This window comes from Sciurus vulgaris (assembly GCF_902686455.1).
Source record: "Sciurus vulgaris genome assembly, chromosome: 7".
In the NCBI taxonomy this organism is placed as follows: domain Eukaryota; kingdom Metazoa; phylum Chordata; class Mammalia; order Rodentia; family Sciuridae; genus Sciurus; species Sciurus vulgaris.
In genome coordinates, this window is record NC_136467.1 from 148,494,213 (window position 1) to 148,556,269 (window position 62,057).

Below are 62,057 nucleotides of genomic sequence, written 5' to 3' on the forward strand. Positions count from 1 at the left end.
CTCTCTGTCTCCATCTCTCAGGCCTCCAGTTCATTCAGTTTATTTCTTCTGTCTATACCCCAGTAGTAAATAGAATGGCAATTCTGAAACCCAAGCTCCCAGGGTTCAGAAAATGAGGTTGGAAGTGGACACTTAGAGGGAACAGCAAGACCCAGGATCACTGTGAGCTGTGTAAAGTGACATAGCTCTTTGCATCTTTTCCAGATGGCTTCTTATGAGAAAATCAACATAGATTTGGGGTCAAAAGGAATTTATTAGAAAGTATTTGGAACGTCACAGTGATTATACGCACAAAGAAGATACTTCTCTTTAGAAATATTGATAAGTCATATTCATCTGGTATCCAGATACATCTGGAAGCAGATTGCACAGAAGCATTTATATTTACACAATAATGTTTATAGAAATGATTTCTACTCTATTCTTCACTCTGCAGAGAAATAAAAGTCTGAAATAGGAGAGAAATTAAACCCAAGGACAACAGAAAGAATTTAAGTAATCTAAAATATTGATCCACTATTCAATGCTGAGAAACACAGAGTAAGAATTGAAAAGTTACAGCCTTTGCCACTAAGAAATCATAATCTAAACTTGGTCATTGATAAAGGAGTATCAAATACGGGGAAAATATACTGGCAGGGATATTCATGTTACCCCTGATGGAGGAAGAGACTGGGAAAGAGTCTCAAAATAATAATACATTTCTAACAAAAAATTTAGGACAAAGGATCAAATGTGTACCAGTGTTCCTGTAGCCCTTAGCTGTGGTTATGAATGTCATAATTAAGAGAATGCAAATGTTTTCAGTCAGTCTCTGCTTGCATAGTCCAGCTCCTCACCTCCTGCTCACTGGTGCTGTACACGTGTTGGTGGAGAGCCCCTCTTAAGCTGTCCCACCCCTGGTCTGCATCGTCTCCTCGGGTGGCATGCCATTCCTGCCACTACACAAAGAGCTCTTTGTGTGGGGATGGTGACTTCATGATCGGGACCTTTATGTCTGATTCTCCCAAAGCTTTTAACTATGAAACCCAAAATACTCAGTGTTCTCGAGCCCTGCCAGGTTATTCCCAGAAAAGGGAAACTGGCCATTGTGTGCTGCCCTGGCTTCTGGGCACCCAAGCACTTCTCCACATTGAGCGTCTGGTGAAACCTGCTCCCGTCAGCCGCTGCCTCCAGCCCCTCCCGCCTTAGGGTCAGACCTGGTTTACAGGGTCACCCTCTATCTTTGAGAAGCAAATCAGAGTGCATTTAGATGTCGTCTCAGGGGACTTTTCATCCTCTCCTCCCCCTCTTCCAGACCTCTCCGTGAGTCTTTGGAAACATACCGGATTCACAGAGCAGTAATCTCATCTCCCCGCACTGTCTCACTTCCTGAGGAGTGGCACCCCGGACATCCCCACGTAACCCTGGCAACTGTACCACCAGCATCCTGATGGCCACCGAGCACCAAGAGACACGTCAGTGCTACTGAAAAATAAAGGGAAAAGAATGCCTAAACTTGTCACGTGGGTGCTGTGCCAGATTTTGGAGGTTGTGCAGCCAACACCCTCTATTCATAAAAGTGTTTTTACTGGCAATACCTGACCAGCCCTTCGGTTGTGTTCATGGTGCCTAATCTTGTACTTCCTGACCATGCTGATTAGAGGGGGGAACATGAGCTCGAGGAACTCAATCAAGAAGCTCACCAGACCAGTCATGGTCCTAGCAAGAAAGCGGTGGCATTTTCACCCTGGGACGCTGAGGAGAGTTCAAAGATGGGCATTCAGGCATTAAGGAAACCAGCAAGTCTGGTGCGCTACCCTCAGACCAGCTAGGGCTGGGAGCTATTGCCACTCCTTGACCTGAAGTGTAAAAGGAGACAGAGTTACTGGAACTCAGAGGAGTTGCATCAAAAGAGTCACCTGACAAGCAGCGTCACCTTTGGTGGAGGGAAGTGGGCAATCCCTGACAGGCCAGCAGGGACCACGTGGAGGTATGATGTGATCCTCCCTGGCCTCAGACCTCTCAACAGCCAAGGCCAACCAAAAGACAGGACCAGGGAGCCTTCACCACAGTCCATATAGGTCAGCTTCACAATGACAGAGGAGGACAGAGTGACACGGGGACAGATCCATGGATCTAGAGGGGTAAACTGCAACGTCCACCAGAGTCTACCTCTTCTGCCTTTCAGACTTCACTCTGGACCTTTTTCAGGTGAGAACTTACCTCCCGCAGAATAGATACACGCAATTCCATCAACAATTCTGGCAATGTAAGATATATAAAATTATCACCAGTGAGCCCCCCTCCAAAAGTACTATGGTCTCTGTTTCAGTAACAGGTCATGAGACCCAAGCTGACATTTCTAGCTTTACGCTGAGCACATCCCACTTTTTCCTTACTCTCTTCCAACAAGGCACCTGGTTAGAGTTCTCCAGGGAGTAGAGTGGCTTAAACCTGTAGGATCTGAGTCCTTAGTGGTCCTGTCTATACTGGGTTGCTCCAGTTTCCCATTGGCAGGACTAATAAAATTTAGCATTAAAAGGCACTCGAATAAACCTGCCAGGTTCTGGACATAGGGCTTCTTTCCCCACATTGTGTAGTAGCAACACAGTTTCCCATTAGGAATCCATACTGGTGATTCTGGAAAGTACATGGATCCCCTTCTCTGTTAACATAATGGAATGTGGAACCCCAAATGATCAGGAGTGGTTCCAGCATCTAATTTCAGGGAAACATTACTCGTTCCCTAGTGGAAGCATTCCTCCCTGGGGTGTTAGGATTGCAGCCCAAGTTTGTAGAGATGGAAAGCCAAAAGTATATATCACCAGCTGTCCCACACTGCACAAATTATTAGAGGAAGGACCTCGAGCAGAAGGAAAATAATATCATGGAAATATGAATCTATACAAGGGAATGTGGAACACCAGAAATGGCAAGCATATGAATAAACATGACTTTTTCTTATGTTTAATCTCTTAAAAAATAAGTCTGTAAAGTAAAATACAACGAGAGGAGAAATGGAAATAATTGCTGTAAGGTTCGTTTGCTATATGTAGAGAGGTGTCATAATGCTCAAATATAGACTAAGAATTTAAATATGTAAATATAACCCTTAAAACAACCACTAAAACAAACACAAATACAAACACAAAAATTTATACCTGCTACACCAATAAAAGAGAAAAATAGAATTATAAAGACAGTAACTCCAAAAGAAGGCAGAATATCAGGAATTTAAACATACAGTCAAAAAGAAACAAAAATATGACAGATTTAAATACACCTATATCAAAATCATATTAAATATTAGCCATATTAAATATAAATAAGTTTTAGACATCCCACTTAAAGGCAGAAATACTCAGTTTGGATTAAAAATCAAGAGAACTGATCAAAAGAAAGTGGCTGTCTTAACTTCATACAAATGTAGAATTCACGGTAAAGGAAAGATTGCTGAATCAATAAAGAAAGAGGCCAATAATTAAAAAGATATTACAATTTCAAACATGTATGCACATAACAACCAAAATACATGTGGCAAATACTGAAAACACTTCAAAGAGAAACAGGCAAATCCACAATTACAGACAGAGATTTCAAGCACTTTCTCATTAATTGATAGAACAAATAGACAGCCAATAGAGACAGAGAAGACTTGAACAACACCATCAACTCATTTGTCCTAACATTCACAGAACACTTCACTCGATATCAACAGAATATACATTCTTTAAAAGTGTACCTGAACTATTTACCACGAATAAATATGTTGAATCCCAAAATAAAACAATTCATCAGAAATTTAAAATGAGATACCACTAAACACCCATCAGAATGGGTGAAAGTAAAAACGACATATAATACCCAGTGCTGGTGGGAATATGGAGGAACTGGAACTCTTGTATATCAACAACAGGTTTGTGCAATGGTAAAATCACTTTAAAAAACTGGCCATTCCTAATGACATCAAATAATACGTATGCTTTAAAGGTAAATGAGTGGGCACCACTCAAAGGTCTTGTACAGAATGCTTATGGTCATTTAACCATATAGCTGTTATCACATATCCCTAAACTGAAGTGAACCCAAATGTCCACATACAGGAGAATGCATAAAGGAACCATGACCTGTTCACACCTGGAGTACTACTTAGCAAAAAGAGGGGCATGATGAGCCACTGGTGCATGCAGCAAAGTTTTCCTTTGAATGTGAGGTGTCCCCCAAAAGCTCAGTGTGAGACAGCTCAAGAAAGTTCAGAGGAGAAATGAGAGCCTCAACCCAGTCAGTGAATGAATCACCTGATGGGATTAATTGAGTGGAAACTCAAGGCAGGAAGGGTGTGGCTGGAGGAGGCGGGGCATTGGGGGTGTGGCTTTGGGGTATATGTTGTATCTGGCAAATGGAGATCTCTCTCCCTGCTTCCTGATCATTATGTGAGCTGCTTCCCTCTGCCACAGACCTCCACCAGTGAGGTTCTGCCTCACCTTAATCCTCCAGGAATGGAGGTTGCTGTCTACGAATTGAGAGCTCTAAAACAGTGAGTCCCCAAATAAACTTTTCCTCCTCTACAGTTGTTCTGGTGGGATCTTTTAGTCATAATAGTGAAAAGGGTGAGGGAAACAAGCAACGTCCTTCAATCTCAGAAATATTTTGTGGAGTAAATGAAGACAAATCCAAAGGAGTCAAACTCTATGATGCCATTTACCTGGAATCCAAAACAGCAAAAATCCATTCAAGTTGACGAAAGTCAGAAGAATTGCTGATTTGGGATTGCTAGCTGGGAGGGGGAATGCTTGCAGAAACTTATCGGAGTCATGAAAACATTTTATGTCTTGATCTGGGCAGGGGTACATTGATGCACATACATCCAAAAATCCACCAAACTGTACATTTAAGATTAATGTGTGGTATTGTATATAAATTATACATTAATAAAATATATTAGTAGGTCACTCTGACTCTCCCAGCATGTTGACAGAGACTTGAGCAAGACGATTGGTTCCAAAACCAAGTCCATAGTAAAGTGGTCAATTTAAAACAAGACTATTTTTAATAGTTCTAATATAATAAAGCTACTTTTTAAAAAACTTAGACATAATTCCTGGAATATTTATGTATAAAACAATATGCCTCCAGGAATTTTTCACAAAATAATCTGGAGGCAGTGGGCAAAGGGGTGGTGTATTCATCAAATAAAGTTGGATATGAATTAAAAATTGTTTTTGACTCTAGGTGATAGATACAAAATGGGCACACTATTTTCTCAATTTTTTATATACTTGAAATTTCCTGCAATAAAAAGTTCAAAATATACCCTTATGAAGTTCCAAGGTATACATAAAAGCTTGTACCTATGTCTATAGCAGCATTCTTTGTGACTTTCAAAAGGTGGAAACAACCCAAATGTCCATCAACTTATGTATAAACAAATAAAATGTGGTATATCTGTATAATGAAGTATTATTCAGCCATAACAAGCAATGAGGTTCTAAGAAATTCTATTATAGGTGTGAACTTTGAAAATACTATGATAAGTGAAAAAAGAAAAAAAAGCCAAATATAAAGGCCACATATGGTACAAATTCATTTATATGAAATGTCCAGAAGAGGCCAGAGACTGGTGGTGGCCAGGAGCTGAGGCACTGGGTGGGGAATAATCGACAGTGGATATGAGGTTTCTTTGGGGTGGTAAAAATGTTCAGGAATTAGATAGCAGTAGTGATAAATGTGCAACTCTGTGCATATGCTAAAAAGCATGGACCCGTGTCTTTTAAAAAGATAAACTTTATGGTGTGTGGATTATCCTCAATAAAGCCATTATCAACAAAAGAAAATGAGTGAAGAAAAGTCTCTGGAGCTCCCTAGGATAAGAGGCTTGATTGAATCCTGAACCCAAGGTTTAGATCAAGTGATTGGAAAAAAAAAATCCCATAATGAAGGACATGGCGAAGTGGTCTGTAGCCACACAAGGAGACATGGTCCCAATTCTGGAGCCTGTGGAGTAGGGCCTTCTTTGGCTCCAGGTTGACCAGGCACTATAATGGTAAACTCGACTCCATTCTCAAGACATTAACATCTCTACTCCCACTCCTGAATTGCCACTGGATTTGCAAGTTTTAATATGGTTGCCATTCATTCATTAAATATCTGAAGATTAAGGCACTGAGTTCCTGAACTGCGTTGTCTGATGAATCCTGGTCGGCTTCCTGGAATAGGTGAGGGATAAATAGCGGGCTCTCTGTTGCAGCAATGAGGCTGAAATTCCTGAAAGAGGCTGACGCAGGGTGCAGATGATCAAAGAAGCCCTGGAAGCCTCCCAGAGGTCTAACATCCTGGGGAGTGAAGTCTAGAATTGCTGGATATGACAGGAGCCATCAATCGGTGACCAAGGAAAGTTAATGCCAAGTCAAAGCCAGGAATTGACTAGCAGTATAAACAGTCAAGTTCAGAGCATCTTGAAGAAGTAGACACAGCATGAGGAGACAATTACAATTCCTCTTTTGGATGCTGTTGTGGACATATGTCCACAGTGTCAGTGACCAGTATCATACCAATGTCATTTATGACACTAACATTGCAGAGGATCAGTCCATGAGTCCTGGATTCCCAGTTCATTTGTCCCAGTACGGCTACTTCAATGAGATGCCCTTAGGCTGCCTTGGGAGGGAGAAGATGAATTCCTAGATACAGACAATAGAGCTGCCAATGAGCGGAGGAGGGTGAGCAACCATGACTGACATTATGAATGCTTGGCCTATCACAGGCATGGCGCTGAGGACTGGAGATGTTTTAATTCTTTTGCTCCGCACTGTGCCTCTATGGGAGAAATATGATTACTGTTTTTGTTTGGTTTTGGTTTTTTGATACTAGAGATTGAACCCAGTGGTGCTTAACCACTGAGCCACATCTCCAGCCCTTTTTGTGTTTCATTTAGAGGCAGGGTCTTGCTGAGTTCCTTGGGGCCTCAATAAGTTGTTGAGGCTGGCTTTGAACTTGTGTTCCTCCTGCCTCAGCCTCCCACGTGCTGGGATTACAAACTATTATTACTGTTTTAAAGATGAGGCAAGTGAAGCTTGAGAATAAGTGACTTGAACAACAGCAGGGTGAGGCCATGTCTGGAAGCATCATCCTTAACCCCTGCATTACATGGGCTCAGGCAATGTGAAGACCAGAGGAGGTTAAATGGAGAGATCATCCCTCACACTGTAACATTCATGCGGGAAAGAAAAAGTGAAGCAAGTGTCAAAATGAGTCATAAAAATGGGAAGTAGAACAGGAATGTACAATGGCCTTAAGTTCATTGCGACCATGTGGAAAGGAAATGGAGAAGTGAATCTGAACTCTACGTTGCAAAACAAGCACAGGCTTTGGATGAAGCAAAGGCAAATTGGAGTCTATCAGGAGTCACCATAACTGGGTCAAATGGTGGGTCCATTCCAAGTTTTCTGAGGAATCTCCACACTGCTTTTCCAAAGTGGTTGCACCAATCTGCAACTCCACCAGCAATGTATGAGTGTGCAGGGTGATAGATGTTTAATTTCATTTTATTACATATGGATTTCCAATTTTCCCAGCACCATTTGTTGAACAGGCTATCTTTTCTCCATTGTGTGTTTTTGGCTCCTTTGTCTAGTATGAGGTAACTGTACTTATGTGGGTTTGTCTCTGTGTTTTCTATTCTGTACCATTGGTCTGCCTGTCTATTTTGAACCCACATTTTGATCCAGTTATCCCACTCCTCAGTCCTCCCCCAAAGGACTTAAAATTAGCATAGTGCAGTAACACAGTCATGTCAATGTTTATAGCAGCTCAATTCACAATAGCTAGATTGTGGAACCAACCTAGATACCCTTCAACAGATGAATGGATAAAGAAACTGTGGTATACATACATGATGAAATATTATTCAGCCATGAAGAAGAATACTATTATGGCATTTGCAGATAAATGGATGGAGTTGAAGAATATCATGCTAAGTGGAATAAGCCAAGCCCAATAAACCAAAGGCTGAATGTTTTCCCTGATAAGGGGAGGATGATATATAATAGTGATGGGGGGATGGGAAGTAAGAGAAGAATGGAGGAACTTTAGATTATGTAGAGGGAAATGAGAGGGAGGAGAGATGAGGGGTATGAAAGATGGTGGAATGAGACAGACATGATTACATATGTACATGTATTATTACACAAATGGTATGAATCTATATTGTGCACAACCATAGAAATGAAAAGATGTACCCCATTTGTGTACAATTTATCAAAATGCAATGTGTAAATAAATAAATAACCAAAAATTTTAAAAGTCACCATAATCAAAGAGGTAGCAAACATTCCGTGAGAACAAGACATTTATGAATCACTGGTGGGCATGGGTAGGTGGTGGTGCGTGCTGTTGGCCCAATCAGAAATTAGCAATAAAACACAATCCTCCTTGCTCATTTTCATGTCCCATTCCAGTGTCACTGAGTGGTCATCACGTTGACATCATCGTCTTGGAATGTAAGAATGCAAACTTTCCTGAAGTTCTAGCTTAACTTCTACTGAGTCAGGATGAACTCGAACAATGAAGCATTGGTTAGCCTGGAACACAGAGAGGAAAGTGCAAGTTTTTATTTGTCATAGATCAGTAATAACTATCAGGACCAGGACTCATCCAAGGTCAGACCCGGTGTGTCTATCCTGCTTGGCAAGGGACAGAACTCTGCATTTCTTGGTAGAATCACTATTAACTCCCTCCCCAAAATTGCCAGGGGCCAGAACCATCGAAGTTGCATGAGTTTAGTGGAGAAATCATGATAGGCAAAGCCCCCTAATGGCCAGCATGAGAGCTTGCCCCTCATCCTGGACACAGAATCTTCTTCCAACCATTACCTTCCTTAGGATCTGTTTCTCTGAGTTCAGCATCTGGTGTTTAGTGAGAGATGGAAATAAATGTGCAATAAATGTGTGCTAGTAAGCTTTCAGTATCCTTGCTGAAACACAACTAATAGCCATGAAATGGAACAACAAATGTGTCATACACTGATGGATGTGTTATAGGCCCTAGAAAGAGGAGAAATTAATGTGGAGTGCCGTCATTAATGAAGATTCAACAGGAAAGTCCACCCCTAAAAGGATTTAAAAAAAAAAAGTATATATATATATATATATGTGTATATGTATGTATATATATTTGTGGGGTTTTTAGTGCTCCAAATCTTCCCATTTGAAAAAAGGAGGTCACGCTTGCCCTGACTCAGCTTACCATTAACCAGCTAGGATAATGACCAAGATCCTTGAGACGAGGGTGCTGGGATACAGAATTATCTGAAGAAAGAGCCTCATTTTATCCATCAAATAGAAAGGGCAGGAAAAGTGGGGTGTGGGGCCCTCAGGCTGAAGGAACTGCCTCCTCTAGTGTGCACCAGACTTGTTCAGGGCAGAAGGTTGCATGTCTTCCGTGTGAGGTTTCCGCTAGCCTGAACATACAGTAGCTTCCCATTCTTCAGCAAGCTCCGGAAGCTCCAAGAAACAAGGAGTGAGTGACACAGCGCTCACCTGACCAGGGACTATCTCGAGAGCTCTGGAGACATTCTCATACCCTCCCTCCTCTGAAGATGATTCTGTGCACACTAAGCACCTTCCCTGTCGCCCACTCACTAACAAGGAAGTCATTGGGGCACAAGGTGAAGGCCCTCATGAATGAGATTTGTGTCTTCATAAGAAGAGACATGAAAGTCTCTCTCTCTCTCGCTCCCCCTTCTCTCTCTCTCTCTCTCTCTCTCTCTCTCTCTCTCTCTCTCTCTCTCTCTCTCTCTCTCTCTCGTCCCCATACAAGGATACAGCTATCCTACAAGACAGAAAGAGGGACCTTGACAAATACTGAATCAACTGGCACTTGGATCTTGAACTCACATCTCCAGAACTGTGAGGACATAGATGTCTCTTTTTTTTTTTTTTTTTAATTTATTTTTTTTATTGTAAACAGATGGGATACATGTTGTTTCTCTGTTTGTACATGGCGTAAAGGCATACCATTTGTGTAATCATAAATTTACATAGAGTAATGTTGTTTGATTCATTCTGTTATTTTTTCCCTTCCCCCCACCCCTCCCACCCCTCTTTACCCTCTATACAGTACTTCCTTCCTCCATACTAGTCCCCCTCCCTAACCCTAACTCTAACCCTAACACTAACCCTTCCCTCCCCCCCATTATGTGTCATCCTCCACTTATTAGCGATATCATTCGTCCTTTGGCTTTTTGAGATTGGCTTATCTCACTTAGCATGATATTCTCCAATTTCATCCATTTGCCTGCAAATGCCATAATTTTATCATTCTTTATGGCTGAGTAATATTCCATTGTATATATAGACCACAGTTTCTTTATCCACTCATCAATTGAAGGGCATCTAGGTTGGTTCCACAGTCTGGCTATTGTGAATTGAGCAGCTATGAACATTGATGTGGCTGTATCTCTGTAGTATGCTGATTTTAAGTCCTTTGGGTATAGGCCAAGGAGTGGGATAGCTGGGTCAAATGGAGGGTCCATTCCAAGTTTTCTAAGGAATCTCCACACTGCTTTCCAGAGTGGCTGCACTAATTTGCAGCCCCACCAGCAATGTATGAGGGTACCTTTCTCCCCACATCCTCGCCAACACCTGTTGTTGCTCGTATTCTTGATAATCGCCATTCTAATTGGGGTGAGATGGAATCTTAGGGTGGTTTTGATTTGCATTTCTCTTATTACTAGAAATGTTGAGCATTTTTCCATATGTTTGTTGATTGCTTGTAGATCTTCTTCTGTGAAGTGTCTATTCATTTCCTTAGCCCATTTGTCAACTGGATTATTTGAATTCTTGGAGTAGAGTTTTTTTGAGTTCTTTATAGATTCTGGAGATTAGTGCTTTATCTGAAGTATGATTGGCAAAGATATTCTCCCACTCTGTAGGCTCTTTCTTCGCATTGCTGATAGTTTCCTTTGCTGAGAGAAAGCTTTTTAGTTTGAATCTATCCCAGTGGTTGATTCTAGCTTTTATTTCTTGTGCTATGGGAGTCCTGTTAAGGAAGTCTGATCCTAGACCAACAAGGTGAAGATTTGGACCTACTTTTTCTTCTATAATCTGCAGGGTCTCTGGTCTGATTCCCAGGTCCTTAATCCATTTTGAGTTTAGTTTCGTGCATGGTGAGAGATATGGGTTTAGTTTCATTCTGTTGCATATGGATTTCCAATTCTCCCAGCACCATTTGTTGAAGAGGCTATCTTTTCTCCATTGCATATTTTTGGCCCCTTTGTCTAGTATGAGAAAATTGTATTTATTTGGATTTGTGTCCGTGTCCTCTATTCTGTACCATTGATCTACCTTTCTATTTTGATACCAATACCATGCCGTTTTTGTTACTATTGCTTTGTAGTAGAGTTGAAGATCTGGTATTGCAATACCCCCTGTTTCACTCTTCCTGCTAAGGATTGCTTTAGCTATTCTGGGTTTCTTATTCTTCCAGATGTATTTCATAATTGCTTGCTCTATTTCTGTAAGGTACGTCATTGGGATTTTAATTGGAATTGCATTGAATTTGTATAGCACTTTAGGTAGTATGGCCATTTTGACAATATTAATTCTTCCTATCCAAGAACATGGAAGATCTTTCCATCTTCTAAGGTGTTCTTTAATTTCCTTCTTTAGTGTTGTATAGTTCTCATTGTAGAGGTCTTTCACCTCTTTTGTGAGATTGATTCCCAAGTATTTTATTTTTTTCGAGGCTATTGTGAATGGGGTAGTTTTCCTAATTTCTCTTTCTGAAGATTCATCACTTATGTATAAAAATGCGTTGGATTTATGGGCATTGATCTTGTAACCTGCTACTTTACTGAATTCACTTATGAGTTCTAAGAGTTTTCTGGTGGAATTTCCAGGTTCCTCTAAATATATAATCATGTCATCAGCGAACAGGGATAGTTTGAGTTCTTCTTTTCCAATTCGTATCCCTTTAATTTCTTTGGTTTGTCTAATTGCTCTGGCCAGAGTCTCAAGAACGATGTTGAATAGAAGTGGTGAAAGAGGGCATCCCTGCCTTGTTCCAGTTTTTAGGGGGAATGTTTTCAGTTTTTCACCATTTAGAATGATATTAGCCATGGGCTTAGCATAAATGGCCTTTACAATGTTAAGGAATGTTCCCACTATCCCTATTTTTTCCTGTGTTTTGAGCATGAAGGGGTGCTGTATTTTATCAAATGCTTTTTCTGCATCTATTGAAATAATCATGTGATTCTTGACTTTAAATCTATTAATATGGTGAATTACGTTTATTGATTTCCTGATGTTGAACCAACCTTGCATCCCTGGGATAAAACCCACTTGATCATGGTGCACTATCTTTTTAATATGTTTTTGTATGCGATTTGCTAAAATTTTGTTGAGAATTTTTGCGTCGATGTTGATTAAGGATATTGGTCTGAAATTTTCTTTCCTTGATGAGTCTCTGTCTGGTTTAGGTATCAGTGTGATATTGGCTTCATAGAATGAGTTTGGGAGGGTTCCCTCCTCTTCTATTTTATGGAATACTTTGAGAAGTATTGGAATGAGCTCTTCTTTAAAGGTTTTGTAGAACTCGGCTGAGAACCCATCTGGTCCAGGACTTTTCTTTGTTGGTAGGCTTTTGATGACTTCTTCTATTTCAGTACTTGAAATTGGTCTATTTAAATTATTTATGTCCTCCTCGTTTAGTTTAGGCAATTCATATGTCTCTAGAAACCTGTTGATGTCTCAAAATTTTCTTCTTTGTTGGAGTATAGATTTTCAAAATAGCTTCTAATTATGTTTTGTATTTCAATCCTGTCTGTTGTGATATTTCCTTGTTCATTCCGAATTTTAGTGATTTGGGTTTTCTCTCGTCTTCTCTTTGTTAGTGTGGCTAAAGGTTTATCAATTTTGTTTATTTTTTCGAAGAACCAACTATTTATTTTGTCAATTTTTTGTATTGTTTCTTTTGTTTCAATTTCATTGATTTCAGCTCTGAGTTTAACTATTTTCTGTCTTCTACTACTTTTGGTGCTGTTCTATTCTTCTTTCTCTAGGGCTTTGAGCTGTAGTGTTAGGTCGTTTATTTGTTGAGTTTTACTTCTTTTATTAAATGCGCTCCATGAAATAAATTTCCCTCTAAGTACTGCTTTCATAGTGTCCCAGAGATTTTGATATGATGTTTCTTTGTTCTCATTTACCTCTAAGAATTTTTTAATTTCCTTCCTAATATCTTCTGTTATCCATTCATCATATAATAGCATATTGTTTAATCTCCAGATGTTGGAATAGTTTCTGTGTTTTACTCTTTCATTTATTTCTAACTTCAATCCATTATGATCTGATAGAATACATGCTAGTGTCTCTATCTTCTTGTATTTGCTAACATTAGCTTTGTGGCATAATATATGGTCTATTTTAGAGAAGGATCCATGTGCTGCTGAGAAGAAAGTGTATTCGCTCTTGGTTGGATGGTATATTCTATAAATGTCCGTTAAGTCTAAATTATTGATTGTGTTATTGAGATCTATGGTTTCTTTGTTCAATTTTTGTCTGGAAGATCTGTCCAGTGGTGAGAGAGGCGTGTTAAAATCACCTAGTATTATTGTGTTATGGTCTATTTGGTTTCTGAAATTGAGAAGGATTTGTTTGACATACATGGATGAGCCACTGTTTGGGGCATAGATGTTTATGATTGTTATATCTTGCTGATTTATGCTTCCCTTAAGCAGTATGAAATGTCCTTCTTTATCCCTTCTGACTAACTTTGGCTTGAAGTCCACATTATCGGAAATGAGGATGGATACTCCAGCTTTTTTGCTGAGTCCATGTGCATGGTATGTTTTTCCCCATCCTTTCACCTTTAGTCTATGGGTATCTTTTTCTATGAGGTGAGTCTCTTGCAGGCAACATATTGTTGGATCTTTCTTTTTAATCCAGTCTGCCAGTCTATGTCTTTTGATTAATGAATTCAGGCCATTAACATTCAGGGTTATTATAGAGAAATGATTTGGTTTCCCGGTCATTTGGTTCATTTTTAAAATTTTGTTTATTTATTTGTTTGACACAACTTGTTTCCTCCTTTATTTGACAATTCCTTTAGGATAATTCCTCCCTTTGCTGATTTGCTTCTTTGTTTTTCATCTCTTCCTCATGGAATATTTTGCTGAGAATGTTCTGTAGTGCTGGCTTTCTTTTTGTAAATTCTTTTAGCTTTTGTTTATCATGGAAGGATTTTATTTCATCATCAAATTTGAAGGTAAGTTTTGCTGGGTATAAGATTCTTGGTTGGCATCCATTTTCTTTCAGGGCTTGAAAAATGTTGTTCCAGGACCTTCTAGCTTTTAGATTCTGGATTGAAAAATCTGCTGATATCCGTATTGGTTTCCCCCTGAATGTAATTTGGTTCTTTTCTCTCACATCCTTTAAAATTCTGTCTTTATTTTGTATGTTAGGTATTTTCATTATAATGTGCCTTGGTGTGGGTCTGTTGTAATTTTGTGTATTTGGAGTCCTATAAGCCTCTTGAACTTGATTTTCCATTTCATTCTTCAGATTTGGGAAATTTTCTGATATTATTTCATTGAATAAATTGTTCATTCCTTTGGCTTGTTTCTCTAGGCCTTCCTCAATCCCAATAATTCTTAAATTTGGCCTTTTCATGATATCCCATAGTTCTTGTAGATTCTGTTCATGATTTCTTACCATCTTCTCTGTATGTTCAACTTTGTTTTCAAGGTTAAATATTTTGTCTTCAATGTCTGAGGTTCTGTCTTCCAGGTGTTCTATCCTATTGGATATGCTTTCTATGGAGTTCTTAATTTGGTTTATTGTTTCCTTCATGTCAAGGATTTCCGTTTGGTTTTTTTTCAATATCTCTAACTCTTTATTGAAATGATCTTTTGCTTCCTGTATTTGCTCTTTTAACTGCCGATTGGTGCGATCATTCAGTGCTTGCATTTGCTCTTTCATCTCATCGTTTGCTTCTCTGATCATTTTAATTATGTACATTCTGAACTCCTTTTCTGTCATTTCTTCTGCCATGCTGTCATTGGGTTTTATTGATGTAACATCTAGATTTGTTTGCAGCATTTTCTTTCCTTGTTTTCTCATATTGTTCAGGTATCAGTGGACCGCTGAGATATTGCAGATTTCCTCTATTGACTTACAATGTCCCTGAAGATTTCTATATATATCCCCTCTTAGCCTTCAGTAGGCTGAAGTCTTGGAGGAAGTTGATAATGCGGTGCTCCACAAGGAAGCTGCCTCTCTAGGAGTGGTGGCTTTCAGGTGGGGTATAATCCCTGCAAGTGGGCAGAGGTGCCTCCACTTGTTGACCAATGGCCATCCAAAGGGGACCTAGGCTGTGGCCTGAGGCAAGGCCTGTTTGGGCCTGAGTCTCTGGTTTTACCGTCCTTGTGGGGAAACCTCACCCGGCAGGGAAGACTCACCCGGTGGGGAGGTCTCGCTGGTCAGTTCCCTCCTAGAGGTTCCCCTCAATTTACAGCTACCGCCTGGGCTGGGCTGCCTTCCTCTGCAAAGTTCCCAGGGGCCCGGCCCTACCTCCTGGGCCTGGGAGCCTCACCCTTCGCAGATGAATCTCCTTAGGCTGCCCCTCCTCAGAGAATTTGCCCACAGGCCTGGAACCTTCGCTCCGCCCTAAGCCTGTCTCTGTGCGGCTCTTCCACCCAGAAGCCTCCTAGATCCTGGGACCCTGCTCTGCACCTAATCGCCTGGCTGCGTGGCCCCTCCTCTGAGCAGCCACCTGTGGCCCCGAACAATCGCTCTGAGTCCCAGAGACCCGCCACACGCCTCTTCCTCCAGACAGCCGCCCAGTATTCTGGTGCGGTCACTAGGAGTCCAAGAAACTCACTTCGTGCCTCCTCCTCCCACCAACCACCCGTAGCCCTGGGCAATCAATCACTCCGAGTCGAAGTGACCCTCCCCGTTCCTCCTCCTTCTCCAGATAACCCCCCGGGTGTTCCGGAGCAGTCGCTCTGAGTGGCTCTGAATCCACGTGACCCGCTGCACGCGTCCTCTGGGCACCGCCCGGAGCTCAGGTGCGGCCACTCAAGACCAAGCGACCCACCACGCTCCTCCTCCAGGCAGCCCCCCTGTGTTCAGGAGCTGTCACTTTAAGTCCAAACAACTCACCACTCGCCTTCTCCTCTGAGCAGCCGCCTGGAGCGCTAATGCAGTCACTGTGACTCCAAACGACCCGCCGCGCTCCTCCTCCTCCTCCTCCTCCTCCTCCTCCTCCGGGCTGGCCCCGGGGTTCAGAAGTGGTCTGAGTCCAAACAGCTCGCCACGCAGCCCCTCCTCTGGCAACCGCCTGTAGCTCTGGTGTGGTTACCCCGAATCCAAGCGGCCACGCTCCTCTTCCTCCTCCTCGTCCTCAGGGCAGGCCCTGGTGTTCAGAAGCAGTCGCCCTGAGTCCAAACAGCTCGCCGCGGAGCTTCTCCTCTGGCAACCACCTGTAGCTCTGGTGCAGTCACTCCAAATCCAAGTGGCCACGCTCCTCCTCCTCCTCCTCAGGGCAGGCCCCGGTGTCCTGAGTCCACACAGCTCTCCTTGCCACTCCTCCCCTGGGCAGCCGCCGGAGCCCCAGTGGTTGCTCCGAGTCCCAGCGCTGTGCCGAGCGGCCTCCTTTACGGGGCTCCCAGTTGTCCGAGTTCACTGCTCCAGCGGGGGGAGGGGCATCTCGCCGGCAGCTCTACTTCACAAGTTCCCTGCGTTCCGGGACCACCGTCCCATCCGGGACGCCTCCCCAACGGGTGAGAGTCATCCGGCTGCTTTGAGTTGGTCCCAAGTGTCTCAGTATCTCCTCTTTTGAATCCTGCGTCCTGGAGCAACATGAAATGCAGCCTCCCTCTAGGCCGCCATCTTGAAACCTCTCCATAGATGTCTCTTGTTTAAGTCTCCTCGTCTGTGACACTCTGCCCTAGCAGCCCAATCTACGGCAATCAGCTTGCCCAAGGAGTCACAGCTAGTGAATGGATTTGAACCAAGCGTCTTAAGTGGAGTCCACGTACTTAACCTCCAAGCTATAAGACACCCCCAGTGCACCTGGTGACGCTGTGCAGCTGCTTGGTGCTGCCAAGCCACGCAGAGCCAGCACACAGCTCCCCCAGACACCAGTGCTACAAGAGATGCTGTGCAGGTGTCCACAGGTTATGGCTTCCCCATGGCGCCAGGGAGGGTAAAGAAGACACCGTGGCCATCTAGGTCCCCGCCAATGATTCTAGAGCCAGGTGGAGGCCGTGGCTGAAGATGGTGGAATGACAGAAGAACTAGACAGTTCTGGAAGGGGAGATGTGGAGGTGGGGCCGCAGGAATGGACGCAAAGCAGCTATCAGTCTGGAAAGGTCGGAATGCAGGGCACTGTTTGAAGCATCCCAACCCATTCCGTTTCAGGGAAATAACATTTCCTGGCCACAAATGACCCCAGTATCTCAGGTCTCGTGTCTGTGCTAAACACTGATGCAGCAGACCACCGTGGGAGCGGTTTCCAGATTGGTGAGCTACTGCACGAACTGGGAGAGCTTTTCCTTATTTAGGTTTCCATGATGAGATGTGACAGAGAGTGGTTTGTGAGCCCCTGGCACCTTCGCACAGGCAAGAACTGAGCTGTTTTCTCCCAGGTGCTGTTGATTCGAGTGGCAGATATGAACGCCGGACACACTCTCGGCGAGATGCAGGGGTGGATGCTGGAGAAAGGGATGACGAGTCGCAGCCCCTGCCACCAGGACCTTGCAGACCAGGCAACGATCCAATGTCCATGAACTCAAAGGCAACACAGCGACCGTGACAACAGGGTATGAGGCGCCCAGGATGGCACAGAAGGGAAATGCCTAACTTCACGAAAGTTTCAGAGAGAGAGAGCCACAGCTGACTAGTTCAAGGAACCCCAGAGCCTGCAGGTGGAGGGGCAGGAAGGAAGACTCTGCCGGCAGAAGGGACGCCAATCTGAAGGTCCTTGTCATGCTATGGCTGGGGACAGATAGTGACAGGTCAGTAGCAGGGGACGGGGTGTGGCAGGGACTGGAAACTTCCCCCTCTCTCCTGCCCTGTACATTGCTTCCCTCCAGTTAAAAAGCAGAACAAAAATTCTGGCTCTATCCCTAACAGTCTCCCAGACTGCATTTTTTCCTCTGTTTTCTGAGTCACTACAAGAAATGTGTACATCTCCCTTGTACCCGTGAAACCAAACAGGCTCCCAATCTCCCATTTCCTGTCAATGGCAGATTTCCCCCTAATCTGATTACCACTATATTATCAGACTCAATTTCACATTACCCTTTTTTGCATATAGATGGAATTTTCAGGGTGTTTCTTTTTCCTAACGGCTTAAAATAATTTTTACCCTGTTAAACACCCTTTAAATGCTTTTTCAATGAATGTGACTCATTACGGGTGAGATTTATTCCCTTCTGGCTCTTTGCAAAGGGCGGAGCATTAAGGAGATAACAGGTTTTGACAAGGTATTAAAGAAGGGTTAAGTCCACAGAGTTCGTGGTATTTTCCGGCACAGAGTTTGGGGCAGCATTTCACATTTATTTTGTTCCATGGGGCTTTACAGTACAACCCCCACAGCTGCGGCCACCGAGGAACCTACTGTGTGAGAGTTCACATAAGGATTCCTGGCTCCCAAGTTGCCTGAAAGAGATCAGAGTGTCTTAGAAACAAAGAAGATTTCTTTCTCTCTCTCTCTCTCTATCTCTCTCTCTCTCTGATCATGATAACCACAAATGGAAAAGAACACTGAACCAAAAATAGTAGCACCATTTACTCTGACAGAATAGGAAACAGGCGGCTTCTGCTTGTGAGTTTAAGGATCTCGGGAAAGCAACACCTCTGTGACTCCTTTTACTCATCTGTCAAACGGAGAGGATGATATGGATGCACATGCAGTTCTCTCAGCAGAGGCCAGAATTAGCACAACGTTGAATCCAATTTGTACGAGCTCTGAATTTTACCCAAGGAACGGCCTAATATAGTGGAGTCATCCGCCAGCCAAATGGCAGGCAGCGATTGCCGCGGGTTTTAATAAAGTCCTATTTATAGCCAGAATTCTGGAGCTGCATTTGCAATTGTCTGTTAGATAAAATAAATACATCATTATTATATGCACCATGTAGAGTACAGTCGAACATTCTAACACAGAAATGAACAGTCTTAAAAACTTCAATGCCATGTGGGAAGGTAGAAAATCTGCACACTTTGGAGTCCAAAAATATGGTTCCTATTCTCTGCTTGGCTCTGTGTGACTCTCACACTCACTGCAGCCTAAATCATTAGTTCCCAAACTGTTCACACAGGTACTCCTCCCTGCAAAGAGGAGCAAAAAGTCCTACGTCCAGGAATTCAGGGGGAACCCTGAAGCCACCTCTGGTAAAGATAACATCCCATTTAAAATACTCTGATCGAAGCCAGATACAGTGGCCTTGCCTGTAATCCCAGCGGCTCAGGAGGCTGAGGCAGGAGGATCGCAAGTTCGAAACCAGCCTCAGCAATGGCGAGGTGGTAAGCAACTGGCAAGACCAGTCTCTAAATAAAATACAAACTAGGGCTGGGGCTGGGGCTCAGTGGTCAAGTGCCCCTGAGTTCAATCCTGAGTACCCCCCAAAATAAAATAAAATGCTCTGATGGATTGCAAAAATTAATTTGAACTTTGTGTTTTGAATCTATTTTATGTGTTCATTATTTTTAAGTAAAAGTGTTTTAAATTTGTTATTAGCTTATAAAATTTTCCCTCCAGAAGTTGTATCGTGTCTACCCTGCGGATTGAAGTTTCTTTCTTTCTCCTTTTTTTTAAATTATTTTTTAAATTTTTACAGACTGCATTTTGATTCATTGTACACAAATGGGGTACAGCTTTTCATTTCTATGGTTGTGCACGATGTAGATTCATACCACTCATGTGATCATACATGTACATAGGGTAATGATACCTGTCTCATTCCACCATCTTTCATACCCCCACCCCCTCCTCCCTCTCATTTCCCTCTGTGTAATCTAAAGTTCCTCCATTCTTCTCTCACCCCCCATCCCCCATTCCCATTACGTATCACCATCCACTTATCAGGAAAAACATTCCCTTTGGTTTTTTGGGATTGGTTAATTTCACTTAGCATGATATTCTTCAATACCATCCATTTATCTGTAAATGCCATAATATTATTCTTTTTTATGACTGAATAATATTCCATTGTGTATATATAACACAGTTTCTTTGGTAACTGGGGGTTGAACCCCGGGGCTCTTAACAACTGAGCCACATCCCCAGTCCTTTTTGTTTTTTATATTGAGACAGGGTCTCATTAAGTTGCTTAGGGCCTCGCTAAGTTGCTGAGGCTGACTTTGAACTGGTGACCCTCCTGCCTCAGCCTCCCAAGCCTCTGGAATTACAGGCTGCACAACTGCACCCAGCAACTTGAAGTTTCTGTTGGTGCATCATCACTATGTATCTCAGTGCGATGACTCCGCTTATGATCGTCTGACTTTGCAATGGTGTGAAAGTGCTCCACAGTCAATGGACGCTGCACTTTGCATTCTGAATGTGGGTCTTTTCCTGGGCCCCCTGGTAAGGTGCTCTCTTGCTAGGCTGGGCATGGGCAGTCAGCCAGAGCTCCCCAGCAGTCACCCAATCATGAGGGTGAACAGGCAACTCTCTGCAGGGAGCTGGGTTGCTGAGCGGGAATGTTCACGAGGCAGGTGACTGACTGCTTATGGGGACGCAGTGCCGCCAGAGGCTGAGCTGCGTGCCTCTCACAGCCCCGCTCCCTCTGGCTGATCATTCCCTGCAGCAAATGAAGTTGCCTTACCCATAAAAGAGAAGAGGAAGCCATGCGATGGGAGCTTCCTGGCATTCCCTCTGCACGATTCCCGCCCCCACCTGTGCTGTGTCTTCTGTCCCTGGCTTGATTGTCAACTTGGCTGGAACGAGAGTCACCTGGGACGTTGGTCAAGCACACTGCCGGGTGTGTCCGTGAGGCTGTTTCCTGACAACTGGCATGTGGATGGACAGACGAAGAGGGGAGGCCTGTCCTGACCTGGGGCAGCGGTGTCCGGAGAGCCGGGCCGCGGGGGACTAAGACACAGGAAGCGGGGAGCTCTCCGCTGCCAGGCTCCGTTCTTCTCGAGCCGAGGTGGCCTGTTCTGGTTTGGCTGGTTCTGCTCCCCACGCGCAGGCAATTCCCCAGAGTGGCCTTTAACTGGGCCCAGTCGTCGGCCCCTCTTCTTCTGAGGCTCCCGCTTCCTGGACTGAGCAGCTACTGGATTCCGTCTCTCCAGCCTGCAGACGGCCATTGTGGACCTCCGGACTCCGATCATGTGAAAGCCAAGCTCGCCCTCTCAGAATTGGAGACATGCTACTGGTCTGGCTCCTCTAGAGCACCCCGCTAACTCAGTCTCCTTGGTCCTTCCCGTTTTCACGTGCAAAGTGTCTGCTCTCGGGACAGGTCGCGGTGCTGCCCCCCTCCTGCCTTTCCAGGGACATTTTCTGGGTCTTCTGCACCTTGCCTTCTCCTCCTCCAACAGAGTCTTCCCATTGATATCCAATTTTTTAAGAATCTTCCACTGAAAATGAAGCAGTTAACCTGGTACAGAGGTGCATGCCTATAGGCCCAGCACCCTGGAGGCCAAGGGAGGAGGATCACTTGAGCCCAGGGACTCAAGTTCAGCTTGGGCAACACACTGAGACCCTGGCTGAAAATAAAACAAACAAAAAACAGTAATTGAAAACCACACAGTCCTGTGGACCCCATATCTCTTATCAGCTAACGACCCTCTCTGTATTTCCATTCAGAAGCAAAGTTGCTCAGAGCTGGTCCTTATTGAGCCTCCATCTAAATTTATTTCCATATTTAAAAAAAGAGGTATGTGCACAGTTTTTAAAATTCAGATTATTTAATGGTGCTTATAAGAAGCATAATTCTCCTCCCTACCCTTTGAGTCCAAGTCTGCTGACCAAGGCAAACACCTTCCATTTTTTTGAGTTTTTTCACTATTTATTTATACTTATATTTCTAAATAATATTATTGAACAATACATCACCAGACATGCAGTGTGTAATCTTCTGCACACTGAATTTTTTTGTTCAGTGTTACGGTGTAACACTAGTTCACACAAGTTCACTTTCATTACATGCTGTGTAACATTCAGTTCAATAAATTTACCACAGTGCTATTTATCTGTTCTCTTGAGATGGGTCCTCGGAGCTGTTTCCAGGTCATTTTTTAATCGTAAACAAAGTCACCCTGAACATTCCTACACATGCCTTTGGGCAGATTTGCAAGATTTCCTCTACCATTCCTAGGTGTGAATTAAGGGGATTATTAGTATGCACATCCTAGATTTGTTTTAACTTATTTTATGAAATAGAAGTTCTTAATAGTAAATTAACATTGAAAGGGTCAAATGTATCAGTCTTCTCTTTTACAGTTTGTCCTTTTTGCATATTAAGAAGGTCTTTACCACTCTAAAATCAGGAAAATATTCATGACTAAGTTACTAAGTTTCGCTTTCCTTGTCTAAGTCCTTCCTCCATCTAGGGATTGCTCTGAGTGCCATGTGTGCATTTCCTCTTCGACCCCTCCATCCTGGCTCCTGTTTACACTACACAACTGACAGCGCTCTCGGGAAGTTAACCAACGGCCGACAGAACCTAATTCTCCTTTCCAAAGGTCCTGTCCTCTACAATCCCATCTATGCTCCAGACTTTATGCTGATGTGCATAAGATGGAATCTCTAGCCTGCCTCTGCCCCTGAGCTTCACCCTTATGTCCCCATCAAATATGTCCTGGCCAAATCATCCTGTCTGAAACTGAACCCTGGCTCTTCTGTCCACCTTTCTGTCTTCCTGAGTTGGGTGCGCATCACCTCCCTCCACACTGTCACAGGTGATACATCTGAAGGGTCATCCCTGGCACCCTCTCCCTTGACCTCCAGCATCCAACACAAGTCTTAGCTGTTCTCACCCAAACACACTGGAATCTGTTACTTCTCTACATCTTCTCTACTAAGTGGCCACAGTTTATCCCTCAAGACCGGAACAATCTCTGAATCATATTCCCACTAAATAGTTCCCCAAATGGCAGCCAGACTGGGTTTACCAAAACACGATTGAATCCTAATCAATCTTCTGCATATACTATTCAAAATTTGGTGTTGTGCTTAGGATCAAAATCTCAAACGCTTTACACGACCTAGAAGGCACCTCACATCCAACAATACCACCTCTCTCCAAATGGTCCAGAATCTCTTAGGGGCAACCTGGAGCGCTTTGTTTGTCTCTTCCCCCAGCCTCAGGTTAAGTGTTAGTTTCTGAACACCCTCCCATGCTACAAGAGCTCACGGCAATTTGCACTTCCCTTTCTATGATCAAATATTATTTGTGACTAGATGGTTATCTGATAATTAGTTAACTGTCTGTATCCTTACCAGATCTTGGCTTGCTGGGGGCCATGCACGTATGTGTTGTTGTCACTATTATTATTGTTGTTGTTATTATTATCACCATCATCATCCCCGAAGACACTGGGTCTAGCACAGTGCTCAGACCACAGTTGGAACTTAATGAGCCCATGTTAAATATTGAGGGCCCATGGGGAAACCATGCCCCTCTGCTCAGTGAGAGGCCACTCAGTCCTGCAGAGCTCTTAGCAGGTGGGATTCAGGGTCTCCAGATTCCAATGTTGTTTCTAGGGGAATGATTTGGAGGACTCATTGATGTCTCTGGGACGCCTTTGCCTTCTCTGAAATCCTCCCCTCCTCCTGGTCCTGTGCATTCCCACCCCCCACCTTGTGATCCCCACCATACTCCCTTTTAAGACTCAGACTTCACTGTAAGCGGGAAGACAGGAGAGGGTGTAAACATTTTCCCCACAGATTCTGCCCCACCCATCAGGCTGCATACGCTGTTCCCATTGTTACTTACAGTGGAAATGTAATTAGTGTATTAGTACTTAATTGTATAGTAGACTATTAGTAACACAAAATCCATTCACCTCAGATAATTCTTGTAGGTGATTTGGACTTAATAATTAAGGCAAGCTTTTTAGTACTCCAGCATTGCTGTGGTATTGTCGCCCCCTAGTGGCTGTGCTAATTATTAGTCCTGAACGGTTTGGAAATGCTGTTTAAAACAGCAGGGAAACAGCAGTTTCCCAGGAAACTGTGGTGTTTGTCTTTTCCAGTGACACTGCAGACGAAAAGGCATGGGGGCATTTCCCATGTCAGCCTCTTCGGCACCTTTTCCTTATGAGGACCCATCTGACCACCATACTCTGGTTCCCTGGAAGACAGTCAGGGGTCCCCGCAGGACTGTCCAGTCAGGCACCTGCTGGAGCCATGAAACCTTCTGTCCTCTAAGGACAAGTGGCTGGGGACCTGCATTTTAGAGAACACCCATGCAAATTCAGGATAGGAGCCAGCATTTCTATGGTTTACAATTTCAGACAGTGAAAATGTTGAATCTATAAAATCACAGGAGCGTTGCCAGTAATTAGACATGGGAAGCCACGGGTAATAATTACTGGGCACTCTTAGGGAGGGTCGCCTGTACGCACTTCCATATCCACAGTGCATATGCACTTTCTGAATAGGAAACCTGTACACGAGACACAATCCAACTCGCAATAAGGCTCAAGTTTGATTCCAGCCTTTAAGACAAAATAAGGGAAAGGTAGATCTGGGGAACTGTGATTCCAACTGCTACAAAATGGTTTGGCCAAGTTTTTGCTGCACGTTCTTTCCAACAGAGAGTTAGCTTTTATCCCTCATGGAAACAATTCAGTTAAAAGACTACCTGCTCACAAAGAAAGCCCAGCTAGCAGAGGAAACGGGTTCCCTGTACCTGCATTTCCTTTGCCCCCACCCCCTCTATAGCACTCGATTAAGAATGAATCAGCACTGGGTCTGAATCTGAACTCCTTCCTTCTTACTGTGTAAGGTACATTGCTTATGATTTCTGAGCCAAGATGTTCATCTACAAAATGGGTTTAATAATGCCTAGTGTGTGTACTTGTTATAAAGATCGAATGTGATAATACAATATAGGTACAGGACCCTGCAAAGTGTCATAGACTTATCAAACATTCAAGAAACAGTAGCTGTTAATTTTTCTATAATTACTCTATGGCTATCCAAGACCTTATAAATGGTCTCAAGGGTGAAATAACAAAAGTCAATCAAAGCTCATTGTTTGCAAGCAAGAACAACTAAGTGTTGTTCTTGCTTAGAAGAGATCATGAATAACAAAACGCTCACAAATAATTTCCTTTCCTACTCTCATTCCTTTCTGTCTATGGCAGGCAGAATTCCGACAAGGGTCCTAAAATCCTGGGCCCTTGGTGTACACCCCTGAAAAATCCTGTCCCTTCATGGATGGACCTAACAGAATGTCACAGTCCTGAGCAGGTTATATTACATGGAAAAAGGGAAGGTATTCAGATAGAGAAGTCCACATTGGCTGAGTTTAATCAAAAGGGAGATTATCCCAGGTGGGCTGACCTAATCGGGTAAGACCTTTAAAGGGGGCTCTAGGAGTCAAAGATTGATGAAGCTGCAGACTCTCTCCTGCTGGCTTGAAGAAATAAGATGCCATGGAAATTAATTCTACCCATAGCCTCATAAGCTTGGAAGAGGACCACGCGACCCCAGCCAATGCCTCGATTGCCCCTGTATAAGACCCAGAGCAGAAACCCCCTCGAAGGCACGCCTGGTCCCCGTCCCAAGAGAACCATGAGATCATAAACATGTCAGTCTAAGCCACCACATTTGTGGAAATTTGTTACATTGGTTTAGAAAACTAATACATTCTCCAATAAATCCAAAAATAAAGGCACAATGTTCCTGGTGTTTCAATTTCCCAAGTAACTGGGCAAAGAACCCAGCCGTAGAGACTCTTGTTCCAGTATCTGATTGCGCCTTAGATGTATGGGTTATTTAGAAGAGAGATTCTTGATTTCCAAATATTTGGGAACTTAGCAAGAGATTGTGTCATCAGTATTTTTTGGGGGGAGAAGGGGGATTACTTCTAGTACATTCCCATCGCCACTCCCGCCCTGTGCTATGATTTGTTGTCATAGGTTATACATTCACGTATCATGAACCTCACATGGGATTGTCATTATGTTTGTTTCAACAATTAATTAGCTTTCGAGGTATTTAAGTAGTAAGAAAAACCCACACTTCTGCAGGTGGTTATGTAACAGGGTCCACTCTTTGCTTTGAACATAACCCTGGCTGCTCGGCCACTGCAGCTTATTTTTAAAATGGACATGTGTCTCTCTTCCTCTCTCCCTGCTCCTCCTAGTCTCTCCCCTCCCTAATCTCAGGGGAAACAGAGTTACCTTCCTTCCCCATCCTAGGCAGAGTTATCTGTCCCTGACACACACCCACCACAGGAATGAAGGAATCCAGACTTTGGGGATGGCACCCGAAGATCTCAGAAATGACTGTCTCCCAAATGAACACGCAAATTACAACTCCAACAGAGAACACGTGGAATGGAGCCTTTGAGTCACCTCTTTAAAAGCCCCTGTTCCTGCTGAGGGGCAGAATCACAGCCTCTGGGACAGGAGTCCCCTGTGTTTCTCCTTTGCCAGCAAAGCAATAAACCTTTTTCTTTTTTCTCAAAACTGTGTCCTCATTATCGGGTTGGCACTGGGGACAAGGACAGAGCTTCCAGCAACAGTTAGTGCTCCAGCCCTGCCTAAGTCCACGTTTCTATCTCTGTCATTTCTCTTCTACCTCCGGGACCTCCGTTAGCACTTCTTGTGTGGGGGTCTACAGGCCATGAATTCTTGCAGCTTCCTTAGGCCTGGAAGGCTTCCCTTGGTTTTGAGAGGCGTTTCCACAGTGTTTCTTTCAGTCTATTGGCATGGCTTTTTTCTCCGTCTTCTTTTAAGCTCTCTCTTTATCATTAGCCTTGAGAAAATTTGATGAAGATGTTCCTTGGTGTAGTTGTTTCTTATGTTTCTCGTACGGGGGGGGGGGGGGGTCCCTTGAATATCGTGAATCTGTAAATTTAGATTATTCATCAAATGTGGAATATTTTCAGCTATTATTTAAAAAAAAAAAAATTGTCCTGTCCCCATCTCCTTCTCTCATCTCCTTTGGAGACTCCACTGGCATGTACGTTAGGTTGTGTGAAGTTGTCCCTCAGTTCCATGATACTATGTCTATTTTTGGCTTCTTTTTTCTCTGTGTTTCATTTGAGATGGTTTCTATTACTGTGTCCTCTAGTTCACTATTCGTGTGTGTGCGTGTGTGATGTCTAATTCATCATAAATCCCATTTGATGCATTTTTTTAAAATCTCACACATTGCAATTTTCATCTCTAAAAGTTCAATTTGGGTCTTTTTAGTACCTTTTATGTCTCTAGTTAACATGTTCATTTTTTTCCTCTAGTTCTCTGACCACCAGGATAACAAGTTTAAATGCCCTTGTCTGCTAATCTTAACATCTGTGTCTAACATCTGGTTTGGTTTTGATTTGTCTTCTTTTCTCCTAATCATGGGTTATAGTTTCCTGCTTCTTTGCATGCCTAGTAAGTTTCTTATTAGCTGTCAGACATTATCAATTTTACCTTGTTGGATGCCAGATAGTTTTGTGTTCCTATAAATATTCCTGAGTGCTATTTTCAGATGCAACTCTATTACCTGGACAGTTTCAGGTCTTGCTTTTATAGTGCTTTAGGTGGGACCATGGAGACACCTTGCAAGGGGCCAAATCCCTTACCACTGAGTACTCGAACCCATTGGGGCTTTGTGGTCCAGTTGGTGAGAACAGTCACTGAGAGCTTAGTCCTTTCCTCTGATCCTTGTTGGTGGCTCCTTCTCTGGCCTTGGGTAACTTTCTCTCATGAAGTGTTGACCAGTCCTCTGCTGAATGCTCAAAGGGACATTGAAGCTCTCCAGAATCCTCTCTCTGTCCCCTCTGAGTTACTTTACCCTGCAAATTCTAGCGACCTTTTTCCTCCCTGAACTCTCAGCATCTCCTTCTCAGTTCAGGCTACCCATAGGGCTCTGCAGGACATCCTAATCACACAGCCACCAATTTGCTTTCCATCTCTCAGGGATCACTGTCCTCCCCTGCCACAGGTCCAATATCTTGACAGCCATTATATCATATATTTTGTTTCTTAATTGTTTTCAGTGGAAGGGTGAATCTGATGCCTGTAATTCCACCTAGACTAGAAGCAGAAGTCTAGCTGAACCGCTTTTCATTAGGAGAAAGGACCCAGTGGGAAGCATTATTTTGCTGAATTTCTGGCGGCTGTCTAGATATTTGATAATAATGCAATTGAGATAGTTTTTCCGTGTCTCCCTCAGATTCTTCTTATAAAACAGATTGAGGAAAGGGGACAGGTGAATGCCTTTTTTTCTTCTTCTGGCAACTAGAAGCATTTCTTAACCATTTCCTTGAATAGAGTGGAAAGTGAAAAGAATTTTGAAATTGTTGCTGAATTTAAAAATTCAGCCCAAGCTAAAAGTATAAGGAAGTAACAAGCTGAAAGTCTCCCTCTTGCAGTTTGAGGTGATCTCTAGCTCATCTCCTCGGAACAATTGAAAGTACAGTCTCACAGCATTGGGCGGCATCTATTAAGATTCCTCCTGCTAGGCAAATATCTTTGTTAATATCACTGTGACTATCTGTCACTTTAGCCCTTTCAGCACTTATCTGGTAAATATTCAGTCTAATTACTAGTCTGCTGGGATTAACTCTAGAGGAGAACAAGAATCAACTCAGCAGGAAAGTTTCAGGCCTGCCTACTATGGATATTTCTTCAATTGCTCCTTTTAAGTCTTCAGAGACTCTGCGCCGAGTACCAAAGGTGCTGTTAGCTATAAAACCTGCCAGGGGAGAGGATGTTCCCACTGCAGCACTCGCTGGAGTGCATAGATGTCGGAGCAGCATCCCCTCACTACCAGCGCCACCTGTTTGTAAAGTAAAATGCATTTGGGGGGAAAAATGAGGGGGTTTTGTTATGCAATGCAGAGTTATCAAATGCTGAGTGCCAGGAAGTTCTATTACTGATCCACGCAGGCGAGGGGAACTTAAGGACATTGGGAACGACCATATCCTCAGTCGGTAGTGCAGTTCTTTTGATCCACACAGTTATTCAATATAAGCACCTGAAAAGTGTGGACACAAGGTTCCTAACCACAAGGAAACACTAACCATGGCCAGCCACTCAGGGCCACTTACAAAACTGAGCCGGAGTGTGCATTAGCACGTTCCACTTCCAAGTTAGCACCAACATTTTTTTTTTTTAAATAAAGAATGAATGACATCTCCTCATTCTTGGTCCCTGAGTGTCTGTCTGCCACCCCCCACTCCCTTAGTGATTGTCATTAAGCTGCATTCCACCTGCTGACACACAGTCAAAAGGTGGGCCTAAAGTTACCATGGGCCATAAATGGGTCCCCCAGAGTAATTAGTAGGTGCCCAATAAATGTTTGAGCAATTAAAATGTAGCAGAGCCATTTCTGCAAGCAGGGACACCGGAGACACCTGGGGTGTGGATAAAGCCCATGGAGGCACAGGGAGGCTGAGGAACTGAATTCCTCTTTCCCAGTCACACTCATGCACCCTTACCTGTTCCGGAAAGATGGCCCAAGGCTTTCCCTCATAAATGATCCACCCCTATCTTTCCTTCTTTTTTTCCTATCTATCTCTCTCACTCTCTCTCCCTCCCCACCTCCATCCATGTCCCTCTCTGCGTCTCTGTCTCTCTCTTCCTCCCTCCCTCCCCCAAACCCCTCCCACACCCACAGTTCTCACAGAAAGAGACACCGCAGCAGCCTCCCTGTGAGATTCTCCTTGGAGAATTTCCTTCCAAGGGACTTTGACTCTCAGGTCTTACTGCAGCTGATTCTGAAGGAGAACAGAGAACAGGCAGCTCACTCTGTCTGCCATGATTGCAATCAACGAAAGAGAAGACGGAGGGAAGGAGGGCATGAGCAGGAGAGCAGGCTGCTCCAGAGGAGAGGAGGGCTAGCTCCAGTCGAGTGGGGTGGGGTATGACACAAGGGACTGGCATCCGTTTTTGATCTTCTTAAAGCCTTTGGCCTATACATTCAGATTGGGGGACATTTGCCCTATGTTGGTACAAAATTGAGATGTAATCAACCTCATGAATTAAAAAAAAGCTAACCCCCCCAAAAAAAAACAGTTTATTTGACTTGCAAGGAGTCTAATTTGTTAGATCTGTAAGCACTCTGCCAATGCTGCAATTTGACCTACTTCACAATAAAAAATGTCAACCCTAAAGTCTAAATTACCTCAACTGCCATATATTGCATATTTCCTATGGGAGGAAGAAACTTCCAGGTCTTTTTATTTTTCCAAATGTAATTTCTCCCATAACTGTAGGAGGTAAGTGATATTGCCAAGTCTTATCTTAAAGAAGAATGCATAGAGACCAAAAAAAGTTAAGTAACTTCCCAAGGTCAGTCTCTCTCTGAAGCCCCAGTTCTTCTCTGCTGTCTGTGATGAATGTGCCAAGCACCCTTTGCACTAGAATAACCTGAGAGGCGTTAAAAATACAGATTCCAGGGTGGGGAGGGGTGCGTAGGCTCAGTAGTAGAGCGCTTGCCTAGCACGCAGCATCCTTCGACTGCAAACAAAGGGGAAAAAATGCAGATTCTGGAGTGCACATGCTGAAGATTCTGATTCTACACTCTATGGAACATGCATTTATGACAGCGGTGGAGTTTATTCCTAACAGATGTGGTAGGGACTCACTTTGAGAACCGGAGCTCCAGACACTGTGAAATGTCCAGCCGCTCCCTGTCTAGCCCCCTCATCTGAAGAGGTAGGGACCAGCCCACAGAGATTAAATGACTTCCTTGTGGCTGGTCTACAAGCCCAGAGCAGGGCTGGGATCAGAATCATGCCAGCTGGCCCAGCATCCTCTCCACCACATTCCAGCAGAGAAAAAATTGAAGTCTGTTAGAGGACTTTGTTCTTCCCCTCGTTTTTTCATTTCTTCAAGCAGCCAAACTCCCCTGGAGCGTCAAACAATATGTTCAAGGCCAGCACGGAAAAATCACACCACTAATTCAAAAAGTCTCGGTGCTTTGTGCCCACGTACTGCCAAAATTGGAAGCAGTGAAAATCGTTTAAATATTACTTTTCTTTAATTGTGAGAATATCAGCGTGTGAAAATTGCCATGTGTAACCTTAAGAGTTGTTACAGTTTTCTAAAAAGCAAGCTCCCCTTTCCAACTGCCATTCAGCAAGGATCGTTTCTCTCTTTACGTATCTCCATTAAAGCTCCCGGCACACTATTAGACCTATATAATATCTAAATGCAGTTGAGAACTGATTCTTAAGGGTGGGTGTCAGTGCAAGTCTTATAATTCCACTGGATTTTATTACAGCTAAATTTACTGCTAAGCTGCCTTTCTCTGAGTGATTACCCTAGAGACTGGTGTTTTCTCTCTGTATTTACCCAGTTTGCATTGAATGAGCAAACATCAAGATTGTTGGCCTAATGCCAAGGCTCAGCAAACAATTGTTCCCCTGTTTGTGGGCCTACTTATTTATTTCTGGTTGTTCCCTGCAAGAATCTGTCATATCAAGTCCCTTAAAGGGATACCCAAATACACCTGCACTCTGCATTTGGGGGCAGCTCATTAAGTCATTGCCAGTTTTGTTGAGCGTGTTGGCACACACTTTGCAAAAATCCTGATTATGCAAATGTGTTGTTGTTGTTGTTGTTGTTGTGTATCCTAATGACAACATTCTGGTACAGCTTTTCTTTAGCAATAGTAATTTCTTTTGCCAAACTCTCCATAGATATATTAGTGAACTTTCTCAATACGCTTAGTAAAATAGATTGCTGAGATAGAAACCTCGGATCTAAGCAAAACAATGTATGTATGATGGGGAGGGATGCTGTTTTCCAGAAATCCAAGCATTGGATGGAAATATCTGACAAAGGGCCATGAAGAACTGAAACAACGTGGGACTTTAAAATTAGGTCTTTTGAATTAAAGATGATACTCGAAATGCCACCCACTTGTTACAATCTGGTGCTTTCTTTTCATTTTGCAGAAACTACAATGCCCTGGGTATGACATCTCTGATACAGAACAGAAGAGCACACAGTGAGGCTTTTTGTTCACGCTCCAGAGCATCCTGTTGAACAGGGTGTTCCAGTGTGTCCTGGGAGGGTTGATCAGCTGAATGAAGTCACTTAAAATGTCTTACAAGCCTGAGAGTCCTGCTAATGAGATACCCCCACCCCACTCCCTGGTGTGGCTGCTATTCCCTGGGACATGTTCCCCTCCTACCCCATCTGGAAGTACCACAGCTCTTTCAGGTCGTTTGGGTCCTATGTAGTTATTTAATATCCTTATGGGAATTGATTTATCATTTAAAACCAAGGAGCAGTAAATATTTTTCAGAAAAGGCCAGACTATAAATATTTCAAGTTTTGCAGGCCATGTCACAACTACTCTGACCATGGTAACCCAAAAGCAACCATAGGTGATGTGCAAATCAGAGGGTCAGTGTTCTAATAAAACTTTATTTACAAACACTGAAATTCGAATTTCATGTACTTTTTACAGATCACTAAATAATATTCTTCATTTGATTTTTTTTTTTCAATCATTTAAAAACATCAAATTCATTCTTAGCCCTTGTATCATACAAAAACAGACGGTGGGCCCAATTGGGCCACGGATCATTGTTTTCTAACCCTTGCTTTAAACCAGAAATGGACTGATAAAACAGAAATGCCAGCATAGGAGCATTCGCTTCCCTCACTGACTCCTTCTTAGCAAGCACTCAAGATGTCAGCTCTCACTGAAATCATTGGTCGGTCAGGACTGTTTGGGAATGAGAGTCAGCACATAATTTCTCTATTCATTAGAAGAAAGCTGATGAAAGCCAGTGAACTGAGATTGGAATCGGAACCAAGTTCTCTGCATGATTTCCACTTCTTAAAAAGTTGAGTCTGAATGGAAGTTGGAAAGTCTTCCATGTGGAATTTGAAATCCCTGGTCCGAGTCTGACTGACCCTTGAAGGCACTGAGGGCTCGGGGACAGGTCTCTGCTCTCCAGTTCACCCTCCTTCCCACGCGGGTTGCTTTTCCGTGACAACAGAAGGAAAGGGGGAAGCTGGCTCCAGAGCTTGGGTAGCAGCGAGTGGGGCTTTCCTGCTCCCCTTCGCCCCGACTTACAGAGATCCCTTCCCTACCAGGGAAGAGGGAGGAGAAGGGGTACAGCATCCAGGATTCTAGTTGCGACTTTCCACGTAAAGGTCTTCCCAGACTGAGAACGCCTTGATAAAAGGAGGCGGGCGTTCCCTTTCCTCTGCACCTGACCCTGGAACAACTCCATCTTGCTTCCTCCCCTTCAGTGTCCTCCTCGCTGTGTTTTCCTCCCTTCCATCTTCCTTTTCCTTTGTCTTTTGGAGATTTACTATTATCTATAGACAGTCAACATACACCCTTGCTACAGGGTATCGTTGTATTTATTACCTTTGCTTTCAAAATGATTGATTTAATTAGAACCTTACATAAAATTTAATTTAAATAATGGCTTTTTTTAACAACTGGGTCTACAAATTCCTGATAATTGGCTCTCATGAGAACTAGCTGGCCTGGCCACACCCTTAGAAAAAGGGTATTTTCACAACTCAGGGTTGTAATCCTAGGATGTGCCAAAGGACACCTGCAAAACACATTTTTAATACCATCCGTTGTTCGCGGATTGCCAAGAAAAAAAAAAAAAAGTGGTGCAGTATTTCACTCTTACGATTCTACAAATATCTATTAAGCTTCCCCAAGACCATTTTTATAGGTGTCCTTTGCACTGAGTTTTTCTAGCTAGGAAATGTCCAGTTTCCAGTTGGAGCATTTAATGTGAGTTATTGTACCCGGAGTCAAGCTGCGGGAGATGCTCCCCACGCACCATTTTGGCCTCGTTTCAGATCTTCGTTCATGCATCTTTGATGTCTGTCGTGCCATAATTACCGTCCTTTGGAGTTTCATTTCCTGCTCCTCGATTTTAATAAAAGGAAATCATTAGATCAGTGCTAGGAAGTAAACTGCCAGGTCCTTAGGACAAAGCTGATCGCTAGTTTCCTTGGGAGAATCCAGGATTTTCACACTTCCAAGAATCCTTCCTTGTGTTTTCCTGTTGTCTGGACACAGGAAAGGACCAAGTCAGGCCACCTGGTTCGACCACAACTGGCGGCCCCCTGTTACCCAGCTTCTCTGAGCTTAAGTTTGCAAACCGAACGTTGGGAGATCTCTGAGACCCCTTTCAGCTCCTGTTAATAATCCCTAATAGTAATTCTTAAATTAAGTAAAATAGAAAGAAAAAAGGAAAGACAAACTTGTGGCTCGTTCGAGCCATTGTCCTCCTACCCCTCTTTTGATGGACTACACTCTTCTGATTCTCTGTGAGATACGCGCACGCGTGCTCTTCCTTCCAGCCCAGAAAATGCGCCTTCCATAAAAATGATTTGCATGACCCTTTTGGCATCTGCTGAGCTGTGTAGGGTCCCGAGCGTCTGGTTTTCTTCAGTGTGTGGCTTTCTGTTTGTGTGAGCGCCCCTCTGTGAGGTCGCATTATGACACTGCCTTCTGGGGCCCTGCTGCCGCCTGCACACCGGAGGCAGCCGCACCGACGGGCCTCCGGCGTCGCCCTCCACGTAATGCCTTCCGCACCATCCCCGCAGCGCCGGCGGAGCGGAGCGTGGCCCGGCACCGGGGTGGGCGTGTCCACGGTGCTTTACAAAGAAAATCAAGGAAGGTCCTCGCAGGATGCTCAGACGCCGGTGCTCTGGGAACCCGGCCCTGCCCTTCCCCGACCCCGGCGGAGCTGCGAGTTCCATCCCAGCTGGAATGTGGGCGCCTACAATCTCGAGTTTTCCGTTGCCGAAGTCCCATCGCCGCCCAGGTCCCTGGTCCTCGTGACGCGGTTTATTGTGGCAACAGTTCCCGGCAACTGCCCAGACACCGAGTGCCTCCTGCCCAACATTTAAGTGCCGGAGGTGCCGCGGCGGGAGCGCTGGCGGACGCGCGGCGAGGGGCGTTGGAGCGCGGGCAGCATGGGCTGCAGCGTGTCCCAGCCGGCAGAGGACCAGAGACGGGTGCCCAAGAAGGGCTGGGAAGAGGGAGCCCAGGTAAAAAAACAATAAATAAATAAGGAATGAAATTAAGCAGACAGACAGAGCCGATGCCCTGGAAACCTCACAATTCTCAAGCCTGGGGGCAGCAGGACAGGGCTGGGCCAGCCTAGTGGGTGGATAACAGGGTGAATGAAGCCGGAGCAACTTTATTCTGCTAGTGTCTCTCTGCTGTCTTAACCAGGCATGGGTGTGGGGCCAGTTTTGAGAGTTTTTTGTGTTTAAAGCGCCACAAGGCAGAGGCAGATGTGGAATGTGCTCAGCGCTGGGCTGTAATTGGAGGTGATTTTCAGGGGAAGGAGGGAGTCCCTGGAGCTACCGTGTATTGTTGGTTCTGGAAAGGGGCTCTTGGGTAGTTACTTAGACCCGGGGGGAGCACTCTGGAACCACCTGTTGCATCCTCTAGCTTCATAGCCAAGGAGGACCCTGAGGTCCAGAGAGGTGGAGGACTTGCCTGAGGCTGTTTGGGAGTAGAATCTGGTTTTCAGGAGTCTCATTCCAATGCTCTTTCCACTCTCCCCCAAAGTTGCATCCGGGTAATCCTTGTGAGGGGGCGGGGAGGTCCTGGAGATGGAACCCAGGTGCCCTACCCCTGAGCTACGCTCCCAGCTCCAATCCCCTGTAATTCTTCTGGAGGCATTAAGGGGAATTTTTCCAGAATGGGTCATGGAGCTGGTGGGTTGGTTGTAGCCAAAATTAAGTCCACAATTTCTTCCTATCCTTTCCACCCTCTAGGTTCCATAGACAGAGCTAGGAACCCTCATCCCAGAGTAGTCTGGTTTAATTTCCCATCAGAATCTGACTTTTAGAGTGAGAGGGAACACTGCCCGTCTTTTTCCCCAGTCAGGCTGGCTGAAGCCCAGCCCAGCACAACCAGAGTCATGGCTGTTCAACCTAAAAGACCTCTGCAGAGCTGCTGTTTAAAGAGCACTGGCTTTGTCCCAGCAGGCGCTATGTGGGACACTCTGGGGTGCCAGTTACAGCACCTGCCACACTTGAGGCACATCTGCTAGGCTCTTGGGGGACATTTCCAAAGCAATCCTGGGGAAAAGCTGAAGCTTAGTACCTGGGGCCCCGCGGGAAGCCTACACTCTAACGCCCGCCAGGCTTCCCTCTGCTCTGCTTCCATCCCTACCTGCTGCTGTCTGCATTTAGGTCCCGGTACGTCTTGCTGGGCCTTTCAGTCTCTCCCGTCACCACCCTTCCCAGCCTACCTCCCATGCTGTCACTGTCCTCCCAAGAAACCATTCACGGTAGTGTCCAGAACAACTTTTCCATTCGGTGCCATCTTTTCTCTCTAGTGGCACTCTCTCCTCTACCCTCAGTGTCTGTCCCTCATGAGCCCTGGGGTCGGGAGGCCGAGGACTTGTGGAGTTTGGTCCTCCAGTCTCCCTCACTCTCCAGGCCTTTACCCATGCTGTTCCCTGCTCTTGGAATGCCACCCTGGGGCCCACCCCCAGTCGAGCTGGTGAACTCATTCGTCCTTCAGCACTGGGCCCCAAGACAACTGATCTGCCACTCCCCTTGCCACCTGGGGTGACTTGGTTTCAAGGTCCTTCTCCTTCATGGGTTTATGGGCTTTTGGGCAACCCTCGATGGTCTTTGCTATTGTTCAGTATTGTTTGGCACTAATATGTAGGAATATTTCCCCCCTTTTCCCAAAATACATTAATGTCATTTAAAAGTCTTCATTCGTTATTCTTTTAGCTTTTTCATACAAAAGAAATTTCTCGCCCTTTTTTTCTTTTTTGCATGCATATAAGACTTCAACAAAAGAAAATGCTTACTATTTGTGTTCTTCTCTGGCTATCATCATTTGTTCTATCACATGGCTATCACTGAAAATAATTTTGTTGTATAGGGCAGGAGGGAGTGAAAAGAAGTTCCCTCCAAGTGTCAAATATATTAGGTCCTTTAGGCCAAGCTACCCCAAAGCCTGCAAGGTTACCTACGTAGCTCGTTGAATTTCATAATTAAGTCATTGCCTGCTTGGAGTTTTGTACCAGTCTCCTAACTGGACTCCCTGGATACTGTTTCCATCTCCACCATCATCTGCCTTCTGCTCTAATCTTCCACATGACCTCCAGAATGACCTCTATATAATATATGTCAGCCCTCTGCTGAAAAATGTCACCAATCCATTAAGTGAACACACAAACCAGTGGTCAAGACGATGACAACCAGTGTTTGATTTCTGTGTTCATTCTTATTAGCTGTGTGACCTTGGTCAAGGTCTTAACCTCTCTCTGCCCCAGTTTTCTTATCTGTAAAATGAGGGTAATAGCAATACTTACTTCACGGAGTTGTTATAAGGATTAAATAAGACAATTCATATAAAAGTGCTCATACCCAAGCCTGGCACAGAATAAAATTCGGTAGAGGTTATTATAATGGTGGCGATGGCTGTAAGATAAAAGCCCAAGTCCTTGGCATGCTATCTTTGAGCTGACTGCTGCCTTCCGGGTTGCTCTCTCCCTGTGTGCAAATTCTGTGCAAACCTCTCTTCTTGTTCCCCATGCCCATCTGCCCCTACCTCCATGACCCTGTACCTGCTGCCTTCTCTCCTTCAGTTCCCCCTCTCCAAGGTCAAGGTCAAATCATGCCCATCTTTTAAGACAACTTGTAGCCACTCCTCCCTTGTGCTCATCTGGGCAACCCCTGGCCCTGCCACCGTGCTGCCAGGGTTGACCTTCTGCCTTCTCTTACCAAATGGCAAAGCAGTTGATCATATTTGTCTGTTTCCATTTTTGCCTCCTATCCTGAGCTGTCACCTCCTTGGGGACAGGAATTGTTTTATCTTTGTATCTCTGGTGCTAACCGCAGTGTCTCATGCAGGCCTAGCCCTAATGAATTTTTCTTGAGTGACTGCATGTCCTTCCCCCAATCCCCAGATTCCTTAGTGTGTTCTTGTCTCCCTATAGCATAACCAGACTAATGACATGTACAAGGAGGAAATTCAATATTAAAATAACCTCCAAATAGACTGAGAGTCAACTCATGCATATACCTTCTCTTTATGTGCATGCTCAAAGCACTTGGCTTTGGAAATCTGATTTGGGAAGGTATGATTATTATTAACTAGACACTCTCAGCTATCTGAATAGCAATGCTTCTACTACTTGCATAAATGCACAGGACTCAGAGTTCAGTAATTCAGCAATGTCTTCCAAATGAGGTGAACGTATTTGCTGGCATGAAATATTTGTTTCTTAGTGGCACAACTTAAAATATTCTGAGAGCTGTCTGCAGACTTTCTCTTCCCTTTTGCCTTAAAGTGGCAAGAAGACACGACACTGAAATAATGTATGATGATAAGAAAAGTGCGGGAAACTTCTTAGTTGGAGAAATGCTTACTTGGAGTTATTCTGCATGAATAACTGTTTCTTGCCTGTTATAAACAGGGAGTGGTTAACTTGCAGTGGTTGATCTCCGAAGGTCCTTCACAGCTTCCCTCCAACATCTGATTTAAAAAAAAATAACCTTGCTTATTTTCTATAAAAAGACCTAAGTGATTAAAGTCCAATTCTTTAAACAATAACATTTGGAGAGATACTATTACTATTTTTCTAGAAGTAACTAGAAAAAATCAAATTTTAAAGAACAAATTCTTCCTCTGTATCTATATACCAATATATTTATAAAATATATCTGCTAATAATTTGATTTAAGAAGCTCTCAGCTCTGGGGAACCTCAACAAATTAGTTCCTCCAAGCTGTTTGGAAAGCATGTTTCCCCAAAGCGATATGACACATTTAACACTTCTAAGCCAACAAACACACAAACAAAAAACAAACATGTGTCTATAGTTAAAAGTAATTTTTTTTAATGCTGGTAATTCTCATGCATAGAGGTTATCTTAGAATTCACTATTTTTTTAATTCTGTCTATAACTGATAAAATTTTATCCCCAAGGCACTGAAGTAGAAAATAAAATTGATACAAAATGTAGAAAGACATTACATCTGGACTTATCCTACTTCATCTCAAGGAAAAGATGAAACCTTCCTACCAACTCTCCTGGTTACCATTTCTTACATATTGTAGATGGTTTCCTTATTGGTGTGAAAATTTAAACTCTTCATGCATAGATAGAACCAGAAGACTATGGCCATATCCCCAAGAGACACAGATTTAATTGACTTGTCAGGATCTCTGGTCTTTGAACTATGTCTGTTCTCAAATCCAGATTATAGAATCGGGTTAAAATCTTCAGAATATGTTGCACATTGATGAGGTATTTGAGAGATGTTCTCAGTTTTCCAAAGAGAAGAACTTTACAATTCTACTATGGAAACTGAAGGCTAATGTGTGTTATTTGATGCTTTGGTTGTGTTTTGTCTGCTACAGCCTAAGTTTTGGTCAGTAACAGCTCTTCCAAGCAGCGTGTCTCTAAGCACACGTGGGAAGAGATCCTTGCTAGGGTCTGAATTCTGAAACCCAAGTGGCTACAGTGCACTGAGGAAGCCATGGTGAAGTCATTTGTGGTTGTGGTGTTCAAATCAATTCCAAGTTGTAGTTTACAGAATGTCTTTGTGAAAAGTCATCCTTTTAGACCAAAAACGCTCAAATCTACGCTCAATTCCAGGGTGAGCTTTCCATCATCATTGTTGGTACTGCCTTTGCTGTCATGAAATCAATTAAATTTTTTCAGGATCTCCACTTGGAAATGTTAAGTGATAAAATTAGTCCTTATGTGTAACTCAGTGCTTCACTGGTTTCAAAAATAGTGAATCTGCAGAATGAAGCAACTTGTGAAAACACTTGTGTCATGATCGCTGCAGATCCTGGTCTTCATAGTTCATTTGGAAATAAGGGGGAGAATGTGCAACATGATTTGCATCTTTACCTTCAACATGAACTGAGAGCCCCAGAGAAAAGAGCCTCTGACAGCCTCTCTTTTTCCTTTGTTTGATGTATCAAATATAAATGTGTATGTGTGGTGCATGCTGTATGTGACATGAGACATGTTGTATGTTGAAAGTCCACTTACTCTGCAGGGACTGAGCTACATCCCCAGTGCTTTTTATTTTTTATTTTGGGACAAGGCCTCGATAAATTGCTGAGGCTGGCTTTGAACTCGCAATCCTCCTGCCTCGGCCTCCCAAGCCACTGGGATTACAGGTGTGCACCACCATGCCTGGCCTAATGCACTCTTTACCAGCGATGGAACTGTGGTCCATTGAAAAGAAAAGGTGGGATTACACGTTGGTGTAGAGTTTATGGAGGTCATTCTGGAAATGCCTACAGTATTATAAAATGTGCACAGTGTTATAAAATTATCCAGCTTGTCTACACTTAGAAATTTTTCTTATCATTGTGTTTTCAAGTGTTGGCTATGTTGTAATGTGTTGATATTTAATTTCTTTTTATTTACAAATAATATTCCTTGGTATGAATATACCACATTTTATTTCCCCGTTCATCAATTGATGGACATTTGGGTTGTTTCCCACTTGTTAACATTATGAGTAATAATTATGAAAATTCATATGCAAGCTTTTGGATGAATACATATTTTCATTGTCTTGGTTATATACTTGGGAGATGAATTCCCAGGTCAGGCAGTAACCCTATATCTAACTTTTTCGATGAGATCTCAAGCTGTTTTCCAAAGTAGTTGCCCCATTGTGTATTCCCACAGCAATGGAGCAGGGTTCCTGTTCTCTATGTTACCGTAAGCTGGGTCCTTGTCCATGATGCCAGTTCAATAACAAGGACAAGGTTTTGAGAAAAAGAAAAAAGATTTACTGCTTTGCTAGCAAAGGAGAAACACAGAGGACCCTGTCCCACAGGCTGTGATTCTGCCTCTCAGCAGGAACAGGGGGCTTTTAAAGAGGTGATTCAAATACCACATTCCATGTGTTCTCTGTCTGGAGTTGTAATTTGCGTGTTCATTTGGGAGACAGTCATTTCTGAGATCTTCGGGTGCCATCCCCAAAGTCTGACTCCTTCATTGGTGGGTGTGTGTCAGGGACAGATAACTCTGCCTAGGATGGGGAAGGAAGGTAATCCTGTTCCCCCTGAGATTAGGGAGGGGAGAGAGTAGGAAGGAGCAGGGAGAGAGTAGGAGAAAGACACATTCTAAATATAAGTTGTCCATTTTAAATATAAGTTGCAGTGGCCGAGCAGCCAGGGCTGCATTCAAAGCATAAAGTGGGGGCTAGAGATATAGCTCAGTCAGTAGAGTGCTTGCCTTGTAAGCACAAGGCCCTGGGTTCAATCCCCAGCACCAAAAAAAAAAAAAAAAAAAAAAAAAAAAAAAAGCATAAAGTGGACCCCTGTTCCATCTACACCCTCAGAAACACTTGTTATTACATCATTTTTATTACCTCCTAGTGGATATGAAGCACCTCGTTGTGGTTTTGATCTGTATGATATTGAACATCTTTTCACGGGCTTAACAGCTAATTCCAATTAATTTTTAAAGACTATTTATATGAGTAAATACATTTGGGAGGTGATATACCAAGATATTGATGGTGCTTCTATCTAGGGGTTGGTACTTCTTATTTTCTACTGTTTCTATATTAGTAAGGATTCTACCAGAGGAATAGATCCAGCAGGATTGATGGTTGGTTGGATGGATGGATAGATGGATGAATGGGTAAATGTATTGGAAGGAAAATGCTCATGCAATCACGGGGCTTCCAGGACAGGGCAAGTGGTCAGAAAGGTCAGTCTGGCACTGAAGCCAGAGTCCACAGCAGAATTTCTTCTTCCGGAGTGAGACCTCTGGTCTACTCTTGAAGCCTTTCAACTGAGTGGATGAGACCCATCGAAAAGATCAAGGATAATGTTTTACTTAAAGTCCATTGATTTGTAGATATAAATCACATCTACAAAACACCTTACAGCATGATGTTTGACTAAATAACTGATACTGTAACCTAGCCTGGTTGATACATAAAACTGACTGCAATTTTCTTCTCTATTATTTAATCATTTAAAAAATGTCTGACCTACATTTTAATCAGCAAAAACAATATTATTTCATTTTTTTAAAAATACGTTTTATACAGTAGTATCTCTACTTGCACACTTGATGATTGTGAGCTTGTTTGTCTTAATAGACTCCAGAAAGCTCAGTAGAACAACTTGTATCTGACAGATCCCTACTAATATAAATCAGTAAAACTGTTATTAGTTTTCTATTGCTATTTTAACAAATTAACCCAAGTGTAGTGCCTTAAAACAATGCATATGTGTTCTCTTACAGTTCTGGAGGTCAGAAGCCCAAAGTTAGTCATCCTGGGAAAGTTGAAGTGTGGGTAGGGCAGCTCACTGTCGCTGAGAGGAAACGTCGTTTCTCTTGCCTTGTGCAGCTTCTGCAGCTGTGAGCCTCATGGCCTTTAACTGACAGTCCCTTTCTCCATCTCCCCTTCAGTCCCTCAGCCCCCTGAGCGTCCTTGCACCTGTCCTGTGCCCATCCTCCCATGGCCTTGGCCTCTGCAGTCCACCTCCTGCTGCCTCTCTCTCACAGGGACACTGTGACTGCAGGTGGGCCCACTGGTTCCTTCAGGATGATCTTGCCATTCAGCTAATCGCACCAACTACATCGCCCTGCCAGGGAGCGTGACATCTGCAGGGTTCTGCCTACCGTGGACACTGGCTGGATCAATGCTCACGCAGCAGACCCCCGACAGATGTTGTTTTCATTTTCCAGGAAATCTAGACTCCCACCCATTATTCCCTCTTCACAGGCTGATGCCCCCATCACTGACTCCAGGGAGAATCGCAGCCCCCCTATCGAAGCCACGCTGCCCAAGGACACTGTGGACAAGGCAGAAGTCCGGGGACAAGCTCAGTTGGGAAGTTTACCGGGAACTATTTCAGAAAGTTCTCCATCTCCGAGTGCCAGAAATAGAAGAGTACATTCAGGTAAGCCACCCCTCCCTGGGTTTTGTGGGTTCATGTTGATCTCGACAAAGTACGGACTCTCTAAATACAATGTATAATTGGTGGCCTTTATCACTGCTTTGTGGGTCATGAAATATTTTCAGTGGCGAAGCTCCTAGCTCTAAGACTTTAGAAGTCAGCTTAATTTGCAGGCAAATGGATGCAGTTGGAGAATATCATGCTAAGTGAGATAAGCCAATCTCAAAAAACCAAAGGGCGAATGATCTCACTGATAAGTGGATGATGACACATATAGGGGTGGGAAGGGGGCAAGAATGGAGGAAGGAGGGACTCTATAGAGGGATAAGAGGGGAGAGGGGGGAAGGGGAGAAAAAAATAACAGAATGAATCAAAAACAATTGCCCTAGGTAAATGTATGATTACACAAATGGTATGCCTCTACTTCATGTACAGAGAAACAATACATATCCCATTTGTTTACAATAAAAATGAATTAAAAAAAAGTCAGCCTAAGGCCTTCATTATGTCAGTATATAATGCCAACCATTCACCCTATTATGCACACGGTAATCAAAGCCATCTCTCACTATTTGCTTGTTTTTTAATAATCTCAGCCTTTACTGAGAATTGGAAACAGAATTTAAGAATAAGAGTTGCACAATTTAAAGGCATTTAAACATCTACTAGGTTAATCTCTTTCTAAGGGAAAGTTCTACATTTGCAAAAAATAAATAAAACCTTCATCCAACTGCTTTCCCTCCAAAGTATCAGCAAATGTGCAATAAAAGAATCTTTCAGGAAGTAGTCATGAGCTAGTGTGCTATTTGGAAACTATCTGCAGACTTTTCAGTGATGTTTTCTGTTTCCTTGAGTTGCTCCCTGGTGTGGACTTACGATATCTTATTTATGTTTGATCAGCATTCAAAACAAATTGAGCCTCACAGACTTCGCAGGGAAGTACTCTGTTGCCAGAGGGTGAGACATTCCTAGTCTCGAGGGTCTTGGCTGGTTACCAGTTAGAGCTGGTTACCAGTTGGGTTCATACATGAAGTTATTCTTCTCGGGTTTTGCCGGCAGATTTTATATGGGCCACCCTCTTGTGGTTCTGATGTGACGTCCACATGACCTCTGAGAAGGAAGCAGGATGCCCCCTCTCTCTCTGCCTGCAGGGCCAGCACAGATGCTTCTCTGTGACCATGCAGTTGTGACTTCCTTCCTGGTTGCAAATACCTGCTAAAGACCTGTGTGGCTACCAGACTCAGGCTGTCAGGTGGCTGGGACAGGTGTGCTGGGGACAGCCCGTCCTGCAGCTGTGCGCTGTTAAAGGCACTGTGGGGAGTGCAGCAGGGAAGCAGGCTGGTGTGCAGGGAGAACAGCTTGAGAAGAAGTCAGCTCCAAGCAGATGTTTCTAAAAGACAGCGTTTTGAGAAGGCATCTTTTTCTCAGACGCCGCGTTGGACCTGACATCTGTTCCCTGCCCACTTTTCCTCTCTGCCAGTCCTTGGCTCCCTCCCTTCTCCCCCCGGTCTTCACATCTACCAAGTTTGAATCTTCACACTAATGTTTTCCAACTACAAATGCTCTTTGACTTAACTATGGAGTTAGGGCCTGAGAAACCTCCCATCGGGGGAAAATACCCAAAGTCCAAAATGCTCTGACTGCCCCAGCCTGCCGAAGGCCCCAGCATGGCCGCAGCCCGCTGCAGTGCTGGCTGTCCACCAGCAATCCGGCTGGCTCCCGGACACATGCTCCCACCCAGCATCCAGGAGGGAATCGAAACACCTATCGCTAGTCTGGGAACAGATCCAGATTAGAAATTCAAAGTACAATTTCTTCTACATGCGTAAGGTTTTCGCACCACCATAGAACCAAAAAATCATAAGTCAACCCATCATTAAGTCTGGGACTGTATTTCCTTAAAAAAAATAATTTTGAATAATATTTGATTTAAGAAAAAGAGTAATTTATATTCTTTTATCCAAATTTCCCAATGTTGCCACACTGCCACATTTGCATGATCGTGTCCCCCATACACCAGTGTGGTTTTTTCTGACCTAATGTTACTTTACTTGGAAATGTACCAGTGTGTATTTCCTAAAAGCAAGGATATTTTTTGCATAACCTCTGTATAAGAATCAAAATCAGGAATTATCATTGATGCAGTACCATTATCTCATCCATGGACCGTATTCAAATTTTGTCAATTGTTTCACAAATGTCCTTTATAAATAAATTTCTGATTCGGATCCTAAACCTGGGTCACATGTTTGTCATGTGGCTTTAACCTGAACAACCCCTCAGATGTTTTTTGCTTTTAGACTTGGATGTATTGGAAGATACAGGCCACGTAGAATATTTCCTAATTTAGGTTTATCTGAGAGTTCCTCACGACTGTGTTCAGATTATGCATTTGGGGCAAGAACATCAAAAATGATATCATATTTTTTTTTTTTGTACAGCAGATTAGAAGGTATATGATATCTACATTTGACTCTTATTGTTTGGTACTTGGTCTTTCAAAAGATTTTTTTAATGTAAAATTTATCAGTCTTTTCTTGAATTTGGATTTTGAGAAAATCCAAAAGCCTTTCCCTATACCTGGGTCCAGACAATGTCACCCATGTTTTCTTGTGTGATTCCAAGTTTTATACTTAAGCTTATAAAGAATTTCTAATGACATGAGAAAATACTAATGTAAATGTTAGTTACATGGGAAGCAAAGTTGTATATCCAGTATGGTGCCAAGTCATACAAATACATTTTATATATTGACAATAGTTCTCTCTGAATAAGAATTCAGGCACTTTTTATCTTTTTTTTTTTTTTTTTACATTTTCTAAATTCACCATGGTAACCACGTATTACTTTTATAATAAAAAAGGAGAACAATGTTATTTTTAAACATTCCCCAATATTCTCCAGTGTCCCAAGAAAAGAAGAAAATTATTTGAAGTGACTGACACATTCTAGGAATCTCTGCATTGGTTAGCTACTACAAAGGTCGAGTTGAATTCTTTAGTGAACTCAGTAAAGAATGGGTTCAAATTGTTACAATAATTGTATTATGTCAGTAAGAAGTCAATCATGGTATCCTTCTTAGAACTACCATGGGAGAGAGATGGGCCTCTGTCCCATGCATGACATTTACATGACACATGACTGTAACATGACATGACATTTACCTGACACATTTGGAAGAGAGACAGGGAGGTGGTGAAAACATGGGTACTGAACTCAGACAGACCTGGATTCAGTCCTAGTTAACACTCTTGCTACCCATGTCCCTTAATGCAAGTTAGTTAACCTTCATCAAATGAGTGTGTTTACTTATAAAATAGAGATAATAATAGCCCCTCACAGAGTTTATGTCTGAATCAGATGTGAGACAGTACATAAAGTACTTGGTATAGTGCAGGTGCATAAGTGCTCAATAAATAGCAATTAGTATTATTTTGACCCTTCCAGATAAGTCTACCTTTTAGCCAAGAAGAAATCATTCTAATTCCTTAAGGGGGATTTACCTCTGACCTATTTGTTGCATTTTTCTACCTGGATGACATGCTTTACTACTCTGTATGAAAATCTGTACAGAGCACTTTCAAATGAGATGGGCTCTTTTTGAGCACCTTCGTGGACAGATGAACCAGCAGTGGAAAGATGCCAAGAGGCTACGAATGTGTTGGAGCGCCTTGCAGCAGTCAGGTAGAGAAAGCTCCTAGAGAAGGCAGGTTAAGATTGCAAAGTGAAAGACAACTGATTAGTGAGTGTGCGTTGGTGGGTGTTTTCTCCCTTCCCAGCAAACTCATGGAAGTTGTCTTTGTAACCATGCAGGTTAGAAATTTTCATACAAAACCTCCATCCACTAAATGGGATGGACCTGGTTACAGTTCAGACCTCCCAATGACTGCAGACCAGAGGACAGCTGATTCCCAAGGACTCCACACTGATGTACTTCTGACAGGAAAACCAAGCCTGTCTCTGGATCTTTATTTTGTAATGTGATGACATAAAAACACCCTTATTTGTTTATTTATATAATTGGTGATTTTTAATGAGGAAGCTTCTTTCATGAGAACAGCTCGGTAAGGTTCCCCTAGAAAGGGTTTCAAGGCTTATTTTTAGAATCACTAATAAAAATTTAGCTGACATATTTTTAACTCCAGTTCTGATTTGAATCAAAGATTCTTTTCAAAAAGGCATACTTTTACTTCTGTAGATTTAGCAGATGGTGTAATTGTACATTCAGGGTTGCAGAACTAGACGTCTCTTGGCAACATCATGCTGTTTATCTTTTGTATACAAAGCATAGAAACCAAACTGCAACTCATCCGAGTCACCAGGAGAATGAGTCTTAGCTGTAGTTCAGCTTCATAATTAGTGGAGCAAATCCATGTCATCTGACCCAAGTGTATAAGTGTTGTTACAACAAAAAAGTAATACATAGCAGCACATGAGACAATTTTTGTTATGCTTAACATGAGACATACTAAGTAAAGACTATAGTATGCCCGTGTTTCTTTGAAAGAGCAGTAAGAATTTGAACTGCAAAGATGTATAATTTTTTTTAAAGAAACAGATTCTTAGGAAAGAGTGTTGCGACTAAGAGTTCATCAAGTAGCACGATTCGTAAGACATCTGATTAGCATCTGATTGATAAAAGTCCTCATTCTTAAATTTCCCTTTCCTTTCTCTTTTTCTTTGGAAGACTCAGTGACCAATGGATTCATCAATAAGCCCCAACCCCTGGAGAATCGAGAGCGACAAAAGTCATCCGACATCCTGGAGGAACTGATTGTTCAAGGAATAATACAAAGCCACAGCAGAGTATTTAGAAATGGAGAGTCATATGATGTCATGGCAAGTGATTCTCTAATTAACATCACCTTAGAGCATGATGGTGCACAGATCGTTATTTGCACATCTGTGACTGCCAATGGCAGCATTTATCTAAGCCAGTTTTTACTGTCCACCAATTCCCTCAACCTCTGCACACCATCCTTAGTGGATTCAGAAATTGCCCTAGTCTTTAGTGGTTATTGAATCCAATAAAATACTTCTTGGGTTTTATTCAATTTGAGATACAATAAGCCCACTAAATAACATGCCTTCATTCTTTCAGCAATTTTTATTAAGCACTGACTTTGGATTATAAAATCGAATTTGATTTATCCGATAAGAAGATAAGCCGAAATGCCAAGGCATGTGTTTATACATGTGTACATATGCACACCCTAGAATCAATCTGGGGGAAATAAATACAATTCTAGAAATTACTAAACTGCTCTTTTTCTTTGTTGATTCTTCTTGATCAATTTGTCAATTTTAGTAAGATTAGTGTAAGATTTTTACTCTGATTTTCAACTGGCTTGAGCCAAGTGTAGAACTCTAAATTTTTTGGTTAGTTCTGTATAAAAGAGGATGGCAAGATTTGTTGTTTTGTTGTTTGTTTGTTTGTTTTTAAGTCAATGTTCCGGGTACCTAGGTACTGGGTACTAGGGAAGGTGAAAAGAAGAAATCTTAATTAAAAGAAGCCTAAGGGAAAAAATGAATGGAAAAGAAAAGAAATAGCAATTGTGGAAATAGAGATCAGAAATGCCATCGAAGGTTCATAATCGTTACCTATTCCTGTGTTGTAGGGAAAACAGTCCATTGGGAACAAAGACTCATTATTTAAATCAAGTTTGCTCCTAGACCAAGTCACTTGGTGCCTAAGTAAAGTCAATCTTTTTCTCTGTGTGCAGAGAATGTCAAGAACGAGTGAATTGAAGCCAAAATGGCATTTTCTTTTGAAAATGGAAAGTCCTGCAGAAAGTATTTGAGGAGAGGATAGGAGATTGCCAACACTTAAGAATATTCTTAGGCTGCCAATGATAAGAGGAGGTAGGAGAAAGGGCAAGTACAAATGAGTCTTATAATGAAAGACTAAAGCTGTCATAATGACGATTTGCATTTGCACGCTGCTAACATGACCCAAGGCATCTTGGAGTACCAGATCTTACTAGAAAGTACTAGAAGAACAGATCTTTAACATGGAGAATTTTTTTCCAGCTATACTTGAGTCTCTGGGAGACAAAAAAAAGAAGTTGTGTCAAAAGACAAGAGAGCATATCAAGTGGGGGAGGACAGATAATAGAAACATCCAGTAACTAAGCAATGCTGCCTCATGGGAAATGCTGGGACACCTGCTGACACCAAGGGAATAACATTAAAGCATCTCAGTGATCAAGTGCTAGAGATGAACAGGTTCTGACTTACAACTTGTGGAGGATGCCAAAGTTAATAAGTTACATTGTGAAAGAAATATATCTGCTAATGACAACTATGGGCTTGGCTTTCAATAACATTAAGTGAACTAAAGGTGAAGACTGTTTACATATTATATAGAAATGGAATGGCTATTAGGAGCAGATTAGGGTACTCTCAAAAGCATTTAAATACAATGTTGTAAGAATGCCACAATTCCCACCCCACTCTGGTCCGAGATGTTCCAACATAAGCCAAGTTTGCAACAGGCCTGAGTGGTCCTTAACCAGACTATACCTTGGAGTAACCTAGGGAGTTTTCAAAACTGCCAGTGTCCAGGTTATACCCTGGGTGTGGAGTCCAGCTTCCATGCTTTGGAAAGCTACCAGATGACTCCTGTGAGCAGCCGAGGCTGAGAACCACCACCTCAAACTTCCTCAAACCTATGTGCAAAACTTTCAAGTTCATTATCAAGATGGGAAGAATTAAAGCTTTTAAAATCATAAAGTATTCCTCATTCATCATGAGAGAGAAATCTAAATTATTCTGGAAAATATAACATTTCAAGAATAGGGACTACAATTATGCCCAGGAAGCCCAGGGAAGTAAAGAAGAGCTACAGTGGCTCAGTGTCACCAACAAGCTTCCTTCAATTCAGGTGTGCTTGAGGACATAACTGCATCAGACACCAGGTGCCTTAAATGTTTTGGCAAAAGTTATAAAGCTACTGTAAAAAGATAAGAATTAACACTGAAGGACAGAGCAGGAGTCATATAAAGTACAGAAATAATGGACTGCTAATATTTCGAAATATCTGATACTTTAAAAAAAAAAAAGAAAAAAAAAAAAAAAAAAACCCTGATAAATTTGACTAAAAAATCAAATTAAAGAGTTAAGGGAAATAAAAAGGAGATTATTAATAAAAGGATACCAATATTTAGCAGTTACCACAATATGATGAATCAGATGTGTAAACATTCTTTCTCCATTCTGCTAGAGGAAAAATGATTTAAAATGAAATGTTATGGGAAAATAGAATAAATGTAAGAATACTTTTAAAATAAGAGTTCTTCTGTGGAGTAATAGCATATTGAATACAAGAGAATTCTGGACATGGATGTGTCCCCTTCCTAGCCAGGTCATCATCTTCCATTGAGTTTTCAGCTAGAGTGATAAAAATGAGGGTCCTCCATTCCTCTTCTGAATCAGAGGCATCCCACCTTCCTAGGGGTCCAAGGTAGTATCTGTGTCTGCTTCAAGTTCACCTTTCACCTTTTTTCCTGTTTTTATCATTCACTTGCTGTTGAGTACTACAATTTCACAGCACTCTCCAGATAATCAGTTTTCAAATATGTTCGTATTAATAGATTTTATGCTAACAAGAGTTAAAATGATATGTAAGAAATGTAACACAAATGAGCTAAATATCAGATCATTAAGTGAGTCTTTCAGTCTATTTTAAACCATTACTGAGACAGTATGACTATATGGTAATGAGTATTGGATTTATGTGCATTTGTCCATTTGTGTATGGGTTAGTACAGATGTACTAACCCATACACAAAGATGTAATTGACTCTCATCCACATAGATATTATTGTTTAGGTATCTTTTATTGTAAACTCATCTTTCTCTGCCTCTTTGCATGCCTGAGTATTTTTATAGGTGGCTCAGTGAATTTTCTATTAATTTCTCTTTGTCTGATCAAAGTTTATTCTCTTCTCTGTGCAACTTCTGTACTTGGTAACCTTTACCGTAGTTAGGGAGTTTGCTCACATTGCATCAGAGTCTCTAACATAATTTGCTGACCTTCATGAAGAGCTTTTTTGAGAAGAAAGTCAACTGAGTTAGGACTGAATAATGCCAGTAAGTGATCAGTGTGATCTTACCAAGGAGGTTTAAAGGTGAAAGAACAGGAATGAGCAGGTCTTTTACAGGAAGATTTGACCTGTTCTGTGTACAAGACTCCCTTAGGGAACAAAACCAAGAAAGGTTCATCCACAGGTCAATAATTAATTAGGAAAGCTCTGAGGGATACGTAGTGGATGTAAGACATAATATATACAAGCTAAGCTGACTAGAAACAAGGTTCAAATATTATTACAGCATCTTTGGGACTGGTAGTCCTCTGATAGTATTCTAAAGGAAATAATTGAACTGGTAACTTCTCTAGCCTTAAGGTGGTGGTCTTTAAGTTTCTACTGACAGCATATCTATGTCTAAAGTGATTATTGTTATCATTTAAAGTACCAACCAACATTTAATGAATTCTGACTTCAAAAAATTCAGTTTTTAAAATATATAACTGCTTGCACAGGGTTTTCAATTTCTTTATGTAAACCATCAAACTCAAGAAAGATTGCACAGATAGGATTCACTTCTCAAGGGGAGGAAGAACATGATTTTATAGGCATCAATTTGAATTAAAACCACAGGAAGAGTCTATTCAAATCAGAAAATTCCAACTTCTCTCAACACTACTGACTGATCTCATAGTCTTAGTCAAGGTTCATACTGCTATGCAAAATCTAATGCAGCATTTCTTTATTGGCTCTTGGATTGCCAAATAATTTTCTTTTAGCCTCTACAAGTGAATATCCCTAAAAAAGGGTTTTCAAACTCATTTCATAGTATCTCTGGCTCAGCCACCATGGCAAGTGTGTCCCTTTTTCCAGAAAATGGCTTTTGCCAGCAGGGAGTTTAAAAGTCAAATGTCATTTTAAAAAAAAAAATACAAAATGAGAAGGGGGAACGTTCTTTACTGAACGAATCAGTTTTCTTATAGTGAAAAACTCTGCACCGCATGTAACTCTGATGGCTGAAACAGAGTCAATGTTTCCAAAAGGCTCTGAGCATCACAGATGTTAAAGCTGGATGGAAAGTTAGCCATCCTCCATCCTCTCACTGCCTCACCCATAATTAAACTGAGTCCAGAGTCCAAAGGTGCTGCCCTCATGTCACGCACTGAATTAGTGGTAAATTGGCTGCCCCACTTCCGGTTCCGGGTTTCAGGTTCTGGTCTCATCCCAGTTTCCAGTTTCTGGTTTCCGGTTTCTGGTTTCTGTTCCAGCTCCAGCTCCCCTCTGGTCTCCTACCCCATGGCTGTGATAGTTCTGCTCCATGGTTATGGTTTTGTGTGTTGTCGTTGAAAAAACTCTAGTTTCACTTACTGAAAAGTAGTTACCGTTGCTGAGTCGGCAGAATACACTTCTACTCCCTCTAAAAAATGTCCTATGAAGTAGGTCTTGTGCAAGTGAGGAGGCCAGGGTTTATAGAGTCTTAACAAGTTATGGAAAGTCACTTAGCAGCCAAGTCAGGATTCAAACCCAGGTTTGTGTGAGTCCCAAGCCTGTGACTTTCTTTGTTATGCTAAACTGTTTCTCTTTGTCTGCTTGATTTATTTTCCCAGTATGTACAGCATTGTAGTCTGAGGAGACAGTCATTTGGAAATTACAATGAATATTAATAGCTCTTTTCTCTTTGAAAGAAGTCTTTAGAGAAATTATCTAGAACAGTATTCAGTTCATTTTATAATGAAGACATGGAGTTCGTTAAAATCTTCCCCTAGTCATAATAGATCTATATATACTGACCTAGAAAGAGGTTCATATTGAATTAAGTGAAAGCAAATTGCAGGACAATGTGTGTGGATATAATCACATTTAGGTTTCATTTAACATTGCAGATGTTCTGTACATATGTATGTATATAAATATGTGTGTGTTGCTAGCTCAGTAGGTTCTTGTGTTCTCTCCCAGAAGAATCAGGCAGATGCATCTATGTAACAGGAACAGGCTCTGAAGGGCGCACTCTCCAAGAGTGTCAGGCTGACTCAACAAAGGATAAAGGTGTACAGTCTATGGCATCTAGAGTAGGCAGAGGGACTACCTTGATGCCCTCTCTGGAAGAGGTGGGGTTTGGGTTGCACGTGTGCTCTTCCTCATTGTACTTCTTTATGCATTGCATGTCTCATTAACATCCTACATCTCCCTGTGGGGGTCTATGTTTTACTGTGCTAATAAGGTAAAGGTACCTGTGGGTTACTTCAGTGACTATTCTATGCATAGATTTGTCTCTCACCATCTGGAACTTACTCCTTATTGTCTGAGAAAGTCTCTGATGTTATTTTCAGAATGGAGGAGACTACTGTCCTGTCTCAGTGGCCTTTTCTTGGTGACTCTGCTTTGTCTGGTTCCAGTTCTTGGCATCTCTGCCAACCACATAATCTCAAAAGGCTGAGCTGATTTCTCAGCTTTCCGTCTCCTGACAAGTTATTTTACTCCAATAGTCTTGAAGACTGTTTCACTTTTTAACTCCTGATCCAGTATAGCTGGTAACCTCTAAGACTGAGAGATAATTTGGCTGAGTTAGTTCCTCCTGAGAGGTGTTATCCCTTAATCATAAAGGATGTTGTTTCTCATGGAGATCCCTGACTGTCTCATGTTGAGAAGTGGGATTGGGGGTCAAGCAGTGAAACAGATGATTAGGGGATTATTTATGTATTGTGATTTTTCATAAGAAATGTACATTACGAAAACTAATTTTTAAAAAGAAAAACACTGTCAATTAAAACTTTCTTCATAAACCCTTTACCATAATTTTACATTTTTATTACTAGGAATTATAATTAGAAACTCATTATTACTTCTTCAAACTGTTGAAAGAGTAGTCAGTCATATGAAGTGGCATTTTATTTTCTGCTATCATGAAAATATTTTGTAAAATACCAATAGCAAAGCCCAGCACAAAGTTGTTGCTCAATAACAATTAATTCTCTCTCCACCACAAGATCAAAAGTAATAAGATCTAATCTCTATTCAAGTGAAAGTAATTTGTTACTTATGGAATATATTAAAATGAATTGAATTTATTGAATATTATAAGTCAATCATGGTAAAAATTTGATCTTTTACCTTGAATTACAAATCCATAACTCTTTCTCTACCTTCCATCTTGTGTTCATTCTCAAGATTTTCAGGACATCTTGCATTTTTAGCTCCTTTTCCTTAATAGCTTGGTGTTTTTAGGGTATCTAATACATTTCATTTTTCGTAATTAATTCTTTTGTTACCAGCTTTTAACTTGATATTGTTGTTTTAATCTGCCTCTAGAAAGTTTAGATATTTAGTATTTACCTTTTAAACTGTGTTTACCTTTCCTGCCTTTCTCCTCCGCCAATGAATATGGCTGTTTCTCCATTTTCTAAAAATGTCTTCCTCCAGGTGGACACAACTGAAAAGCCACTGAGAAAGCCACCAGCCAGACTGAAAAAACTTAAGATCAAAAAGGAAGTACAAGATTTCACAATGAAGGATATAGAAGAGAAGATGCAGGCGGCGGAGGAGCGTCGGAAGGTAACTGAGTTCTGAGTCTCTAAGTCTGAGGAATTCACCACTTGCTAAAATGAGTTCACTTCAGACCTTTCCTATCAGCAGCTTTAAGACAAATTGCATGGATTTGTATTCAGTATTTCAGTGATCTGCATGCTTCTTATGCTGTATCCTTAGTGTTTGGTTTCTCGAAATTATCTTTGTGCTGTGACCAAAGAAGAAATATCTTGAAGTTGGCTGAAAATTAAAGTTTTATCCATACAGCCTAAGTAAGCAATACTCAAAATCTCAGAATTGAATCAGGTATGAGGTTTCTTCCCAAAAAAAAAAAAAAAAAAAAAAGGACTTCATTTGGGGGTGGGGTAGGAGGAGAGCAGTGCAGGGTGAGCGTAGCCTGAGGACCACAGACAACAGCACCCACAGCTTCAGCACCTGGGACCCCAGAACCTCTACCAACTGCTCTGCTGGGAGTCAGGCCACATGGTCCTAGTCCAGTATTCGACGATGCCCTCTGTCTACCTGTTCTCCTGGGAACAAGGACTGGCCTGTGTACTTCACAGGGTAGGTCCTGAGTGTGTCCCCTTCAATAGGACTTCCTCAACAAATATGGTTACAGACTGAATAATGACAGAAGAGCCAGAAATGTTCATGATGGGCAATAATAATGAGAACTTGTGGAAGGAAATTTGGACTCTTTTATTTTTTAAAACTGCTTTTCAGACTAAGGAAGAAGAAATAAGAAAGAGGCTACGGAGTGACCGCCTTTTGCACGCAGCCAGTCATTCAGATTCAGCTGAAATGGGTGGGGCTGAGGTTCCCTTCATCAAAGGGCTTCAGACCACGAGCGCTGCTACGTTTGAAGCACCTGTCCTGCAGGGAGGAGAGCCACAGAAGAGGAAGAGTAACAGTGAGGCAGTCCCAATTGACGGAAACTACTATTTTGAAAGTTTTGGGGTCGTGGAGTCAGACATGTCCTACAACCAAGAGGATGACATATTCTAATAAGCCATTTTTTTTGTGTTAACTGTATAAAAAGAAATCTATGTTTCATATTCCTTGACTGTGTGACCTCACCTGTGGATTTCTGGTGCTGCCTTTGCAATGGTGATCTGAGACTGATGTTGGCTGAGTGAATTAAATGACTACATGTATGCAAGCACGCACATGCATGTGCACACATGCATGCACACACACACACACACACACACACACACACACACACACACAGGAAAAAGAAACAATAGGTCTGACCAGCTTAGATTATTATGAGGTTGGTATTCTCCCACAATATGGCTTTAAAAACCCTTTTTTTTAGATGGCTTTAATTTATGAATCCCGTGCAGCTTTCTATATTGTGAATGTATCTGTTCCAAATGAAATTCTTCTTTTTTAGCTCCTGACATTGGGCTGTGTCCACTGATGTCCTTTACAACAAAATCGAATGCATTTGTAAAGTATTTTAACAATCTATGTGCTTTTTAAGTATTTGTTTAAGTTTTTTTTAATTGTGCTGTCAAATAATAAAGCACTACCTTGAAGTTAGTTGAATTACAGTTTCATCTGTGTAATTTAGGTTTCTCAGAATTAGTTAAAGTATGGCACTTTCTTCATAGTGAAAAAGAAAAACTGTCACTGGGGCGACAGGAGGAGGAGGTGAGCAGCCTGAGGTCAGAGCTCTAGGCTGAGGGCTGTGCTGTGCCCACCTTGTTGGAATCATGCCTTAGTTCTTCCCTCCCTTGCCTCTTGCATCCAATCCATGATCCAGTCAGAAGATCTCTTGCATCCATTTTTATACTTTTCTAGTTTAGACCACCTCACCCACCATCATTCAACTGGGCTACTACAACAATTTTCTCCATTTTTATACAACTGTGATCTATTCAAGACCCCCTTGTTGACTGTCTTTTATTGTCAAGATAAAAACTCAGCCCGTTTTTTGCTGTTAGGATCTCAGATTTGAAGGATCACAAACTGAATAACTTCTAGTTCCTGAAACAGTGCATTCTCCCTAGCCTCTAGGTCTTTGCATATTGTTCCCTCCTTCCTCTTTCCCTCTTGGTATTTGATGGATGCCTTCTTGTTTTCATGTGTCAGTTCAGACACACCTTCTCCAACACCCTGGTCCAGGTCATGATACTATCTGATAGTCACCTGTGGTAGATGGGCTGTTCATTTTTGCACTTAACACCTTGTGAAGGAGCTGCCTGGTACATTTCCATGTAATCATTAGATATTTTCAGTTCCCACAAAGCAAGGAAATGGATCCATTATGATCATGGTTGCATTTTTTTGTACCTCAGAAGTGAGGGGCATAGGATAAATGTTGTGTAAATATTGCTTTGGTGAATGGATCAATATGCCCCTTAATCCTCCACAAGCAGGAGGGGAGCCCCAGGAGGTGGTTTGTCCTGGGATCTACAGATGAATCCATAGAAGAATCTACAGAGGAATCCATGGACAAATCTACACTTAAAATATATCCCAGTGCCTTCCACTCAGTATGGGGAGTGGAACATCATGCCCTCCCCTAGTTAAGAGGAGTAGATCTCCACACCCTCCAACAATAAGGGGAGTAGTTCCCTTGAAAGAAGTATGTCCCTGTGTGCTTCACAGCTTGAGGGGCAGAGATCCCAAAGACCTCCACCTGGTGAGGGGTGTAAGACTGTGCATACTCCACCTGAGTCCTGGGGATTTCACATTCCAGATTATTCCAGTTCTACCCTCAAAGTACAAATTGGAGAAGAAATTAATATGTATATGAATATGTATATGAACATGAGTATGAATACATACAAATATGAACATGTATAATGAATGAATAGGAATATGAAAATGAGTATGATTATGTGACTATCAATAAGGATATGAATGTGAAAATGAACATACATATGAATAAGTATATAAATATGAATATATATGAATATGTACATGCACATGAATATGAGTATGTTATGCATATGTATGTGAATATGAAAATATATGAATGTGCACATAAATATGACTATGACTATGTATGTGAATATTTTATGAACATGAACCTGTACATGTACATGAATATAATGTTAATGAATATGATTGTATATGAATAGGTACATTATGTGAATGATTGGTTATGTATATGAATATAATTATGTGTATGAAAAAATATGAATACACACATGAATATGTACATAAGTATGAATATACATGAATATGAGTATGAATATGAATGTGTATATGAATATGGATATAGATATATGTATGAATATGTAAGCATATATCTGAATTGGATACCAGTGCCTTAACTCATATGGGGAATTGATTACCCTGCTCTCTGCTACATGAGGTGAGTAGATCTCTGTGCCCTCAGCACAGTGAGGGCTGTTGGTCCCCATGGGAGGATAGGTCCAGGTGTGCTGCACTCAGGGAAGGGACTAGAACCCCATGCCCTCCACCTGGTGAGTGGATTGGAATCATCTATCCTCAACCTGATCAAGGGAGATAATCCCTACTACCCCCATCTGATGAGATACCACTCCAGAGTATTCCAGTTCAAACCCTAAAAGGATGAAACTGGGGCAGATGCTATAGATGGGTCTATAGATGGCTCTAAACATATCCCAGTGCCTTCTGCTCAGTATGGGGACTAGAACACTGTGCCCCATAAATAAGGGGAGTAGGTCTCCATGCTCTCTGACAATTGAGGGGAGTAGTTCCCCTTTGGGAAGATTAGGTCTTTGTGTTTTTACACCTTGAGAGGCACAGATCCCCATGCCCTCCACCTGGTGAGAGATGTAGAACAATGATACTCCACCTGATCAGGGCAGTTACTCTTCTCTACAGTCCCTCTGATGATCTCCCATTCCCAATTATTCAAGTTCTGCCCTCAAAGTATGAATTGAAGAAGACATTAATATGTATAGGAATATATATATGAAAATGTGTATGAATGTGCATATGAATATGAACATGTGTATATGAATGTATAGATGTATATATGAATATGTATATGAATTGGAATTTTAATGTGTATGAATATGAATATTAACAGATATGAATATGTGTACATATGAATATGTATAGAAATATGAATATGCACAAGAATATGAATGTGTCTTTATATAAAGATGAATATGTCCATATATGTGAATATGAACAGGTGCATAAATATGTATATGAATAAGTATATGAATGTTTATATTTTATGAATATGTATATGTATATGAATATGTACATGCACATGTGCATAAGTATTAATATGAATATGATTGTATGGATATGAATGTGTACATGTACACAAATATGAATATGATTTTATGAATATGATTCTGTATATAAATATAAATATGAATATGTACATACATAATATGATTGAGAATGTGTATGCATCAGATTATTTGTATGGATATGAATATGACCATGTACATGAACATGGATATGTGCAAGAATATGCATGCAAACATGAATATGAGTAAGAACATGAATATGTACATGAATAAATATGAATTTGTATATGACGAATTAGAATAGAGCCCAGTGCATTAGCTCATATGCGGAAAGATCACCATGCCCTCTGATAGGTTAGGTTTGTAGATCTCCATGCCCTCAGCACAGTGAGGGCTGTTGGTCTCCATGGGGGGACAGGTTACGGTGTCCTACACCTGATGAGGGGAGTACATCCCCGTGCCCCCACCTGGTAAGTAGCCTAGAGTCATGTTATATCAACCTGATCAGGGGACTTAATCCCTGTACCCTCCATCTGATAAGAGCTCACTCCAGAATGTTCCAGTTCACACCCTAAAATTGTAAAACTGGGGCAGATGTTATAGATGGATCTATAGATGGATCTATCTATCCATATTATATATATAAATGAAAAATGTTTGTTCATTTGTTCAGTTTTCCTTGTGAAAGATGACCTTGAGTACCTAGTAAAAAACACTTTGATATTAGAAAGTCTCTAACTTTATGGGTGGGAGGAGCTTACTAACTACTCGTACTTAATATATGTAAAAAAAAATTAAGGCATGTATTTTAATATTTCACCCTTATTCAAAATAACGTATGTTGTAAGATATGTAGGTTACTAAAATTAACTTTGTAATCACGGGGACAAAAATAGAATCTATCATAGAGTGTTGCTATAGCAACTACTACTAATTCAGGACTGTGCCTATTTGTGTGTTTGTTATTCCATTATCAGTCAATAGCTAGTATTTGAGGGAGTAATTATATAGTGAATGCTGCATCCTAAAGATGTGCAGTGCTGAGTTGTCTCAGCATATTGATCACTTTTGCCTCCATGTGGGGATAGTGGAATTATGTTCCAAACAGGTCAATAAAGGGCATTGTTTCAAAATAAACTGTGTGACATGACAGTTTGTTCTGTGTTACTTGTATCGCTTTAAAAAATAATACCTTTCTCCTTATTTTATTTTAATCACATGAGTAATAATAGGAAATGCTGAAAAAACAAGAAGCAAGTGACACCAGGAATCCCATACCTCCCTCCCCTCATGACACCTGCTGGTTACATGTTTGCTATATGCTCCTCAGTACTTGTTCCTTACAAAAACCGACTCGTACTACATAAGCTGCTCTGTACTTCCCTTTGACACTGATTTTTCACGTAAATAAATCTACTTCCACAGTGTCATTCATAATGATCCGCCTCAATGTAAGATTGTGACAACATTGATGAGTTTTCCTATTGTATTTTGAAGGGTTTCCATAGTTAAAAATAGCTATGCCGTATGTTTCTATTTCTGTTTGGGAAATGTTGATATGTAAAATAATATGGACATTTCCTTGCCAATGCAGAACAGTGTGACTACTTTGGAGAGCAGGAGATGCCCTTGCTGAGCCCCACGGCTCTTTCGCCCTTGCGTTATTTTATTCTGGATTGTCTTTCTCCATGAAAGCCTGTGAGCACTAAGGACCACTGAAGGGCAGGTGCAACCAGTTTTGCAAATATACTGTTAGCCAACTTTTGTGTTGCTGTGAACAAAATACCTGTCAAGAACAACTGGGAGGAGGACTAGTTTATTTGGGCCTCGTGATTTCAGAGGTATCCGCCCACAGATGGCCGACTTCATTGGTCTGGGCCCAAGATGAGGCAGCACATCATAGTGGAAGGCCCTAGGGAGGAAATTTGCTCAATTCATGGTAGGGTCAGGAAATTGGAGGTGGGGATAGTGGAAGGAAGTGACCACCAGGAAGATGCACCCTTCCAGGGCACACCCCCAGTGACCCACCTCCTCCAGCCTGCTCCAATTGTCAAACCATACAAACTAGGGTGGACTAATTAGGTTACAGCTCCCATAATCCAATGGCTTTCATCTCTGACTATTCCTACATTAACAGAACACATAAAATCCAAACTATAATACCACTCCAGACATTTTGTGTTCAGAAAACAAATCATCTCATGACAGTTTTTATTCATCCCACTGAGGACCCAAGTACACTTCAAAAACCCATAGGATAAAGAGGGGAAAAGGAATGACTACTATATCCTTATATCCGAATTGACTTCTTATTGCCAGGCATAAAGATTAGACACATTCGCAGTTATTGGCAGAGAAGTGTTTGCAATTAAGGGTCTGAAAATTTTCTGTTATTTAGAAACAAGAAAGTACAGTCAACAAAAACCAAGTGACCAGCTATTTTATGCACAAATTACAATCATTCCAAACAATGGGGTCATGAAAGCAGTGATTCAACTTCCAGTAATTTCTAGTAATTAATAGTGGTAATTTCCTCTCTCTTTTAATACAATTTCTCTCCTAAACCAAACATAATATAGTCATCCTTCAGCAACCATGGAGGATTGGTTCCATGATCCCTTGCAAATAAAAAATCCAAGGATGTTCAAGCCCTTTATATAATATGGCATTGTATTTACATATAAAAATATATCTTCTCATATACTTTAAATCATCTCCAGATTTTTTAGAATACCTAATGCAATGTAAATGCTACATAAACAGTTGTCACGCTGTATTATTTAAGGAATAACGACCAGAAAACAAAGACTGTACATGCTTAGTACATATATGAATACTTTCCCCAAATATTTTCAATCTGTGGTTGGTTGAATCCTTGAACGTGGAGCCCATGGATGCAGAGGGCTGATTGCATATCATGGGGGGGAAATGCATATGACAATCTAGCCTTTCCCCTCCTTAATTTAAAATAAACAGCAATGCTCACTGTTAGTGGGAGAAAAACTCTACGGAGTAGTAACACATAACAGAATTCCAGTTACCAACTTGCTGGATTGGTCCATGCTGTGGTTTCCAGAATGGGGTCCCAGCTGGCAGCCTCAGCATCATCTGGGGACCTGTTATAAATACAAGTTCTCAGGTCCCACCTTGCTCTGTAGCAACCCCATGATAACGGTCTTGCAAGCCCTTGGGTGATTTTTCTGAGCATTCATGTTTGCTGTGTGTTTTGCACTTAGTCTATGGACACACCAAGCAAGGCCCATGATAAGCCACACACATCTAG

The 62,057-nt window shown here is 42.1% G+C and overlaps 1 protein-coding gene across 1 annotated transcript; it reads left to right on the forward strand.

Annotated features, from left to right (window-relative positions):
• The first annotated feature begins 34,990 nt into the window (after nucleotides 1-34,990).
• On the forward strand, nucleotides 34,991-59,911 carry STMND1 (stathmin domain containing 1). The gene is made up of 5 exons (XM_079148709.1): nucleotides 34,991-35,135; nucleotides 42,840-43,017; nucleotides 47,702-47,853; nucleotides 54,462-54,593; nucleotides 55,290-59,911. The coding sequence occupies exons 1-5, from the start codon at nucleotides 35,061-35,063 to the stop codon at nucleotides 55,569-55,571; spliced, it is 819 nt and encodes a 272-aa protein (XP_079004835.1). The 5' UTR covers nucleotides 34,991-35,060; the 3' UTR covers nucleotides 55,572-59,911.
• The last annotated feature ends 2,146 nt before the right edge of the window (nucleotides 59,912-62,057 follow it).

Excerpts from the sequence above, each read along its gene's own strand:
- STMND1 (XM_079148709.1), top strand. The coding sequence starts at position 35,061 with ATGGGCTGCAGCGTGTCCCAGCCGGCAGAGGACCAGAGACGGGTGCCC. Across the intron at positions 35,136-42,839 it reads GCTGGGAAGAGGGAGCCCAG|GCTGATGCCCCCATCACTGA; the intron begins GTAAAAAAACAA and ends CCCTCTTCACAG. Across the intron at positions 47,854-54,461 it reads GAGAGTCATATGATGTCATG|GTGGACACAACTGAAAAGCC; the intron begins GCAAGTGATTCT and ends GTCTTCCTCCAG.